Source organism: Manacus vitellinus, unplaced genomic scaffold (genome assembly GCF_001715985.3).
Source record: "Manacus vitellinus isolate BGI_N305 unplaced genomic scaffold, ASM171598v3 scaffold_4_pilon, whole genome shotgun sequence".
Lineage (NCBI taxonomy): Eukaryota > Metazoa > Chordata > Aves > Passeriformes > Pipridae > Manacus > Manacus vitellinus.
In genome coordinates this window covers 28,689,196-28,761,284 of record NW_021940604.1, presented here as the reverse complement: position 1 = coordinate 28,761,284, position 72,089 = coordinate 28,689,196, and the positions used below count along the sequence as shown (strand labels likewise).

The 72,089-nt window shown below is 36.9% G+C and overlaps 1 protein-coding gene across 1 annotated transcript in view; it reads left to right on the top strand.

The window, feature by feature from the left end:
* The first annotated feature begins 71,487 nt into the window (after nt 1-71,487).
* FUT9 (fucosyltransferase 9) overlaps nt 71,488-72,089 on the top strand; it is a 1,995-nt gene continuing 1,393 nt past the window's right edge. Inside the window, exon 1 of the mRNA XM_008931992.4 lies at nt 71,488-72,089. This exon is cut by the window's right edge and continues 1,393 nt beyond it. Coding sequence (XP_008930240.1) covers nt 71,490-72,089 — 600 coding nt within the window. The 5' untranslated portion in view covers nt 71,488-71,489.

Genomic DNA, 72,089 nt, shown 5'->3' with positions numbered 1-72,089 from the left:
GCTCAACAGATCAAATTTTTCTGAGCCTTCTTCTGCATGAAATGGTTTTGAGGATAGACTTGACCACTTATATGGAACAAAACCTTCTTCTTCTTCAAAATTCAAGTTCAAGGTTACTTATTCCCATAATTTTCCTTCACCCTTAACACAAAGCAAGCTTAAGTGGTTTGTATTCTCAGATTTCAAGTTTTTTCAGGATTCTATTTTCATCAGTTAAATATGCTTCATTAGTCCACTGAACTCATCAACTTTTTCCAACAATAGCTCATTTATATTCTGATGGTAACTTTACTTAGTTCAAACTTTCTGGAATCCTATGTCCTTCCATTCTATCCTTCCATTTAAATAATTAATTAATTATTCTCTGTCCTTCTTATCTGTCAATTCTTCTGCTTCCATGCTCTCTTGTATTTCTTCTAATTCCTCAGATTGTCATCATAATGACTGCCTACATCTCTCAGTACTATTTCCACTTTATCCAGGTCATTGAATTCTGTTAAGTCTCAAACCAGAAATTATAGTCAATCCTAGTCTGCTAATAACTAGTAACACCCTCGCAATGGTAACGTGATTTCTGAGGCAGTGACTGCAGGTCTGGCTCCATTTCTGGGCTGCACAGTTAAAGCACTTTCTGTAACATTTTGAAGCACATGCAAGGAAAAGCAATATTTTGTTGAAGCTGAACCCAAAAAAGAGATAGCCTGCTGTTAGCCAACAATCTAAAATTGTGTTCACACCTTTTCTTACTGAAACTGAACACCAGATATACTGTAGGAGATTTGCAGAACCATTACTAAATTAGGATGCAGTCAACACGTAAGGTAACAGTGCTAATGACCACTTTTATTACTATTTTTTCTACAGGTAGAAGTAGTTACATATTTAGTCCCCATATTTATAACTTTTGACTGTAATTGTCTCATTTAGTTTGTGTGCAGGTCTTAAATTGAGACATTATTGGTTGATGAATAAATGTCCCACTAATATCTCAACTAAATGAGTTGTCTCCCCATGCAATCATGAATATAATCGTGTGCACAAATAGTTGCATTGCAATTAATTTGTGTGAAAACTGGATATCTTAGAAAAATAACAGAATGTCTGTTGTTTTATTTTACTACTCTTCACAGCTATTGTCATTCTAGGAGTTTGAACTCTGTAAGGATTCACAGGAGTTTGTTGTTTATAGCATAGTGTGGCTTTACCACTTGATTTAAAAAATATCTCCATAGTACTTGATTGTAGCATACATTTGAATTTTCTGAATGAATAATATATGTGTCTGTAACATCTTTCAGAAGGATGTTGAAAAGTGTGTGGGAGAAAGGAGCAAGACATATACAGGACTGGTAGTAGAACTCTTTATTCATAAACTTAATAACAAAACACAAAATATGTTATCATTAAGAATATTTGACTGAGTTCATGCAGGGGCTTATTTTATGGCAAGAGGTCATGACTCAGGTCCGAAGTTACAGCCCAGTTCTCAGCTGCACAGAGAAGAAACCTGGAATCTCAATCAACAGCAAGGTTTTTCTACCTCAATTAAGGATATGATAGGTTCCTAGAGGAGTTCATTTACTAAATTATCAATGTGTCTATCATCCTTCAGTTTAAGTATTTATTTATCTCCCATTTTTACTATTATATATTTAATCAAATGTCACTACAAGCCCTCTCACTCTCATCTTTATTAAGCCACTTAACTTTTCCTAAAGAACAAACAACTTGCTTCAGATCATCGTAGTGGGGTTTTTCACATGCTTTTTCAGACCGAATAAATTTTACCTAAATGGGAGGAATAAAACTTTCTACCAGATTTCAAAATGTGTGTATGAAATTTTACCCAGGAGAGTTTTATTTCCTGAGACAGAAACAGTTCATGATATAAATAAGGAAAAAAAAATCATTAATTGTTTTCCGAACTGGGACAAATATGATGACAAATTTTCTGATGAAAGAATCAAACCTGAAGATGATGAACAAATAAACTTGTGAGGTCTAGATGGTGTCAGATGTTATGCAGACATTACAATAGATGCTATTACAAAACGATTTTGAAGGTGCACGTTATAAAATGTGCCTCAGTACAGATAGATTTTTCTGGGATTAGCCCTCTGAGACTCATGTTGCTACAACTGGTAAAAATCAGATAAGAAATATGAGAAAATTGAAAAAAACTTATTTACATTCATTCAACTGAGAATGCAGTTAAGTATAAAGGAATACCAGAGAAGAGGATAGTCAAGTAAGGAGAAGAACAGCAGTGGATTTCCAGGTTTCCTGTAGACTTTTTTTTTGAAGGTGGAGTGCAAAGTAATTTTCACTTTTCCTCTTACATTTTTTCCTAAGTAGCCATTTTTGCCATTTGCTTTTTGGCAGCAAATTCTATAGCACTGAAGTTGCAATAAACTCTTTACAACACCTCTGTTCAATCCTATGGCCCACAGCAACATTATTTAATTAAACCATGGGACCCATCCGCTATACTGTGGTAAATGATAGGTCATTCACTGTCACCATTTGATTTACTTGTAACTAGCTGGTGAGATGGTTTTAGAGAAAAACATTTTCCTACTTAAAATTATATTTCACAGTATAAGAAGATGGGCAAAGGAGTCGTGATTTGCCTTAATGTATCCCATTGATGCTATTTTTTTAAATATAGGACACAAAGAGAACATATTTTTTTTCTGTATTATAGTGTAACAGACAAAGGTTTATTTTTATATTCTTTCATAAAAGCAGATATTTCAGATACAGTTCTGAGAAGCTATAATTAATATCTATTAAAATATAAAAGGAGAACAGAGAAGAAAAAAATATTAATCTCTCAGAAGAGATATAAATTTTTCCTGGAAAATACCTGTAAAAATCTAATTGATCCATTACTCTCTTTTGTGTTTTAAAGATAATAAAGCTAGTTGTAAAGAAAAAAAAATAAAATATAAGAGTCTGTTTGCCATCTGAAAATGAAGGCAAATAAGACTGATATGTATTAACAAACACTAATCCAATCATTGCAGCATGTAGGCAGTTTTTTGCTGAATTTTCTAACATCTGCTGAAACTCTTTGTTTTCAGTTTCACTAATATGCAAATCTTGAGCCTCATGGCCATTCCAGATGTTCTAGGCTGGGCACATGGTCCTGATTTCTGTAAAGCTCATCTCCAGAAGTTATGTCACACCCTCAGGAGTCTTTATGATACTGCCTATTACCAGGAAAGAACTTGTTATTGCTCTGAGAAACATTATATTCTCTGAAATATAAAATATGCAGTAATGACAGTAATACAAATAAAGTATAAAAATACCATAAAGCATGAAGTAAGAATTTTATGATGAAATTCTACTATTTATAGGATACATGTAAGATAAAGATAAAACTGAAATCAATATATCTTTTATACTTTCCTTTTACAAAATTGCTTGCATCTCACTGCAGACTTAGCAGAGCAAAGGTTTAAAATCAGAATATATTGACTCATGATTCATGGCATTAATTAACTATTAAAAAAATCTCCATTATATTGAAACTCTACATTATATTGAAAATTTAGGGAAGGTATGTCTTTCAATAGTTCTCTGCAATATATCAAAACAAACGAGACAACAAATCCTTTCTTTTCCTTCCCAACTATTATTTTCTCCAGCAATTGGATTTTTCTGTTGGGGTCTAGATGCTTCCAATTCTTATATTTTTCATATTCAAAAGCTTCCTGCACAAATAAGCATTACTCCCAAAACATATGCCATCAGAAACACACTTTTGACAAAAGTCAATCCTGGTTGCCTTTGCAGGTCACAGCAACACTGTGTGGCAAGAGAAAGTCTTTGTGGTAGTAGACAGGTGAACTGAGGGGAATTTCAAACTCTTCCAGCTGACAAGAAACTACTGTAGTTTATAGAGTGTTATTTCCAGACTCACCAGCTACTGAATTGGATTCAAAGTTGCACTGGGTTTTCAGTGGCCAGGACCCAGGGTATCTAAACTGAAGACCCAGAATGAAAACAGTGATTGACGATTTTGTTCTACTGGCAAAGGGAAACCTTTCCAAGGACAGTAAATCTTATTAAATAGAAAACATTGCTTTTGCTGGGGCCAGTCTGAAACTGAGAAATCGACTCCTCCAGGAGGCAAGGACTGGCACAATTTTGAGTGCGACCTTCCTTTCCAAGTGCAAATTGGATTTTCTTAACCTTTCCTTCTGCAACATAAACATTTAGACAAACAGTCAGACAAGCAATATGTGTTGTAAAACAAAACACTGCACAGTAGACACATCTTCCCCTGGGGAGAGAAATGAAAGAATAAACATGTAACAAGCATTAGTCACATTGCTTAATACACTACTGAAAGACACTCAAGTATTCGTTGTGAATATGCTATAAAGACATGTATGAAGTGTACTATAAGTGTGCTATATAACTTGTCAGATAATCTACTGCACTCGGAATCAGCCCAAGTGAGAATACGTTTTGAGTAGTTTCATATACAGTTAAGAAAAGCAGCAAAATCTTGTTAAAAAGGTAATTTTGCATTTGTCTTACTACATGCAGATATGAAAAGCATTTCTCATCTTTTAAAAATGTAATTTTTTAGCAGCACCTGTAATTCGTAAATTGTCAAAGACAATCTTGGTTGGCAAACTGTGGAGAAATATTCTGAATAAGAGAAGCCAGGATACTGTCCTCTTCATCATCATCGTGTGGCTATTTCCTAGCAGCCTTTCAGAATCATTTCAGTTACATTTCCATTTCCATAGGGATTGAGACAGGAGGAGTTAACAACTACAGCACAGAGATACAATCTATCTAGGAACTGACAGCAGCCAGTGGAAGCTGAACAGAAGGAAATCAGAAATTACCTCCCTGCTCAGCAGAAAGTTCTTGGAAATACCTGAGGGTCCCTTCCAACTTTGGATATTCTATGATTCTATGACTCTATACACAGATAAATCTTCCATGGTTGAAAGTTCATATATACAGTGAGTCACTTGCAGTCTGTAGTTTCTAAGCACGGCTTTTTTAGAATAGAATAGATATTTCACTTGGAAGCACAGATTAGTTCTTCAGGCATATTAACTGGAAATAGTAAAAAAAAACCCCACACTATCCCAAGTCCCTTTGTCACACCAAGGCAAATTGATGGTCTCAGGTATGGTCAAGATGAGCATATTGAAAATTCTTCAGCAGTTACAGATACACACTGTGGTCTACAACTGTGCTGTTAGAATTCAATATTCTGACTTGATGGTAAAGCTGGTTTGTGCTCAAAACAGCAGGTTTGCAGTAACTGGGTTATAAATAGAGACAGTTTTTCTAAATGTTTTTATTTGGGGGGGGATTCTTAGTTTGTTTGCTTTTTTATTTTGCTTATATGGAATATTTCTCTATTTCTCATCATGTCTTACCCCCTGGCATGGGATTTTGAAACTGCATTAGGTGGCAGTCAACTCTGTCAAAATTCCTTCTTTAGACCAGTCAGTGGTGAAAGGTGAAGCATATCACATCTTGCCAAGAGTGAATCAATCTGTCACACTTTTCTGCTTTTCCTGACACTTGCTCATGTCATCATCTTGAATAAAATTTAACTTCTGATGTGGGTTCCGCTACAGTCACTGGAAGTTGTTTAGTATCTTATTATCATAATGTGTAGGGAAGACTGAGATCATGAGCTGTGGTCAGAACTGGACAGCAGTTTTGTGCGGACAGGTCTGAAGCATGCAGCCCGTCACAATTCTCCGAGGATTTATGCACAGTCTGCAGCATGCTTGGGACAGAGACCTAGTCTTCTGACTGCATAGTTTAGGGGCCCACCTGTGTTTCATAGATCAGAATTGCAGAATTTTATGTGGGATTTCCAATGTCCATTTAGGTTCTGCTCATTTGACTTTATTGAGTAGCTGAGGAGGCTTGGCAGAGGTATCATTGATAAGGAACAATCTGGATATATCATGCAGCAGTAGTGCTTCATATCAGTTCTGATTTCTATAGGCTGTGCGTTCAGTATATTACTCAGTATTGTGGTGCTAATGGTGCTATAGTGGTGACACAGGAGTTTGTACAGACTAGGCCAGAACTTCCTGAGGCTATGGAAAAAAAAGAGTAGATCAGCAAGTGTGCTCTCCACCAGGGAAGATGTACACACTAATAAGAGAATTTAAAAATGGAGGGAAATGGGAAGAATCAATCCATTAAAACATTTGCAGATGCACTACAGGACTTTAAACAGATATGTGAAACGACTCTTACAGAGTAAGTTATTTACTATCTTACAGAGACTAAATTATGCAAAACTGTGACAGACAGTGCCAAACCTTAGACAGACTTCAGTGGTTCCAGGATTTAATCAAAACATCTGAAGCACCACAAAATTAATGTTTCTCTTTGAAAAGCAGCAATTCAAGCTTTGAGTAGGTAAAACGTTAAACCTCTCACTGGTAATGCATTAATTGAGGCACAAATTCTAGGCTTAGGTTTACCTTTCCATTAGTGTTAAATCACTATTTATCTATATACATTATTTATATTAAAGGTGAAAATGTTGAGAGTGAGGTTTTGTACAAAACTGAAGGCCAAGGTAAAGAACCTTGGAGTTCTCTCTTGCTCCTTGAACAGTTCTGTTTTTATTCTTCTCTTTGGCTTTGCAGCACACCTTTAAACTACCTCTTGTCCAGAATCACTGAATCCTTTAGATGGGAAAGGACCTCTTGAGAACACCTAGTCCAATTCCCCTGCTCAACTTCACCTTCCTTTACCATAGCTGTGGTCACTTTCTACACTCTGAGCATAGCAAGTACATCCTCTATAACCATCTCTTCTGAGCCTTCTTCCATTGTAAAGGTTTGTGACTTGGTCACAGACAGCCATTGGCTCCACATAGGGGTGATCCAATTTAGGGGCTTTCCTGAGAACCAGAAGGAAATGCTGCTGCAGCAGGCTGATACTTGTTGTCCCCTGGGTAAAGGCAGGGAATATTAACCATATCTGACAGAAAAACTCTTGTACCCTTACTTAGTCAGCATGGAAGGGTTGGGGGTGGTGTGAGTCAAGGGAAGCTTTGAGTGCAGAGCTGAAATCTGGGGGACAGCAGGGGCTGTGGAACCTCCAGTCTTCTTGGTGCCCAGCTCAGGGCTCAAGAAGGGCAGAGTGTAGTGCAGCATCCTCAGAGCCAAGGTGTTGGGGGTCAAGGGCAGCCGTCCTGCAGGGAGTCAGTGCCCACACTAATGGGTCCTGCCCCACAGCATCCAAGGCAGTTAAGACAAGCAGTGATGGCAGCAGGTCCTGATGACAGATCGATGAACACCAGCCAAAAACTGGGTAACAATAGAAGGTCAAGGACAAGCCAGGATATCCAAATAATTGCTTGGGAACAGGGCTGAAGACCCCACAGCATCTCTGGAGGGTGCTAAAGCTGGATGCTGGGTTGTGGGTAGGTTGGGGGCAGCGAGGAGGGGATAGTCAGGTCCACAATGCTCTCACAGTCCTGAGGAGGTCTCTCTTTGGCACCCACACCACTTTAGGATGTGTTATGAATAAAAAAATTATAATTGGCTTCTGCAAAGTAAAAGAACATTCACTCAAGCTGAGGAAAATTGAGCAATACCGTTTCATTTTTGTTAATGAAAATAAAGAGCTGAGAAAACGTGAATTATAAGAGAATGTCTTGTACTGGCAAAATAGGTGATGTCCATGTAACTGCAAAGTGATCTCATTAGCAGCATGATATTGTAAAGCTTTGCATAATAACTTCTTAAAGACTTTTAATATTATTTAGGAAATTCAAACGTCTGTCTCTTTAAGTCCACTGGATTTTGCTTTAATAGTGTATTCCCTCGGGAGCTAAATTATTTATTGATTTGTTAAGGAGAACAATGATCTAAATGCAAGAACTGAAGTGTATGTAATTGAGATCCAATTGGAGCGATTGAAGTGCAGACACTTAAACTGGTCCAAAGATTAAAATAAAGTCTTTTTCTTTCCCTACCAGAAAGTACATTTTAAGAATGAAAATACTTTGTTGAGATTTTTTTTAATATCTCATTCTAAAAGTAGCAGAGCAACAGAATGTATTTTTAAAATGACCCAGTACTTGCCTATTTAAGATTACAATCTGAGACTGTATTTTAAGTACTGCTATAGCTATTATGATTCACTAGTGTAACTTTCCCAGCATGTCACATTAGACCATAAGTTCCAGGAGAGTAAAGTTATGAAGAAATTTCAAGACCTAGGAAAAAAATGTCAGTCACTATGTTTTTTAGTCTGAGCATTGGGAGAGGTCAGCACATTTTGAGTTTCAGGTACAGTCAAGAAAAGAAATTTATTGTAAATTATATGTCATTAACCTTTAAAAGTAACTTTTCCTTTCCAAGAATTATGTTCTACCAGCATCTTATTATACTGTCAGTTCCCCTGAGTAATTGAGATTGTGAAGCTACCTCTTAAAAATTATTTTTTTCTTGCTTATAAGGGGAGCATTACTGGTCTCCGAAAGAATAAACCTGAATTGACTAAGCGTGGAAGTATTGCCTTTTTTTCAGTGAAAAAACTATTTGAGCTTTTAAAAATAAAAGTGTCCTCATCTGTTTGACTTCTTCAAGATATAATTATCTGAATTCCTAGTCTGATCACTTTCCTTTCTTCACTTTCACTGTTTATAGTTTGGTATCCCTCTAAATTGCTTGTGAGCCTTACAATGATGCTTACTTTGATACAGCTTCCAAAGCAACTAGAATGCATCTAAAGCAGTACTGTGCATTATTACATAGAGTTTCCATGTCACCCATGGACATTTATCTGGAACTGTATGACTTTGCACTGGTAAATGATAGGCTCATATGAATGTTTTCAGTGAAAGAAAAGTCACTTCACTGCAGGCTTAAATATACTCTGCTGCATAATTCTCTGTATTTTCATCTGCAATTTCATAGGTCATACTTTTAAATGTCTTATGAGCAAAAGGAAAAAACAAATATGAGCTAATAGTATGGTGCTTTCATATGCATCCCTGTTTCTAACATGTATTCGTTATCCCTCCATCTCCCTCCTTTCTCTGTCCCTCTTTAAATCTACACCTTGCTTTGTGCTCTTATGTGTCCTCTTTTTTGCCTTTCTTTCCATATGTTGTTTTCTCTTTCCTTTGTTACTTTTTATGTCTCTCTCCAAGGTATCTAGTGGGAAAATTTATTAGCAGTATAATTCAGACTTACTCAGCTACTTTTGCTGTCAGCTTGACAGAGATACGTGAAAATGTTCTTGTGCATGATCACAGAAGTGGTCATACTTTGTTCTGGTAGTTCTAGCTCTTGTTTTTAATCTCCTGTTTATTTGAGGAAAACAAAATGAGAATTAAATAGAAACTTGGGATTCTTACAGTCCAGACCCAAATTTAAAGCACACTTGAGTGTGATGTAGTTAACAGATATTTATTTCCAGATGGTATCCCATTTATGGTGGATTGCTGTCAAGTTGCAGGGCCTTCCCTTATCTTTAGTAAAGGATAAAAGACTTGTATATTCCACAGGTTAGAACTTGGTTTGACTGGACAAAAAACCCTGGTCTCAGATCTGGCTATAGGACTCATCTGAGAAGATTTCTAGTGAATGTTGAGACAGGCACTAAACCAAGATATATTATGCAGAATTTTAAGAAGCGTGTTTTTTAAAATTAAATCAGAAAAAATTCAAAACAATATATTAGTTGATGCTTTAATTTGTACATATCTAGATATGGGATTTTTCTTTATTTTGCTTTATTTATGACTCTTTTAAACACTCCTCTCAGGATGAATTTTAAGCACTTGGATTACAAGATTAGTGTTGGATAATGACATTCTTAATTTTAAAAGCCAGTGGTTAAAGGATAATTACAGTAAAAATGTTGTGACTTTGCGTGTTCAGTATACAATATAGTATTTTCAGTTTTGAATGAGCATGGAATTCAGCCTCAGGAACAACCCTTAAGTATCTTGCTATCTGCCACACTTTGACCTTAAAATGTCTAAGCCTATCTTAGAGATGATATCAGAATTGCAGTCATTGCATCCATACCTGAAAGACATTCTTCCTTCAAGCACTAAACTGTTTTAGTTATTTGGTTTGATCACCTTTCAAAAGGTGAGTCCACTTCCCTTTTGTTCTCCTCTATTCTCTGCTTCTGCACAGTACAGTAATGGGGGGAGGGGGGAATAAATGGTAAAAAAAGCCCACATATTACTGACTTTTCTATAGACCAGTCCACTAATATTTACTGCCATTTTCATTTTAATGTGGGTAACAGAAAACATTGGGATTGTTACCCTAAAAAAAAAAAAAAAGTATTTTGACGATAAGGATACAAAACTGCAAATATAAGCAAACTGAGATTTTTTGTCATTTTTTCCTTTACTTTTATCTCACTTACTAAGATTATAGATTCCAACACCCATGGCAGGAATTCAGGATTCAACAAAAAGAATTGTAATTTATTGGGAATATCTAAAGAAACGTGACTTCCTGCAAAGATATGAAGAGCTTCCACCAAACTACAGACCAGCTCTAATGAAAATATATCTTACTTCCTTCCAGATTAGCTTGCAATCTGTGGAGATTCCTTGCCATTCTCCATCCTGGAACAATCCCTCCTAAAAAAAAAAGTTCTTCTGGCCAACCCTATGGACAATTGATTAGTTTCAGAAGGAAAAATTCAGATGTCTGTGATTAATGAGGTCTCCTGGTTCCTGGCGACATATTTTAAGAAATGTCCATCCTTTTTTTACTTGCTCCAGAATTTTTCTGCCTTAGTAGCAGAAGAGAAAGTATATTATCTTCTTGGTTGTGACACCCTGTGGCTCAGCATATCATTCTAAACTGAGTGGCTTTTGTGTTAGTGTCATAGATTGTGAACTGTGGCAACTCAGAGGACAACGCACTTTCACTTTTGTTATCAGAAACAGCTACCAGTAGGCCAATACTTATAGGAAGACAGTAGCATCTTAAAGAGCCACTGTTGACCAGTTAGAGCCTTGACTCCCAACTGATATAATGATGAAATGAAATGAAAATAAGGCTCAAGTATCTGTTGCAATTGTTAATTATTAATACAAAGAAGTCAGCATGAACAGCAAAGCAGTAAAAGACCCTACTCATGAATGATGTTTTCATTAAGCCGAAGATATTGGGCATCTAGGACCAAAATTACTGGGAGAAGAAGTGGTGCGTGTCTCACTTGCATGAAACCAAAAAAAGAGAGAACTTGAGAGGGAGAAGAATTATCTTCCAGGCCATCCAGCAGTACAACAGCTCATGAACTGTGTTAAATGTGGAGAACCTCAAGTAGTAAGACTGATAGAGATGTGGAGAAAGAAGGAGCTTTCAGACAGATATTTTTTGTCACCAGTGGGCTTCCTGAAATCCTTGAATATCTCAGCTGAACTGTTATTTTAGAGGGGACTGTTGCCAACTGCTTCCATGAACTATCATAACACATATATGTATTAATTGCCAAAGGTGTTATATAAATCATTCTGCATCTTGGCTTTCTTACACATGACAGCCTACACAGAATGTGTTTTTGCTTTGTTATAGCCTGCTATACTTCAAGTGAAATAATATACTGGGTCTGTGCCATTGACTTGCACCCTATGCATCCTACTCATGCCAGTAGATTTATGCATTAATGAGAGTAGGCAAAGTCCATAATCATATATTTCCCCCTTTTATTTTAGTGGAGTAAAATTAATGCATCTGATTAAAATATCTGCACAGACTGACAGGGACAGCAGCATCAGTACAAGGGAGGTTCTCTTTGTGTTTGAAAATTACCTGAGGGGTTTCAGATAGTCTTTTAATTAATTTATAATAACTTCTGAGTATAAATGACAATATAAAACCAAATTATTGAGACAAAATACCCACATGACATTAGAATTTTATTCTGTAATTCGACAAGCCTATTGAATTGGGATTGCTTCACCACATGGCAAAGATTCAAGAAATTTCCAACATAGAATAAATGACTGAGATGGCATTTTACACATTACAGTACTTGAGACAATAGTCTTTTGGAACATATGTATTACTACAGGCCTAATTTTAAAGAATGTGCATTTGCACTTGTTTTATCGTTACCTGTATATGTGAAAGATGATGCCCAAATTGCCATCCTGAATGCATTTACTGGCAGGTCTTTACACCCATTTTGGACATACTGAATGTGTCTTCACAGTGATATCAGTATAACTATACTCATAAAGCAAATAGCAAAAATGTTACATGAGCAAATTTATTTTAAAATCAGATTTCTGGCAAGTACATGAGAAAGGACTGAGAGTATGTTAGAATATCTGAAAATAATTGCCACTAAATTTAATCAGTTATGTGAAATGTGAAATCAACCCAAGGTCACCTTAAAAAGGAAATGAACATTTTAAACAGCTATTGCACAGAACCAGATGGCATGACTAGGAGGTTAAAAACAAGAAAAGACAGAGTTCTTCTAAGCTGTGCAACATTTTAAATGTATGCATACTAGAATCCTGTAAATGAAAGGTTCACTTATTATTTACAAATTAAATTTACTAATTTTATAATTGTAGAAAAATTGAATGGAGATAAGAGGCTTAAGACGCACATAATTTTTCTTTATATTCCTATGATTAAGAGGTCCATATCATTTCTTTAAAGTTTTTTATACTGGTCATAGACATCTCCAGCTCTCCAGGCTCTCCCTAATCATTTCAGAGTGTAAAGATCAGTCAGGCTGCATGTCTGCTGCTGCAAGCTCCTTCTAGCCTCTTCAAGGCTGTTTCCATTTTATGTCCCTTTAGCTTACATTTTAATGAGATAGGAAAATAGTCATCTAAAAATTAAGCATGCCTAATTTATCCTTGTCTACCAAGTTTCCCTGTCAGACTATCAGTTCCCCTTGTGTTCGTCTCATCATCTTACATCTGTACTCCAGACTATAACTTTATATTCCTTAAAACTACTCTTGACTTTGCTGTTGCTTAAGGCACTTGTCTTTCGAGACACCAAAGGACATTGCATTTGTAATTTAACTACTCTTCTCTTAATTAATTAATAGCTCATAGTCATAAGGGGTTAAAAGCCAAATGCTAGTCAGAGGTATCTTTTAGAGCATTGGACCTGAAGCCAAGTACTACTTTGGAAGTGAGCATTACAGATATGGGAGAAATAGTCACTGTTTGAATAAAGCGTGACCAGGAGCACCATGGTCTTTGATTATTTCTTCTGTAGGATAATTCAGGATTAAGGACTCTTCAGAACATTTCCAGTCGAACTTACTGTTTCCCAGGGCTTTGCCCAGCTGGGCCTTGAAAACCTCCAAGGAAGAAGGCGGCACAACCTCTCCACACAACCTATTACACCTTTTTGCTGTGCACATCAAAAAATCTCTCCATATATCTAGTCTGAGTCTCTCTTGTTTCAATATATGTCCATTGTCTCTTGTCCTTCCACTGATGACCAGTGTGAAGAACAGCCCCACCTTCTCAATGGCCTCCTGTAGCTTCTAGTGGGCTGCTGTTCAAATTTCCCAAAGCTGCCTCTTCTCCAGCTATCTCCCTCAACCTTTCCTCAGAGGACAAGTGCTTCAGCTCACTAAGCATCTTGGTGGCCTCTGCTGGGCTCTGTCCAGGTTATTGGTTCCTTTCCTGGAATAGGGGAGTTGAGAGATGAGGAGAGGAAAAGTAAGAGCCTCAGAAATGGACACTGTATCTAGATCTGTCTATTAAATATTGAGTAAAGGAGGGTAATTGCTTCCCTTGATCTTCTGTATGAGCTCCTGTTATTGTAACCTCCAATGCTGTTGGCCTTGGCTGGCAGGACACGCTGCTGTCTCACAATCAGCTTGCTATCTTCCTCCAGCCTATATCATCATCATAAGGGATTCTTCCTTTCCAGGTACATAACTTAACATTTTCATTAAATTTCAAAGGTTGCTGCTGGCCTGTTCCTCCACCCTCCGTTTCTCCCTCCCTCTCAATGGAAGCTCTGCTTTCAAGTGAACTGAGTTTGGTGCCATCCACAGACTCAGTGAGAGTGCACCCCATTGCCTCCTCTGGGTTGCAGATAAAGATGTTAAGGAGGAGAGGTCCCCATTTAGACCTCTGTGATGATCACTTGTTACTAGCCTTCATATAGACTATGACCTATTTAATGCCAGCCTCTAACACTCCAGCCATCTGTCTGTCCTTACAATTTTCAACTCAAACAGTCATAATGTCCTTACTTACATGCAATAACACTGTTAGAGGCATTCAAAAGCCTTGCTAAAAATCATGCTAATGACATCCACTGCTCTGTCATTGTCCACAGATCCATTTACGTTACTATAGAAGGCAATAAGGTCAGTCACGCGTGATTTACCACCTGCCTCCAGGGACTACAAGTTTACATGCATTGCTGCCCAGATTAGATGCTTTTATACTGCTAAAATAAGATTAAACAATTCCTCAGACTGATCTTTTATAGTTCTATGAATTTTTATTCACACTGTCCTTTGTAAACAGAGAACTGTTTTCTTCACCAAGTGTTCAAACACTGTCTATCATCTCTCACAGGAAATTAAAGAAAAAGTTTCAAGTGATAAAAGCGTAGCATTGCTGTAAAAAAAGAAGAGCTTCTGATAAACTGGATGGTAGTTGCAGTATCAGGTATCCTGTCATTTTAGGTTGGTTCCTCAATACAATTCAATTTGGCAGAGCTAGCATAGACACAAAAGTCGATTAATGATAGTTAGATTTTTTTTTTCAAGTTTGCCATTTTATCTTCCATTAGAATAATTGATACTGTCTTGTATTGGCCTCATAAGTCACCAACGTGCCTGTAACAAATGTGGATAGAGCCTTCCCAAATCCTCGTTCGCGAAGCCTAGCCATGATGATGAGAATAATTGATAAATCTTCCATTGCCTTTTGTGGAAACTAGGTTATGCTATGAGAACAAAATTCAGCATGTCTCATTTGGTTTTGAGATGCTGGACATTGGAGGCTTATACTGGAAATTGGGTAGTTCTGAAAGGAGAGAGAAAACTTTGCTTAGAAAAAGAATGTTCAACATCTAGAAACTAGTTTCAAAATCTAGAATAATTCATTGGCCCTTGTGACATAGGACCTCTACAATATATTTGAGGATCATATAAGGACAGAAAATTAGCCAGTGCATTGATTTGAGGAGTTCTTAAGAACTTTTCAAACTTACACTTAATTCATAGCACTTAATAGTACAATAAACCCGAACAAACAACCCCCTAAAAAACAAACAATTATGGTGAAGAAAAAATTACATATTTTGACACTCACTTACCTCTTTTGTTTTGGAAGTCTCTGTTTCCACAGCCTGTTGGATAGTTCAGACTGATAAGGAAACCCCTTCAGACTATATAACTTGAATATAGCTTAAATTCTTCATACTTAGCCATCTGTAAGTGTTATCCCATTGGCCAGTCTGCAGGTGCCGTTTCCCTATTAAGATATATATTTGCAAGATCCACAATCATCTTCATAAGATTGTAAGAACAGATATTGGTTTACATCATTTGTACATATGCATCTAAGTAGTAAATAAGACTCAAAAACTTTTATTGTCTGTGTACATTGAAAACATAAGGTTTGCAGAATGAATCATGGATCTCAAAGCCTCCCTCAGAAAGAAATATTAGAGGAAGCAATCTGTTCATCAGAGAGAAGGTAAAGGGACTGACCTATAACATAATAACAAGTTAGGAGTACGCAGTAGGAGAGGGCTAATGGGTGCCACGTTATTTATAGCTACAAATGACAGTTTACAGATAGGCACATTCAAAGCAGAAGTATGAGACACGTTTCTCTCAGTTAGAGAAACTAACCACTGGGTCATTTTATGAAGGAAAGTAGTAGATTTTCTGTCCATCATAAAACATTTTAAAATCAATATGCGTTTCTTTCTAAACATGTACTCTATTAAACCATAAATTATTGGTCTTCATGTAGATGTTAATGGGTGAGGTCTTTCCACCTATGTCACATCACAGGTCAGACTAAATGAATGCAGTGTTCTCTTCTGGTCTTAAAATCTATGAAGTGATCAATGGCTGTCATAGGACCACAGCCATGGAAAAAAAGCAATTATTACTCATGGTCGAAAGGAAAAGAAGACACCATGTGACCAAATAGGCCTAGTCAGTCAATACCAGCCTATGGAGACTCCCAGTGCTCATAAGGCAAAATGTGACTATATCTATCCACCCTGTACTTTCTGCTTTTAGATTAAAATTCAGTATTTTAGCATTTTCACTCTCCTGCATAGAATGTAATACGTTCAGGTAAGATGTCATTTCATTTCATAGAAAGACACAAGTGTTCAAATGAGACTGGCATTCTAATATACAAAAACAATGGATCCCCTTCCTTCCTGTAATTTGTGATCACTGCTCTATTTTACCAGTTTTCTGACCTGCCTGTTTCCATCTAAATACCATTTCTCATTTTTCCTCCCTGCTCCCCCTGCCCCAACCTTGGACTAACACATAATTTACACCTTTGTATTTATTTATGATTTAAGAAAAAGGTGACTGAAAAAATAGAAAAAAAAATTGATGATTGAATGACATAACTCAGCAGCAATAAAAGTACGTTTGAAATTCATTATTCGTTGCTTTCCTAAATCTTTTGCACATATTGTGACACAGAGAAGTACTTTTTTTAAAAAAGAACAAAATTAAGAATTAGTATCTTGTTCAGACAGAAAAACTCTGGAAAGACCACAATCTGACCTTGTATATTATCACAGAGTCACAGAATTGAAGAGTGATTAGGGCTGGAACGGACTTCTGGAGATCATCTAGTCCAAACCCCCTGCTAAAATAGGTTATATAGGATCGTGTCCAGACAGGTTTTGAATATCTCCAGAGAAGGAGACCCTACAATTTCTTTGGGCAGCCTGTTCCAGTGCTCTGTGAGCCTCAAGGTAAAGAAGTTTGTTATCGTATTCAGATGGAACTTCCTCTATTTCAATTCATGCCCATTTTCCCTTGTCCTGCCACTGGGCAGCACTGAAAATGTGCTGTCTTAATTCTTTTGTGCTATTAATAATGTGCTATCTTAATTAATTTAGCTGTAAATTAGCCTTCAGAAATCCTGTGCAGTCTTTCTAAAAGGTCACTAGAATACTAATGAATTCTCTTGTCTTCTTTAGATGTTCTGTGTACAAGAGGCTGTGTGGTGAGAAGTGACTGAACTTCCATTGAGGCATTTATTACAAAACTATTTTTCTCATCATAACTATGTAGGACATGGAATTTAAGGAAAGTGCATATTTGAGAAATATGAATAAATTTTGCATGCTACTTATAAGGAACCCCTATTTTGTTTTCATTATGAAAATCAATTTCTCCTATTGAGGGCAGGGTACTGTCACAAGATGCTAGTGGAAGATGGATTATTTATAGATAGATATAGATATATAGATATGGATATATAAATAGTTCCAGGATCCTGTGGGAAAAGAGGACAGTGAGACAGAATGAATATTTCATAGCAGTCTGTGACATATTGCTGGGTGGGGAATACTCTTCCTGTCCCAATCTCATTCAAAAATTCTATTTCAAAAATTGGAAGCATGGGCTACCTCTCTGACTTGATGCCTTTTCATGGTTTGTAATTCATAAAAAAATTCACAAGCAGCTGTATAAAAGGATCTTGTACATACATGGGAACTACATTATAAGGATTAAATTCTTATTATGATGAACAGTTATAACAATCCCACCAAAATCCTATCCATCTTAAAAGAACTGACAATTCAGCCATGATTTATAGAAGTGTGCGTAAAATGCTACAATCTTACACATCAGTGATGTGTAGATTAAATGATTCTTAATAATATGCTTTGCTATAGTACAAGGTGACAGGTCTTCTTATAAGAATTATGAAGAATTGTATGACTCCATGATATACCTTTAAACTGCCAAAGTAAGATGTAGCTTATCTGCCTGATTTTACACCAAAAGAATTCATAAAACTCCATGAAAATTTCAGCAGAATCATTTTGCCTTCATTTAATCTTAAAGCTTTGTTCTTTCCACAATATGAACTGGGGGTGGGGGGAAGGGGAAAGGGGAATGAAAAAGCTACATAAAATGTTGTCTTTGTTCTGGTAGATTATAAACCCGTATACTTCAAATTCTGAAGGACTAAATTAAAATAATAAGCATGAGTGCATTATCTGATGGATCATGCCATATTTCCTTTAAGTTTTGTTGGGAATTATAATGTTACTTAGCATCTGTAATAATGATTTGGGAAGAAAAATAGAATCCAAAAGGTATCTTCAGAGCTCTTGCTATCAAGGGTACCAAGAGAAATTTAAAACCTAAACCTCGTGCAACTTGCTGAAAAATACCTAAGAAAACATCGTCACAGATAAGAATACTTAGTAGTAAGGAAATATTTAAAAAGCTGTGCAACCAAAATACACATTTTTAAAAAGTAGCTTCACGTGTGGATATATCCCTAGAAGTAGTACCTAAAGGACTAATTAGAAAACATTGTCTCACTATAAGCACAAGCAGTACCATCAGCAGTAGCACCAGTTTAAACCTTATAACTTATTATATCCAAAAAGTTTATTTTATATGCATGATTAATATAATATAGTAATTATTATATAATTTTTATAACTACATATAAAAACTTAAATAATTTAAGCATCAAGTTAACCTTATAATTTAAAAATCAGCTTAAACCTTTAAAACCTTATGAGCTTCATACTACTTTCAGTCCTGAGTGTTTGGTTACAAAGACACTGGTACTCAAAGACGAAAACAGCATATGCACCCTAGTGCTGTAGGGTAACCATCTGTGTTGCAATGTTATTTCAACCAACACCAGGAAGATAATGTCTGCAGCTCACTGATGCGTCATGTAGAGACTCCCTGCTCCAAAAACAAGCTCCAGAATGGGAAACATAAGAGAGGCAGAATTGATTTTGGCCAAGTGTCTGAGTAGCTATCATTGCAAATCAGAAAAGTGAAAACACCTTGGGGTATTCTCTGCTATTTAAAGCATCATAGTAAGATCACTAAATAAAGGAGAGAGGTGAGTCACATGGGTGTTTGATGACTTGCCATAGATATCTCTATAGCAACTACTGAAGACTAAGTTAAGGCCTTTCTCAGTACTGACCTTACTTTGGTCAAAATGAACATCACCATTCTTCTCTCCTGCTTCATATGCTTCGGTGCCAGTGCCTTTTTACTCAGGGATTCAGAGTGATGGTGTAGAAGTGCTATGCTGATCTTCTAATGTCCTTTTCTATTGAGGGGAAATATTTACATTCTGCTGAAATTCTGAAAATAATAACCATAAAAATGAAGGGAAGACTGGAATGCAGGACATTAAAGCTACATCAGCGCCAGTAAAAAAAGCAAGTTATAATCATCACCTTACATGAGTTAGTTTTTAGCGTGTTCCCTGGCTTGTTTTTCTCTGGTGCTAAGAAATGCTGAAACATGGTTTGCAGTCTCGCAAAACAGAGTTAATTCATCTGGCTGTATTGATAATTTTGTCCCACTTCAGGAGAAATAGGTTTGTGCATAGCCATGTAGGCGTAAGCTATCCTCAGGCTCTGGCTTGGGTTTTGGTTTATATGAGTGACCTTAAATTCATTGCCATCAGCCATCTTTCTTGAATCAAATACTTGAACTAGATCTTCGATATCTGACCTTAACTCTGCTGTGCTTGGCTAAAGATCATTTAGAGAGGAGGAATCTGGTCATACTCATGTGTTTGACCAGACATTTCATTAAAACTTTCAGAGCACTTCTGGAAAAAACAACTTATTGAATTTGTTGTTTCACCAGTTTTGCTTCTGAGAACTCATTATTTTCTTATAGAAAAATATTGAATAAAAATATGCTCCAAAGAGCTACCTGTTTTGTTTCAAGAGCAAAATATTATTTATATTTGAATTATAGTTTTTTCCTTCTCTCTGTAAATATTTACTCCAGTTTTATTGTGAACAGGAAGTAAAAATTTATTTTACACCATTTCTATTTTTGACTCATGCATTACAAAATTATTTTTAAGTATTATTGATCAGTAACAGCTCATAATTTTGAAAAATGAGACAAAATGTGTAAAAAAATAATATTATTTTATGATTTAACATTCGTACATATCCAACAGTCAGAAGCTGGCTTTCAAAATTGTTGGAATGCTACCACATCTTAATTTAAGGCCAGGTTTGGTGAAGCCATAGATGTATGCTTACCTGTGCACTGCCAAATATTATTCTAATGTAAGAAATACTAGTCCAATCCATCAACTGCTTTTATTAGTCTCCTATACTAAAGTTAGGGCTCATTCCTCTACACATCCCTAGTGCTGAGTTAGTGTCTAAGGACAACATATTTATCTCTCAGTAATAGCAATAGACAGCATCTAAAACAGAGTAATATATTCAGTCTCTCTGATGTCTCTTTTGTTCACATGACCCAGTATTTCATTTCTCCTCCAGCAGTTCTCATTCCTACGTTTCCTTCCTTTTTTTCTACTACTTCTTTCCTCTTGCTTTACTAGACTTACTAGACTGTACTCATGGCAAATCTTGTTAAAAATAGTTTGGACATCACAAAAAATTCACTAGGTTGTTTCTAAATCAAGTTTTACCCTTCATAATAAAGTCACTTTACAGTTTAGATCTAAATCTAGAACAGATCTGCAGTGGATCTACAAGATCTCCAATCTAGATCTAGTTCCAGTCAAGATGCCTCAGAATTCCTGGGTTGCCAGTCAACACTGATCATAATGCTGATTCTTAAGGAACACCTTTCCTCCTCCACTTCAGGAGATTATATTCATTCCTTCCCAAAATTTCCATGAAACTTAAAAGAAAAACTTGTGGTTCGTTCGACTTGCACATTTTTTTTCTCAATGGATCATCATCAAGTAAATGCTACTACCACTTTTGGAGTAGTTTTTCCTTCAGCCTCTGGTGTCTGCCTCCTTCTGTTCAAACTGAAATCTTGTCCCTTTGAAGTGTCTTTACAGATAAAAGTAGTGTCTTTAGAAGTCTTGGTACATAGATGCAGTTTGACACAAGTAGCATAGCATAGCATAGCTATGACAGAACCTTATGAACTTTTATATCCTCATGAGCTCTGATACTTCCCAGTAAAAATATCATGGAATTTATATTCATAAAGGGCTCAAGGCTTTAGAAAATACCCAGAAATAGAGAACTATGGACACATCCTAGTATCTCATATTTAAATTCCAATCCCATCTTTATATTCAAATGGTACTTACCAGTACACATACCTTGTTTTCATATTCATGTCTTTTACAGTACACACATTTGCAGAGGGTATATCACAAGCATAAAGGAGATCGGTTCTTAAGCTAATTTAATATTTGTGCACTACTGAGACAGATGAAGTTTTCCCTTACTTACAGAATTGCTCCTGAGAGTAATTCTGTAGGCTGTTTCAGTTAGTAATTGAGAGAAAATGAGAATTCAAGTTACACATCAGAACAAGTCAAAGATTTCAATGAGACTGAGATGAAATAATAAATAATGTGTTTTAGCACATCAGTTAAGGCAGTAACTTCATTCACATCATATTCATATAACTACAGCAGTCTCAGAAGTATTGATCTCAAAGTTTTACAGAATAGAGCTTATGTTAAACTTAGTTATAGCTTAAATTTTGTGTATTTCTCAGGCAGCCAGTTTATTTGAAATTTAATGGTAATATTGCGGGAGAAAGTTGTCATTGATAATTACATGTTGGTATGAATCACTTGAATAAAAACCTTATTTGTCAAAATAAATGTTATGAAATAAGGTGTAAATTAATCCAGATCTGTTACACTAGTAGCTGTTGACTCTGAACTGGAAGAGAACCTTAAGAACAGTAAAAAGAACAGCACTGGATATAGAATACACAACACACACAGAGTGAGATTTAATTTTAAAGGATGAGTGGTTTCTCTCTCTGTTGGTTACCCTTCGGCATGTTCAACTAATGCACTTCCCCCTTTGCCTGCCCCTTTCACTGTTCAAGCTTTCTCTCCTGATGCAGAATGAAAACTGTAAGGCTTTTTGAATAGTTAAGTGAGCCTATTTGACAACAAGTCTAAAATAATTCCCAATAATCCACATTATACAGGAGTCTTATTTCTATCAAGTTAAAACCAAATATTTTGTATTCTAAGCAAAATGGAATTAGTTTCTGAAATTTTATCTAAGAAACAGAATTTAGTAGGCATGCAGCTTTGTCGATGTTAGGCACTTAAATTAAAGAAATTTGATTATCATCCAAAATTAAACTCTATCTGAAAGGGAGGTCTAATTTTCTGTCTTCTCCCTCTCTCTCTCTCTCACACACACACACACACCCTGTCCCGTCAACTTTGTTAGCACATGTGTTTGCCAGTGCAAAGTAATTTCAGCACGGTTCTGATGTTTTTACACCATCTTAGCAGATTTGTGAGTGGTTCATTAGATGTAATACAGTGAGAACAATCTTAAGATTACCAGGCTGCATTATATCTTGTGTCATCCAATAAAAAGGCAATAAAAAATAAGACGCCATAATTATTACCATTACTATTCAGAAACATTATGAAAAGTCTTGAGGCTTCATGTTTTGAAGCTCAAACAAGTCTCTATGAGATTTGGAGAAAAAAACTAACTTAGGAAAACACATATATATAGAAAAAAACTCAGCTATGGGTGTTTCTAGAAATCTTTCTCTAAGCACTATAGCACTGGTTAAAAAGAGCCAAGAGATTGCATTAGAGTGCCTAGGAATCTGCTATAGAACATTAATTTCTGCTTCATCTGAAAGTGCTTCTGAAAGAGTTGTAAAGATAATTTTTGCAAATTTACTCTTATGACTAGACATCCCAAATACGTAAAGAATGTGAATCAAATAAAAACTATAGATGTTAATTGAAGATGAAGGATTGACTCCTTATTTAATGAACACTGATTTAATTGAAACCACAAAAAGTAAAATTAAAAAAAAATCTGGAGTCAAATTGCAGCAACAGGTCAATGACACGGAGCAACAAAATAGAAAAGTTCAGAGGTGAAAAAGGAAAAGTATCTTTTCCAGCTGAATTACAAAAGCAATATAGACAGGAATTACCCATATGCAAATTGGTTGAGACACTGATATTAAATTCATAAAACTCAGCCTATATTGAACCTCCTTCTGGTTATTACTTTGCTTGTTTTTGCTAAACTCATTAGCTAGACACTTGAGAATATTTGCACTCAATAATTAAGAGCTCAGTAAATTGCTCAGTCCCTGTGACATGCTATGGTCCAGAACCGGAGTTTAAGAAGAAATAGAATTTTGGGGCTTTGGAGCAAATAAAATTCTTTAACGATGTTATGTCAATTAATAGAACTTACTTGCTGGAACCAAAGTTTCAAGGCAGGTGCACAGAAGGCCTGTGACAGAAACCAGGCATTCACTATGCACCTGGGATTCATTGAATGGGTGAAGAACTTTATCCTCATTAGCAGTAAAGCAAAGATGATTGTGGAGACCAGATGGGTATGAAAATGCTTGTTTGCGTTCACAGGTTCAGGCTTTTGACTTGAAAGAACACAGGACTGCGAGCCTTTTTTTTTTGGGGGGGGGGAAATAACACAGCCCTAGAGAAAGTCTCTTCTAAGTTACTTTTTAGGTTGATGTTGTCCTGTAAATTAACACAGAAAATGAAACTAAAGTATTTGAAATTAAATATTACATCTGTAAAGATTCCATAGGGTGCAACTACTCATAAATGCCAGAATTACTGCATTACAAGATATGTGTATTCTTGTAATGCTTTGCTTTTGAATAAGATTGCTCAAATCAAACATTATTTCAGGCACTATTTCCTCTTTATCCTATAAGCAGTTACTTGTGTATGTTCTTGGAGGACTGCATTTTATTTCATTCCCAGTAAACTATTTCTGTGGAAAACTTCAATAATCAGTCTGAAAGTAAAGCACAGCTCCGAGTCACTACATGGATCTGCAACATAATGTCTGTATGACAAACAATTTTAACTACAATGAGCAATATGTTTAGAAATAAACTGTGTTTTCTCCAGGAGCTCTTTTCCTTGACACAACTTTCTTCTTAAAACATGAAAATTAAGTCATGTTGTGTCTTTGCACCATTTATTTCTGTTTCTGTTTTTGTCATATGGATTAAAAATCGACAAGGGTTTGTCACTGTATTTATTGTTACTCCTTCACTACTAATTCCGCTTTGCCATTCCCAAGGTTTGTGCTCTTTTTCACTGCCATTAGGATTATGCACATGAGTACATTCTGTCCATTTTACTTGCCAATCCTTCAGTTGCAGAATGTAGTGGTAATTCTGCTAACATGCTCTGCAGGTACCTCAACTGTTTCAAGGTGGGTACTTCGACCTCAAGTTCTTATTCTCATTTCTCCCATGACCCTTATTTCCTCTATGATCTACTTATACCTCATTCTAAAAACAGCTACAGGTCTCCTATCCTTCCTTTAAATCCCTTTGAATCAGCCTGTTCTGTGAAATTTGCAAGAATCTCATCAGTCATATATCTGCTTAGATATGTTTATCTATTTATCTAGATAGTGTAAGAAATAATCCTGACTTGGATCTATATTTTAAAACATTAGCAAAGTTGTGAGAAAATCCTCTACTTTTACTGTTCTGTCCTTCTGCCTTCATTCCTTATTCACATATTCATTAAATTATATGCAGAATAATTTGGGATATTTTTTTGGGTAAGGTTCCTTGTGGTTCAGCACAAATATTTGATCACTACTGAGAATCAAATTACAATATTATTTGAGGTTTTGCAACTGGGAACACAAACGTATGCTAACCTGCAAAGACAAAAATACACTTTCCCTATATTCGTATTCCTCTAATTATAAATATACTAAGAATATATTTTAAAATACTTTCCATTCATTAAATACCTTAATAATACCTTGAAGATGTATTCAGTACTTGGAGATAGTATCTGCTATTTTCAGTCTACAGAATAGGCAGCAAAGTAACAAATACCAATTATATTCAGGCTTTGAACTATACAAAAAAGAGTTATCAAACAGTATATTAATAGATTACAAATAATATAGGGACTTATCTGCTAGAGATAAATATATTCTGCTAATGGTGTAATAAATGTGCACAGTGACAATCACTGAAACACATGCATGAGAGCATAAAAGCATGATCAATATAAATCACAAAAAAATTGTGGTTCAATATAAAATGTATTTAGAATAATGAAAGATAACACCAGCCTAAAATCAGGAATAAAAGGAACTAAGAGAAACAAATGACATAATTACAACATCATCTAGCAGGGCTGGAGATACAGTAGTATTTTATCTGGGAAATGGCATGTGATCCGACAAGTGAAGACACCTATCATGGCACTTCTGAGAACACTGTGAGAATGTTAGCATCTAACTCCAAAAAAATGATTCAAAATGTAAAAACGCTTTTGAAGCACTGCTTCATCTCATGGAGATTTTTCCCTTGTGGAATCACAAAACCATAATTAAAATGTCTGTGCCTACACACTCTCCAAAATGTGACAGGAATATAAGTTTAAGGGATAATTTTGTTTAAGTAAAGTGTGTTTTGAGTCACACAACAAATACGTCTGCTCTTACTTTTTGGCTGCTTTTTGGTAGCAGGGACTATCACTGGGATGGCTCTACCAGAATCTCTTATCCAGACTGTCAGGACCTGCCCTTTCCTCCTCCGCATTCTCAAAAGTCTGTGTTATCCCTAGTGACTATGAGGGAAGAAACATATGGAAACAGAGGGAAACTGAGATATTTTGGGCCATCATACAGGCAGTAGCCCTTGTTAGAATATCAAAACCCCATGCACAAACAAGTGAAAGTGAGGAAGCCGTTGAGAGTCTGGGATAATTTATATGTGACAGTGCACACTGATACCTTATTTCCTCTTACAGAAAGATGTTCATAGAATATTAATGAATGAAAAAAAGAAAAAGGTGACTGTTAGAGATCTTAAAAACAAGAGCTAAACAGCATATATGATGAAGGTCTTCTGTGCGGCACAGTTGTTTGCAAACAATTGTCTCTGTGGAGTTACATTGTGTTTCTCCCTTCTGAGCTGTAACTTTCTCATTATATTGAACATTTTATGTTTAAAAAGCTTCCTGTTCATGGTATACTATCCCACACTCACTTATTTAGTTCTTTTTTAAATCCAAATTCCTGTTGTGAAAGTTCAGTATGATGTGGCCTAAACAGTGTACCTGTATTGGGCAGTATTTTTTTCTTTCAGGTACGTGCTTGCCACTTCATATTATTTTTGTTGAGGCATGGTCCCAAATTCTTCTGGGAAGTCTAACTAGTATAACTCATCAGACATAGGGGTTTGTGTTATACCCATGGCAGTACAGTATGACCACATATTCTGTTAAACTGGTAAAAGCGAGGAATCAAATCTTTTTACCTTAATATCAGACTTGGAAGAAGACACTTCATGTTTTAAAATCACAGCAGGTCACTATTTTTAAAACTACCAGTTTGAGACAGAAATCACACTTGATGACTTATGGAGACCAATACAATCTATGTTCCTTTAACTTGATTTGTTTCAATATTTTCATCAGAAAGAATATAGAATTTATGCAATACTTTATGTTTAACATGTAAGTACTTCAAGTTCTCCCAAAAAGTATCTTTTTGTTTTCACTCCCTGGGAAAAAAGTCAGTTCTTCCTATCCTGAATAAATCTTAGTAAATTTTTATATTTTGCAGTCAATATATTCTCATTACTTGTGACATTTATTCACATTATCTTTAACTGTTTCATGGATATTTATTTTAAAAATCCCAAGATATATAATTTGGAAACTACACAAATTTAAAATAAAATGTATGTCACCATCTTTAATGTGATACAAAATTAATTTTAGTTTCAGAAAAGTGATACTTTTTGTCATTTTACAGTACAGATTACTCTCCTTCTGTAATAATATTATATGTGTGTGTGTATATATATATATAAAACTCTTCTGATAAAAGCTATATACACTTGTATTGGAATATAATTCCAGAAGCATGGTTCTAGTATTGCTTCTGAACATAGTTATAATAGCTTGATATCTGGTTTTTGTGTGTAACTTGCAAAGAATTGCAGTCTTGTTCTTAGAATGAAAGTTAATCAGTGCTCTGAACTGTTTACTTTAATATTTTCATATTCCAAGGGGATGCATTCCACAATTAGAAATTTTTAACATTTTCCACAGCCAATTTAATTTGCACATTACTCATTATTCTAGGACAGTCACAATAGTTTCTTAATTATGCAGCCTGGTGGGAAAGTATGCAGTTGATAACTGAGACAGAGTGTTTAAAAAGAGATCAATTCTCATATCAAAATAAACAGAAAGGAATAATAGAGATTTTCTAAGTCTGAAAGCAGAAAAAAAGAAATGAAATATAACAGCAATGATAGTGCATATAAAAAGTATATATATCTATATGTAACTTTTTTGTTATATCATATGACATTACCTTCCTATTATTTGTCTTGAACAAGGCCATCACAACAACTGCTCTTTGCTGATGTTTCATCACACAGCTCTTCCATCTATTGGTCTTAGGCTCCTGATACCTAAGGGACAGTGAGGACTGCAACCATCCCATACTGAATTTTTTCCATTCCTCTTTCAATAGGATGCATGCTTCTGCTGCTCCATGCTATTCTCTCTCATGAGATATTACAGATTCTGTGACATTCACTTCTAAAAGTAACAAATATCGAGTTGTGGATTGGAATAAAAGGGAGAGAATCTGTAACAGGGAAGGGGAAGGAAGGAGAGAGTTAGAGAATAAGTGGAGAAGAAATGTGCCGTTCAAATAGAGATAACCTGGAGAACTCCCAGAAGGTAGAAGGAAGAAAAGAAACAGCAAACATAATAAAGAAAGCATTCAGAAGGTCAAAGGAAAGTGAATAGACAAAATAAGACATTATTGGTGTGGAGACTCTTGACTTAGTGCAACAAAAATAAATGAAAATATTCCAAGTTAATGCAGTTCATAAAAGTTATATATCCTTTGTTATAATAATAATAATGTATGTCAATATAGATAGTGTGTACAAATTTTAAAAGTAGATTTTCCAGGTGTACCATAAGTACCTTTCATTTCAAATATACTGACTTGGCAGCAGAGGGGATAACCAGGAAAAAAATGCAGCAGCTTTTGTTGGCTAGGTATAAAATTGGTAACCTTGACAAATACAAAATTGCTGAATGGCAAATCAAGCAAAAAGAGAGTTAACTTTTATAGTTTCTGTAGTATGTAGTTTCTTTCCCTTCACACCTTTACTTAAACTGGAAAAGACTACCTTGCTTACTGTATTGCTATGCTTTTTGAATTAAATAAATTGGATTCAAAATGAAACTTGAGGAAACTACTGCTGTGTTATCTGTCACTTGAGCATTCTTAACTTGCTTTTTAGAATACTGTGGTAGCACATCAAGAGTTCTGTATTCCTTGATTAAATAATAAGTTGAATTCATGGGATGAATCTTGTTCCGGGGTACAATCCATTAAAAAGTTTTTGCAGGTTGTTGGGTTTTTTCCCCCCTTTCTGCTAAGACTTTTTGTTTGGGGTTTTTTTAGAGATTTTATAAATTATACACGCAGACTAGAAGAGAGCAATACCAATTCCATGTGCAGCTCATTTTCCTGTGGTTGCACACTGAATCATTATATTTTATTTGTTACTGTTAGGGGATATCAGTGAATGTACTCATCTTGGCATATTAAAAAGTGTGGAAAAGCAAGAACTTAAGTCCCTTAAGTCACCACTGTAACTGTGAGGAGAAACTGGTTTAGTCTTTCTTGGTTTTTTTTTGCTAAGTTGGTACTGAAGTCCAGTGGAAGCTGTTTGAGAAGTTTGTGATGCATTTCAATAGATTTCAGTATTAAACCTAGTGCTGTAGTAAAATTGTACAGTCCTCTCTGATTTCAGGTCAACGTAGCAGTCTCATTTGAATCCTTCAGTAGATTCCAATCACCTAGACCATGCAGGATGACCCAATTGAACTGGCAATGTCATTGAGTAAGAATACTAGAGTGATTCTGGTAGGAATGGACCTTACAACATTTCTAGTCCAACGTCCTGCTCAAAGCAGCCTCAAATATGAGGTCAGGCCAAGTGCTCAGGGTTGCATCCAGCTGAGTCTGGAAAACCTGCAAGGACAGAGGTTGCACAACATCTCTGGGCAGCCACTGTTTGGCTGTCTTCAGGATGAAAAATTTTCTCAGTTTTCTCAAGTTCACACCCATCATGTCTTGTTCTCTCCCCATGAGAGAGGATTGTGGCTTAGTTTTCTCAGTGACCACATTGCAGGACTGAGGAGCCAATAAGTGCCCCCAAAGCCACCTCTCCTTCAGACTCAAGAGCACCAGTCACTTTAGCTTCTCCTCACGGGGCAAGCCACCAGAGCATCTTGGAGGTCCTTCACAGAATTGACTCCAGATTTTCAGTCTTGTACTCGGGGACCCAAAACCTAGCCACAGGATCTAGGTGTCATCCGAGTGCTGAATAGTGGGGGATAATAATTTCCCTTTATCTGCTGGTTGTTCTCCCATGCAGCCCCAGATGCTGCTAGCCTTTCCTGCCAGGGCACACTGATGGTTCACTTTCAGCTTGCTGTCTGCCAAGGTCTTCAGTTACTTCTCAGCAGACCTGTTCCCCAACCAGACAGTCTCCAGTCTACATCATTACAAGGGGTCTTCTTCCCAGCTGCAGGACTTGACATTAGTTGTTGAATTTCAAAACCTTCCTGCTGGCCCATTCCTCCAGCCTGTTTAAGTGCCTCTGAATCATACCCCTGGCCATTAGCCCTTACTTACTTGGTGCCCAAAGCAGAAAAACTTCTTACCAAAATCACCCATCACCAAGAAACATCTTTGTCATCTAACAACAGAAGTCTGTGAAAGAAGGCCATTTACAAGTCAACCTAACAGTGAGAACCTAAGAGCTCATGAAGGCTAGGCCATTCTTAGTCCACACTAACATCAGCATTTATTGAAATGGTCATTTTTGGTGCCCTCACGTGACCTTCACTGCTGATTTAGTGCAACTTTGGGGTTAGTTTTGCTTCTGAGTAGGGTGGCTCCAGAAGAACAAATGATCTAAACTACCTTTGTTAAAAGCAGTATCGAGTTTGTTTGAGTCTTCAGATAATACTTTTTTATCTCTTTCCTGATATGCTAAATCCCACTCATTAGTTTTTCAGTGCCAGAAATCCTGGGGCTAAGATTATCTTTGGTAGACCGGTCCATTCATATACATGCTGTGCTTTTTTTACTCACTAGAGTATATAGGTATTTTCTTCTCATCAAAGAGAGAAAAAAGTAAACATCTCCCTCCTGGATCTCTTCCCCTCTAGATATGCCCATCAAATTCTGGTATTCATATGATAAACTCAGGAGTGTCCTTTCAGAGGCTGATATTAAGACCTTTCCATCAATTCACCTACCAGAAAAATTCTTCATTATTTCATTTTAGGTCAACACAAAGGTTTCTTCCAAGTGGATGGCAGTATGTCTGTGGTCACTAGAGGGAGAGGTCATTCATCTGTCCTCATACAATGGCAGATGAGTCAGACACTACTAAGACTGAGCAAGGTTCAATTTTTTCCACACACAGAATTTAGACTGACTTAAAATTTTATATATTTGCTACTTCACAAACTACTTAACACCTTAGGTATAGATGATCATTACATTTTCCTTGCCCAGCATGATAGAGATGATCATGGGAAAAGAGGCAAGAGATGTAGGCTGAGGACAGTCACTATAGCAGTCAGCACCAAGTTTTTTTCCCACCTTCAGTTTAACGTTAATATGCTACTGAATTTGAAATTAAAAATCTAGTTGTGGTCTCTCTGTCACCTCTATCCAATCACTACATTTTTCTCCCATGTTTTTTCTAATGTTAGTCAGCCTACTGAGCTCTTCTACCAGATCATCTTGGAATGATTTTACAGAGCTACCTTTGAACCTGCATGACTATAAAGCATGCCAACATCTGTTGCTGCGTTTCATCCTCAGTCACTGATTAGCAATAGATTTGGTTTGCCTTTTTGATCTTTCTCATAAACCAGTGCCTCCAGGACTCTATCATTTTGCTTCCATTTCATGTTCTCACTCTCTTTTCATCCATATCTTCTGAAACCTTTCTGTTCAGGACTGCGTCCTCCCCTCAGAAGGGCATTGTCTTTTTTTTCTTTCTGATGATGCATCTACAAAAACAGCCCATGTTATTTTATTTTAGTTTATTTATTAAAATCTTAATATAAAAAGAGGCTTTAACAAAAAACCCAAACAAACAAACAAAAAACCCAAACAAACAAACAAAAAAACTCACCACCTGAAGAAATCTTGAACTGGAGTACATTTCCTTAGTTCTCTGGTAACCCTGAAGATTCTGGGAGCTTGTATGCTCTTCAGCATGAACCACAGCCTTGTTCTTTTCTTTTCAAAATAAACACTTTATTTGTTTTTTGGCTGGTAACACATATTAATAGCAATTGAGGAGAACATTGCAAGACTAAGCAAAGTTATTCTGATAGAGAACTGAGATAATAGTGTTGATTTTGCATGATCATTCTAACCTGGACATTGCAATAACTCTGTACTAGATTCTAGACGCCCTAGTCAAGCATCTATTGCCAGCTCACAAAACACAAATAAACTGAAAGAGAAACTTGAAACTTTTTTTGGGTTTCCATATTTTTTATGCTTGTTTCATAGATTTCAAATTAACTTTTTGATGAAATCAAACTGAAAAAAAAAAAAAAAAGCCCAAATGAAAAATTCTGCTTGTACCGGTTCACTTTTTATTTATTTCTAGAAGACACTGTATTGGAAAGTCTGAAATTGTTCCTACTGCATCTTTGAACAGATGACAGTAAGTGTATCCCATTAGCTCATAGTGAGGACTGGACAACCTGAAGCACTCAGGTTAACACAGTAAAACTAACTTTTATAGAGTGACTCACGAAATGAGATAGAAATGTTATGTGTTAACCTGTTGTCAATTCTTTCAAACTTAATGATTTTACAATAATTTCTTCCTAGTCTAAAGAGTCATCCTTATGTTCCTTTTTTAGAGCCATTTGCAGCCATCCATTCTACTCATGTCTTCAGTATCTTTTCATCTTTGTCGCAAGCTCCACAACTCACAGTCAGTCATCTAAGGTCCTCTCAGGCAGGACAGTTTCTCACAAAGTCACCAGAGACCTCTCTGCAGTTTATGAGGAGTTCATCAACAGCATATTTACTAGCTTTTAAGCGTTTGAATTCACAGGTTTAATTTTGCATTTTCTATGCATAGAATTATTAATTTTCAGGGGGGGAAAAAAGAAAAAATCAAATATATTTTTTATCTATTAACCTTTTTTTCATTATGTTGGTGCTCTATTTTTATCTTCTTCTTTGTGTTTCCTTGTTGCTCCATGTTTTATAGCACATCAGACACAATAATGGTCATATGCCTCATACCTGATTATTTCTATGCTCAAATTTGCTGGAACATTTGCTGGAAACTTTCCAAAATCAAAAGGGCAACAAATAATCTTCATAAAACAGAACAGATGGCAGGCACCTTTGTCTTCATTATGGCATTGTTGCTTTAGAAATCCACAGGTCCAGATGCTAAGAGAAGAATGAAGCTTTGTTCACTGAGACCAATACCTTCTGCTTGTTTCACACTGTATTAAAATTATGGTAAATATGTCATCTTTTTATGACCCTGTAACTTGGGTTTATATGTGCAATTGCCTGCATGCCTTTATTTTCCTAACTCATTTTAATAAGACAATTGCAGGCTCAAATGTAATCTCAGAATAGTAGCAGTCAAAATATCCCATCCTATTCATTCTGTTCACTGCTGATGAACTAATATTGAGTTAATATGCAACAAGCTGCTGGGGTAAGTGATGAAAATTAAGCAAGAGTTCCTTATCAGAAAAGGTCTCAGTTCCCTCAAGGTGGCGTAGATCCAATGGTGGAACTGAAAAAGAAATGGAAGATTATGTAATTCCTAGGATCTACAACCCATAGATATTTTTAAGAGATAGATATTCTTTACTTCAGAGTGCAGACAGTTGCACCAAACAGTCTCTCTTCTTGCAAAAACTAGCATAGCTGAGTAACAACATATAACCATCCCTTCAAAGTTACTATTTCTCTGTCTTTAAACTACAAGGTTCAAATACTGATCTACTGTAGGCTAACTTGGAAATTCAAGGAAGTCACTTCTTTAACCTGCATACAGAAGATACAGATAAACTATAGATAAACAGCTATAGATAAACATACCTGGGATGAAGATAAACAGTTATGTGCTATGATGAAGAACAGAGTCACAGTGCCCCAGAGGCACAAAAGGATGTGGAATAATACGATGAGGTCAAGTCAATGCATTTTGAGAACAAAGCAGGAAAATTTGCTTAGTCTACTTGATGTACAATGAAATCATACTCTTTGAAAAGCTGTGCAACAGTTGAATTTAGTTCAGACTATTCCTTTAGCTGTATATAATTGCTAGTCAGTAGAGCAGCTGGAGCAAAAAAAAGTTCTGCTAATTTCAGTGCCAAGAAGATAGTAACAGTAGGATAAGAATATTGTGTATGATCAGGTAGTTTCAGTATGTGGAGCATAGTTGGAAGATTATTAGGGACAGGAAACCACACTGCTCCCATTCAGTCCCTATCCACAATATTTTTCTCTGATTATGATTTATTGTCTTTCCCTATGAAGATTATTCACCATCTAGAAGAGTCTATAGATGACCAAAACCAAGAGATAGGAGGCCAGACCTGAGGAATAATTTCAAATACTTTGGTCACTTACTTCAGAAGTTGGATAAACCAAAAGCAATCATCTCATTACCCAGGATTTTTGACAATGTTCTGAATGCAAAAAACAAAGGGAAGCAGTGGCCTAAAAGTCATCTTCCAAACTCACAAGGCCAGGTTATTTATGATAGCCAGAGCTAATACTTGATATATTCAGGTAAAAGATATTTTTCAGTTCCCTGACACTTTTTATCATTTAAACTGGATTTTTCTGTGTCAGATGTTTCAGTTCACGCATGTTCAATTTCTATGAAAAAAAATTGAGTTAAACTATAAATATCACATACCAGACCTGTGCAGACTGAAAAGGACTTTCCCCACAGTTTTTTCTCTCAGATTATATAGGTCACTCTGACACTGGAGGCAAAGAGCACAAAGACTGCCTCTCTTGTGCGTAATCTTCTCCAGGCAAATAATCAAATTGCTGATCAGAATTTAAAAAAATAAACAAACAAACAAGATTAATCCACCTTCTATTATTATAGTCATTCCATAAAATGGAAATTTCTTGGCCATTTCTAAGCTAGTAGATGCTACATTGTCCAATAAACTTCACTTCTGTCTGGTTTTAACTTCCACCATAGACAGGCTTGGTAAAATTGATTCATGATTGCTGGACCTGAAGTCTGACTACTTTGCCTGCTGTCTACAAAGCAAAGCTCCCTAATCAGAAAGTCAATTTTAAAGGCACTGACTTTTCTGCATAGAAAACCAGTATGGTATGAATGCATGAAGTAGATCTAAATGAAAGGAAGAAAAAATCTTCAGAGATGAGACAGTCATGTGGTAAGATCCATGCAAGTAATTTAAAATATAAACCACACAAATCTCATTGGGTTGCCTGCATTTTCAGACTCTATCAAAGGGAAACATGGAAACTTTTTCACTGTGTGTTACTCCATTACTTATTTTATGTCCAGTGATGGAGCTATTTCAGACTTTGAGGAATAACTGTTACGCTCTAAGTCAAAATAGCTGGGCAATCTTTGCTTTGTGCAATTCATAGGTGCTTAATCTGCAAGAAAACAGTTTTATTTCTGTCTTTCCAGTCTCATTCTAAGATTTTTTATGTGTATGTGTTTAAATAAGTCTCAAGTTTTATGTATCGCTGCCTGACCTGTTCATTTGGCTTTATTTTGCCTATAAAAATTTTTACCTGCTTTACTTATTCTGTGGTTTTGTGTCAAAAGCAGCATAGTTGACCTTAGTTTTATCTTGATAAATTGCTAAATAAGTGTGGGTTTGAACTACAACTTTAATTATGCAAGGTAAGACAAATAGAGTTCTTAACAAAAACAACTATAGAAACAGATTGTTGAAACAAAAAACAAGTTTGACCTACCCACCTTAGGTTTTTATTGTTTGAAGTTTGAAGCAGCTAATCTTTGATCCTGTAAAGGCATGCTCAGAGGCTTGGCTTAACTCCCTAAAATCAATGGGGCTCTTTGCAATGCAAAAGAGCAAGTAGGTGCATACACCTTTCTAGTACTATAGCCTGAATGTGCCTAGAATCTAAAGTTCTGGTGAAAGCCCAGAGTCTCACTGTTTAACAGTTTTTAGAGAAAGCAAAGGAAATTACATTAATCTGAACTCCAAGTTTTTTTCAATTCATTTGGTTTGCTAAAGATTAAAAAAAAGGCCAAGTGTGAAGGAAAAAATGGAATATGGTATTTAAGAAAAAATTGCCTTTCATGATATGCTTCCACACAAGAATCGCTCACCACACCATTTAGTCCTGTGGGCTTTGAACCACCAAGAAAAAATTAACAGCTCTGCTTTCAAGAAAAGGAGCCTTATATAATGTAAAGAACTTTGGTGAAAGTAAGGCAACGATTGTCACAGGGTTGATTCTGACCATGCTTAGTCTCTGTAGTTATCTATTTCCATCTGATTAATTCTGGGTAGCTTAAAGGTAGCAGATAAGAAGGGTTTGGTAGACAAGCCAAATGGTTTTCTCACTCAAGTCTCTGGGAAAATACATACTGGTGCTAGTGAAATTAAACTTTGGGTTTTGTTTTGGTTTTTAACTTCCTCTTAACTTCTGGTCGAAGCGTAGAGGGATAATCCTGGTTTATGAAGATAATGAGACTCGAGTGGTGTGACTACAAAAAGGTCCAAACCAGAATTTCATGCATCTGCCAAACACTTTAGATGATTAATTTGCAGCTTAACAGTGTATCATGAACACCGGTGAGTTTAAATCTATGAAGAGATTACCTATGAAGTAGCAGGATTTTTTTAAAATGTATTTCATGCTTTTATTTAAAACTAAGCATTTCACCTCTGAAAGAGTTGACAGAGATAGAGAAGTTTATAAGTGAAATTTTCACTGTTTATAAGTGAAATTTTCACTGTTTATAAGTGAAATTGCAAACCTGAATCATAGAGACCTTTACTGTTAGTTCTTGTAAATCATGTCTTCATCATTTTGCAACTTTAAAATTGAAGATCTCTAAAACACTATTTTAACTTATATGTTAAGAGGTTTATGTATTTATTTTATTTCCCTCAATACTCCTTTTCTCATCATCTGCTGCCAGATTATAATGAAATACAAGTGTAGTTCTTTCCCCAAAACATTAAGGAACACTTTAGTGCTTTTTTTTTTTTTAATTATGGAAAATGTCCCTTACCTATTCCATTCCTGTATTTGTAGTTGGACTCCTTTGAAAGGCAATCATGCCTTCTTTGGTAGCACAAAAGTGACAAGTAGGGCAGTTGCACAGATTCATTTTCGGTTTACATTTTGTTTGAATATTCTAATTCCTGTGCATAGGTGCAGAAAAAAACTACCATTTTTGCAATGCAGCTATTTTGATTGGACAAGTGTTCGAGTCTCCACTAGCTGTATCCTTCATATCACTCCTATGTGGAGGACACACTAACAAAAGAACAAACATGAGCTGGTAAGAACTGCCCATTTGCAACATTAAGAACATTTCACTTCAGAGAAAAATTCCATACAATTGGATTCAAGCATTTTATAATTCTCTAGAAGAGAAGTCTTCTGCATATAAAATCTATGCTATATCACTTAATCTTCTTAGGTGGATGAGAGGGAAATGCAGCAAAAAGTCACTTATCTTGTGCTAGTTCTAATACTGCCAACTCATGTGTGTCAGTTTTAAGGAATAATAACTGGAAAGAGTGAGCAGGGAATAGCTGTGAGGAATATAGTTTACCCTAATACATACCGATGAAAATTCTGGGGCCAACACAGGTCAGGCTTGTACTGTGTAGCACTGTAGAAATATAGCAGAAATATAAAGTTGCTATGTATTCCCGAGACAACAGTTCTCAAATTCTAAAATAATATTTTCCATAAATCTCAGCCTGTCTTCACTGTTTGTGTAGAGTATTCTTTCCCTCTGAGCTCCTGTAGCCTTGGATAGTTGCCATCCTGCTAGTAAATAACCTGATCATGCAATCCTTATCCAAACAAATTTGTTGTTGATTTTTATTAAGCCTGTTCTGTTATCTATCATATTTACCTACATGTAGCTACAATGTCTTCAAAGGACACAGGATACAGACATATATGCTGAGGACAAAATTCTTGTAAGTCTTGATTTGGGAATTGATCATTAACTTTTCAATCAAACAGAACTTCCAGAAGAAAATCACATTTTTTTAATATATTATAGAGCCAAGCTACTATGATCTTGTCCTACATTACAGCTATCTAAGCTAATGTTCACTTTTTTTGTTTTAGATTGAGGCTCTAAAAATTTTAGTACTCATATGTAGGTGTGAAGAATGATGTGCATGTGTCTGGGTTTTGCCTTTTGCAAACCAAAAATGGGGCACTTGAATCCAAATTGTTTCAGAACAATATTCTCTAAATAACTACACCAAGATGATTATTGACTTATAATTACTCCTGTGAAATGTTTTTTCATGTGCTTAACCTTCACACGTGAGTAACGGTAGAATTACCAACATGGATTCATGTAAATGATTGTTATGGTTTCTTTAGAAAGTTAGTACAATAAGAAATACTAACATCTTTACAGTATTTTGAATTGTGGAGAAACACAGAGTGATTCTAGTTATTAAATTATACCAAGTGTCTGGCTTATATTGCAAATAATATTAAAATCTATTTTGTGTCTTTAAGTAGTTTAATTAAGAAAGTATAGATAAACTGCCTTTTTTGTGAGCTGAATAGATTTATATCATAACTAGTTAGATAAAAGCATATGAAAGAGCATAAGAAAAATTGTATTATCAGTTAAGAGAAATAGCAAAAAGACCACTTCTAGGAAAAAAAAACCCAACACCACTGGGATCAGAATAAATTGGGACAACGGAAAAGAGGCAGAAAACTGACAAAAATACAAAGTCAAGTTAAGATTACCCATGGATAACAACTGCAAAAAAAAATAGATATGGGGAATGCCATTTCATCTAGAAAGATAAAAGAAATTATCTGATCTTTTAAAAGTAACAGAGAAGAACACGTGGTGGAAATGGCTTTCTCAGCTCTTTCAGTGGGCAAAGTGGATTGACTGTCAATCAGCTTAACAATGCAGGAAGAGAAACTACATGAGGTTGAAGCAGCAGATATGTTTTATAAAAGGACTAGAGATTCACTTTGATAATTTTTTAAATTATTTAACTTTATATATGAGCTGAAATTATAGTCAGTAAAAGAAGATAAAATGGTACATAGTTGTGAAACATTCTAGTTCTTAATAAAGACAATTATGTAGTATATTATACCTTTTTTTTAATAGAGCACAAGTAAAGATGCTTACTGGAATTTACAGAGGTGCTTATTGGTATTTTTGTGCATATATGAACCATGAAAGAAATTATTACAACCAGCACTTTAATGTAGGAGGGCTTTCACGTCTCAAGAGACTAGTCCCATTCTAGAGAGTATCACGCAGCCTGATTCCCATCAAGAGGATTTACATAGTGTCAAGGTCAATTACAGTCTGGCATTCTTGGATGAAACTGGAGAAAGTTTAAAAAGGCTTACAAGACTTGCAGAGTTCTTTCCTGAAGAAAAGAGGGCTCTCCCAGCAGATCAGAAGCAGCTAGGGGCCTTGTCATTTGGAGTCAAAGTTGCCATGCTAGTTGTATACTTGAGTTAGCAGGTGAGGGAGAAAAGTCTATACTAACCCAGATAAGTGCTATTGAAAATCCCAGTTCTGTTACTGAGCATCATATGTGGTACTTTGTGTCCATGGCCATCCAAATACTCTGTCTGTTCTCAGTGTTAAGGTCATGAGTAGTTCTGCTTAGTTTCAGTGCGAACATTCAGACGGTTCAAATAGAAAATATAATAATTTCTGAGTCTAAGTTCAAGGTAGAATCCAAGCTTCCCAGGTGGCTGCTTCTGCTTTGAAGATGAGCGTTTTAGGGCAACATAACTACTCTGGCTTTATGCCTCCTCAACACAGGGAGAATTTACTTCTTATCTTTTCAATTATCTTCAGGTCAAACAATATATTTACTGAGTACCTACAACTGAACATATTGGCTGAAGACCTCTAGAACACTCTTTCTTAGGTGAATGTTGTAAAAACAAAGCTCTGTGCTCCCAAGATATGCAGGACATGAGCCTTTTGGGTTTTGGTTTCAAACTGCCTCCATGTCTTTCATACTTTTGCCTGACAAGTTGCAACAGGGAAAAAAATAGAAGTTATCTCATCAATGTCTTCCCACAATGAATTACTGCTTGTTGACTTGGTCGCTCTTCACTGAGACTACTTGCTCCTACTTGAACGTGATGATCTTAAAGGTCTTTTCCAACCTTAACAACTCTAACTGAGTGCTGTACTCTACAGTCATGAAGCCTTTGCATTATAGGAACAAAATGTCAGTTAACACCTTATTTGGTAGCCAAGTTCAGGAGTTGGGCTTCAGGGCCTTTATTCTAGTTTCAGAGACATGACTACCCACCACCTGAACATGCCTAATCATAAGAGAAATGGAGTTGTAGATTCACTCTCCTCTGGACTGGTTTAAGCATGAAAGTGCTTCACCTGCTGACAGGTACAAATCCCTCTTGTGCATATCTAGATGTCCCATTCATTCAAGGAAACAGGGACACCTGACTTTTTATTGCAAATCCCACCCCAGGTGCTCCACTTCGCAGTAGCACAGTGCGTTCCTCACTGCAAACATTACACTTGGCTCTAAGTGTGTGAGTTTTAGGCATTTCAGCATTAAACTGTAGTTGCCTGAACCCTTTTCTAGTTCTTAAGACAAGTGACACTGAGCACTGTATTCTGTCATTCTCCAGTTTCCTTTCATTAGAAAAAAAAAAAAAGTACAAAAATTGCCACTAGAGTTGGATTATAATTGACCTTCTACAGAAAGAGAAAAGCCAGAAAAAAACCAGTCACTCTGCTGCCTGCAAAAATGCATGACTTCAGAGCAGAAGAAATTACTCTTAACTCCTATGCAGCATTTATTTCAGAAAGTGTTTAAGATGATTTCACCTTGGAGATTAATGTTAAAAGTGAAGTGAGTAGTTGCAGGATGGAAAGCTGATTTGTGAAATGTAATCTGGGATGGGAACTTTTAGTTTAGGTAAGAGTTATAGTATGCTAGGGTGACATTAGGGTTATTTTGCATTTAGATAATATATTTGTGATTTGATGGAGAAAAATGATGGGAAAATCGGTAAGGAAATTATTTAACTCAGGAGCAATGCAATTATTGAGACATAATTCATAGAAGCAGCAAGCTGTAATTGGCTATATGCACCTGTTGACTTCTACTTGTAGAGTATAAATGCATTTTATAAAGCTCCCTCATCTGTGCTTTAAGGATATATATCCTGTAGAAAAGGTCTCTTCATTAAAAGGGTCAAGGAGACAGCAGCTTCCTTGTGGTGGCCACACTACAAACGGGGAAAGAGAAGACAATGCTGGCCTCCATGGCAGCCCAGACAGTATCTGCTCAAGTTCTAACACCTCAGAGGTTATGTGCAAAGTTAGTTTTCTACTCAGGAAGATAATAAATAATGCAATTTATTTAAAGACTTCAGATTGTTCAGGGTGTTCATTAAGCACAGGGCAAATAGAAATCAGTCTGGAGACTGAAGACTGTGCTGAGAAATATTTGCTCCATAGAAAAATCGTAAAGTACACTGAAAAGAAAGGGAATAAACTGAGGAGCAGCGGTAAGAACATTGACCTAGTCTGTGAACACAGGAATACTCTGTGTTTTTCTTACCGAGATGATCCATGCCTTTTCACCATCAGACTGGATTGCCATGAGGCAGTACTTGCAGATTGTTCAGGCAATCCAAATAGTGTGAAAACCAGTGACCCCTTAGCTTTGCAAGGGAAAATTTTAAGTTCCTCCCTTTCCATTGCCCTTGTTGCCATGTTAGACCATGTTGTTCCTCCAAAGCAGTTTAAATTGTGTTTTCTTGCTGTTGCTGCTAAAGCCCTCATGTGCTCTCTTGGCTTTTTAACCAGGCTTCTCACTGCACTCCTCTGCTCATATAAAATACAGCTGCCAAAATAGCCATGTCAGTTGTTATGACAGGCTTGCCTTTGCTCTGAAGCTCTATTTTCTTGTCCTGTTTCCTAGTACATCAGAGCCAGCCTTTATGTTTTTGCCATTGCATTCACCTTGGAACATGTCCGTTTTTATTCACTTAGCTGCTGTGGTTGCAAACACCTTTCAGGTTCCCTCTGGGTAAACCCTTTGTGCTACAATAGGTTCCTCAAATTAATCTTCCCAATAACAGCTAAGGAAAGAAAACTAAAAAAGACCAAAAAGGGAAAGTTACCAAAAGAGAGTACTCTGATATGAATTCACCAGCAAATAGGATGGCTAGTACAGATCTATTTTAAGCTTTCTAAAGGAATTGAGACATGCGTACTTAAATGCATGATCTTACTTCCGTTATTTTTGTCTTATCATTCTTATTTTGTCTGCCATCATTTATTGTATTTTGGCTCAGGAAAAATACTTCTTGTGGCAAATTTTCCTTCTGCAAGGGAATGTTCATAATGCAAATACAATTTAATTTTTGTTCTGATGGAGTACTCCAGGAACTTGAGAAAAGATATGTTATTACTATGATATTTTAGAAACTATAACTAAATGGTACATGATCCAGTTAAAGTATGTCTTTATAATGGAGTGGGTTCTGGGGAGATATAGTTTTGAATTATATTAAAGAAGCTTGAGCTACCTGATGACCCAAATCAACTCAGTTATGTAGCAGGTTCTGTCCATCATCTCTTACATAAGCAAGACATCACTCCTAACACAAAAGTGCAGGGCAACTTCCACTTAATAATAAATAAATATAAATAATAGTAAATATATTGTATAAAAAAAAGTGTTTCCGATTTCCAATCCGAGCAAAAGTGACAATTTTACCGGTGATATATAGCCTAGATTAGAACCATCAGGAAATAACAACTTCCATTTGCAGTCTTAACCCTACTATTTTTCACGTGTGTTCTATAGTACAGCCACCATTCACATGTATTTAAGTATTTGTCATATAATGTAATGCACTCTAACATTGCCTTTCTATATGTATTAGCTAACATTTAAAAAAAAGTCTTTAAAACAACAGCAGAAAAGCATCTTAAGAGCTGAATCTGAAATCCCAGTTTTGCATATACAAGAACCTTACCTTTAATTATTCCATTTATGATCTATAAGAGAATCGAGCTTTCTAATTAGTCCCCAAGCTCACGTTTGCAGGAGGAAATTCAGAAACACCTGAAAAAAAGCACACGTTAAGCAACCTGACCTTGACTCTGTACTCCATACATTATACTAGTGATGTCTTTGTAAACTGTTGTTTCATCTGGGCTAATGAGTACAATTCCTAGACAAGATCAGACAGAGCTCAGGAGAATGCAGGTGACTCAGAGCTAATGGGATATCAGATGGAGCAAAAAAAAACAAAGACACACACTCACTTTTGATTTCCCTGAGGGGGTAAACACTGAGAGAAAAGTCTCTTGGAAGAGAGAGAGTGGAAAAAAAAGTTGTTGGTAAGTATAGAGAGTTAAGAGGGTTTGTGCTGCTATACATTTTCAGTATTTTCTGTAAGAAAATGCTCAGAGTATCCAGAAGAGTCTCTCATTGCAGCAAGTAGCTGCTAATTCCATTTTAAGTTAGCATGTATTCCTGCAGTACAGTTTTGGCCTTATAAGCACATATCTAATAAATGCTCTAAGCCAAGTGTTCTTCAGCTGCTTGAAGGTAAAGGTGTGCAGCACGGTTGTTATCCTCTGGAGCTGCACTCAAAAGCCTGCTGTGTATTTGGCACAGGCCTGGATATATCCTTAGCAGACCAGACAGTTTTCATGCAAGCTACAATACTTAGTTGAAATCCTTGGCCTACACACTGGCAAGCTGGGAATATTCAAAAGGCTTTGACCTCAGTTTTGAAGCATACTGGCATACTCCAGACAAAATCAGAGGCGAATCAAGAGGCATTTTACTGAGATAGTCAATAATAGTGAACTAAGAGAATATCTTTTAGTGTGCATGAACCAGATAAAAATCAATTTTTTGCACATTTGTTATCCTTAAAACACAAGAAACCCTTATATTTAAGTCTGAAAATACCTAAACTACAACTGAAATATTTAATGGGTTCAAAATGACTAGAAAAGGGCAAAAAGGCTATGAGTTAACAAAACAAGAGACCTCAAGTTTTGCATGTTTGGTTATTTTTCCTGGAGGTCAGACTGGAGAGGTGTGACAAACACAGGGGAAAGTTAGACAGAAAGGAATGAAAAAAAGCGCTAAACATGTTGTGCCTTTTTGGTACTCTATTTGCATTTCTTCCTTCTGTTGCTTCAAATCACATCTGACACTTACTTAGTTATATTAATCTGATAGATTGCAAATATGTATCCAGGGCTGTAAATGTAATTGATGTGTTAAAAATATAATCATATTGGTCTGAAGTTTCTGCATCCTGCCCTCATAAGCTCATTCCAAATTTTTTAACCTGTAAGTCATAAATAGCGGGGGTTTTTTGCTTTGCATTCTTACTTTGCTCAACACATTATTCAACATTATTATGGTTCAGATCTGTCATTTTCACTTGTCATGGCCAGTGGCTGTGATACCCATAGCTGTCATTCAATAATATGAAATTGTACTTTTTTCCTCCTTGTATTATTTTCTGTGAATTTAAGACTGGTCACACTGATAATTATTTTATTCTTTTTGAGCCAGACAGATTATGATTCTGTCCTGAAAAGACTGTTTGTCACAGTAAAACTTATTCATAGTTTCGCTCAAAGCCCCATCCAATCTGGCCTTGAACACTTGAAGGGATGGGCCATCCACAGCTTCTCTGGACAACTTGTTCCAGAGTCTTGCCACTGTGATAGCGAAGAGTATCTGCCCAACATCCAATCTAAACCTACTCTCAGTTTAAAGCCGTTACTCTTTGTCCTATCACTACATGTGCTTGTAGAAAGTCTCTCCAGCTTTCTTTTAGGCCCCTACTCCCTAGGCACTGGAAGTCTGCTCTTCTCCAGGCTGAATAATCCAAATGCTCTCAGCCTTTCCTTGTAGGAGAGGTGCTCTGTCCTTCTAATCATCTTCGTGGTTCTGCTCTGGACTCACTCCAGCTGTGTCCTTCCTGTTCTGAGGACCCCAGACCTGGACACAGTACTCCAGGTGGGGTCTCACAAGAGCGGAGTACAGGGACAGAACTTCCTCTCTCAACCTGCTGGCCGTGCTCCTTTTGATGCAGCCCAGGATGCAGTTGGCTTTCTGGGCTGCAAGGGCACATGAAAGGCACAAGACTGGAGTAGCTTCAGAACTATTCCTTGTTTGACTCTTTTTCATGTTATAGAATTAGCAGGACTTTATTTGCTCATCAAGGCAAATAAATACAAGCTTCCCCAGGCAGCCAGGCGTGATGATGCTTGCTTACTACTGGGCGGGATCTAGGGTTACTCAGAAACAAAGTTTCCAACTCCAAAGGTGATACAAATACGACAGATTCAAGCCACCAGTGGAAGATCTTTCCTATATGGCATTTATATAGGTTAGGGTATTTAAAACTATCTATTTTTACGCCGCCAGACTCAGAGTTCACAGGGAAACTGAGGAAATAAGAGAGGTCATTTAGACAGTTTATTCAAGCTTCAAGAACTCAGACAGCTTCTTGCACATAACATAATCTGCTTGTAGTGTCATTGCAAAATCATAGGCTAATCCCTGTTTGTTACCCCTGTGTTAAACACCATAGTGGATGTGTCCCAAGGCTTATCCAATTAATCTTCCTTTTACAGGGGACATCTTTGTTCATGAAGACATGAATCAAATGCATTTGTGAAAATTTGCTATTAAGCTTTGAGGTTGATATACTCCCCTTTTAGTAGCATCATCCTCAGACACTGGAGTAGCATAACTAAAATCATTGTATTTCTCACTCTTCTGTTCTAAATCTGCTGGGTGCCTTGCTAGGATATTATGAAATCTTGCTTTCTCTTTTTTTTTCCTCCAAAGTAGTTCCATGAGCTCATTGTTCTCCAAATTTTACCTCAGGTCTACAGCTAAAATCACTTTTCCTTGCATATATGTAGGGAGAGACCACAGCTGAGCTGTGAGCTAACCCAGGCTTTGCTGTGTGCCCTGCCTGTGATCAGAAGCAGATGTTGGTAGAAAGGACTCATCAGATAAGACATGGTCACAGGGATAGCAATCATCTACTCAATGCCTCATGCCTTTTATAACCAGAAAGGATATATGCACCTTCTTCTAGGCTGTGTTGACAAGTAAATCAGGTGGGAAGTTCCGCTTGCTCAGCTGCATTAGATATTTAAAGTTGAAGACCTTTTTCACCACACCTAAATTCAAAGTAATAATTCATGAAGTATAGCCAATAATGTAAGGAAATTATTAGAATTAAAAACACCATTCACCCCTGTATACTGAACTACGTAGGAAATTTTTAAAGATATTTGTTGTCAATTACTTCTTGATTCAAAATGGCAGTACTGGTTCATCCCGAATATTATTCTGTAATTTGTCTGAACAATTAATCAGCATCAATTATAGTGCATTTGGCACACCTTTGGAGCACATATGTAGACTTTTTCTTTTAACTGCTGCTTGCAAGGTTTGCTTAATGTCCTATCTGAGGCAGCCAGATTCAGCAGCTGTGTGGGCCAGACTTGTGCTCATCACCTTCAAAACAAATCTTGTCTGTTGCCCATGAGTATATTCACCAGCTCGACCAGAAGCATAAAATTGTAGGGTTTTTTTCATTCTCCAAGACCTGCATGCTAAGCCTGCAGACAATGTGCTCTGTGCTGTTTTGGGGGGGTTTTATACTGTAAAATTGTGGTAAATATCTGGAAGACACTCTTTACTCATTGTTCTGTGGAACTGGCAAGTACAAGCAATGAAGGTAGACTTGAACAATATTGTTCTCCACTGCTTCTGAGAGTAATTTGGGAATGAATTAGATTGAAGAGACAAGAGAAGGACTTTATACATTTGCTGCTCGATACATTTCAGGCAAGGTAGTTCTTGGATGCAGGACTATAAAAAGTAAAGATTTTTATACAATAAAATACCCAGGGTCAAATATCAAAGCTTGGTAATAGCAAAAGAATATTAATAGGTCCTCATACTCTGCAATTCTATCTGTATTCTTTCAGAAGATATAAATATTAAACAATTAATGCCCACAATGTCTCAGCAAGATGACTGTCATTATTTCCATTTTATAGAAAAACTGCAGAGCAGAATAATTAAATACTTTGGTTAATGTCACAGAGTAGGTCTGCTGAAGATGTGCAAATATAATCAAACTACTGATTCCCAGTTTGGCTCTTTAGCTGAAGAACAGATTTTTTCGGCAACACCTCTCTCACTCATTATACATCTCTTGCATAGTCTAAATTAGGAGCATCATTAAGAAGTCAAGATAATCACCTTCCCTCCTTTTTAAAACTATTTGCTATTTTATATTGAATAGATCCGAGCAGTTTTCTCATACGATTATAATAGCAAAAAATCTAAACACAAATCTGACAATAATCACGCTGCTTCTCCATGTTTTCATGCTATAAACAGACAATAACACCCACAGCAATCTTATTAAGACAAAGATTAGCAAATACAAGGGCTAAATTGTATTCTGTTTTCAAACATATCAAAGCCCTAAAAGACTAGCATTTACATTCTCCTTTTTTACTTTTTTTTCCAAGACATTTTAAAAAAACCTTTAGTGATGAAAATGAAGACACTGTTTGAACCAACAAAACCTCTACATTTTTCTAGTGAAATGAGAGGGTAGTTTTTAATAGCATGATATACAACAATTTCTAAAAATCTCACTTTCAAATGTGATATGAAGCATGTAGAAGGCATGGAGAGGACAGAATTTGCATGTAGAAGGGATGGAGAGGACAGAGTTTGAATGCAGGAATGTAATCGCTTAATATAATACCCAGAAACTTTAGAAAATTACCCCTGGCATAATTTTTGAATTTTTAGGTTCTGGCATAAAAGGAAAACATTTGACCTATGGACACTTCTGGAAATATTTCATATAGAGCCTAAAGAGTCAAAGTCTCATTGGGGATGACTTAGCCAACTACTTCATGTTCTTAAGTTCAAACCTGTGGGTCATTATACCCTCTCAGCTGCTATGCAACATTCCCATCTCTGGAGACCCCTGCACCCAAGCTGTTAGCGAAGTCTTCAGCATAAAAGTCTACATATTGGCTCCTGAAATCTGATGAAACCACACACCTTTCTACTATGACTGAGCTTTCAAAAGTCCAGGGACATCCTATCACCCTGCTAGGATTCTCAAATCAAAATGTATTCTCCCTGTACTACCTCACACCCCTTCACCATTTCTGGAATGTGACTGAGCTTCGCTAAACTCAGCATGGAGAGAGAGGAAAGATATTCCTTTTGACATGTAACTGAAAATGTTAACATATGATGTCAGAAGATGTGGTTAAAATGTGTTTTGTTTCAAGTTTTAAAACATATATTTAACCCTTCTGCAGTCTGTCACATGAAGCTGCTGTATTCTAGGATGCACCACAGATGGAAGACTTTCCACAACCACAGTGTTCAGGTGAGGTTCACTTTCTGCCAGAGTAGTTAAGTATTCAAGTCTCACCTGTGATGCACAAAGACCTCAATTTCTGCATTCCTCCTTACAGCCTAGTTGTTAGGTTTCTTTCCTAGAAGACAGGAAACCAAATCAAACACAGATGTTATTTGGATTTGATTATCCTATTCTTCAGAACAGCATTATAGACAACTGCTTCTTACATCCCTGCCAAACCAAAAAGGATTGACCTTGCTTCATCCACTTGACTCCAAAAGAGAATTAATAACTCTACATCCCCCAAAAAATAAGAAATAAGCATCTACTCTCCCTCCCAAATAGTTATTTTATGAATTACTTACTGAGAGGTGTCTCACTCCTTTAATGTGAATGTAGATTACACAACCAGCTTAGAAAAGACACCTAACTTTTAGAATATTGAAGTCCCAATTAAAATGACTAGGTTAGTTTTGAAAATAGTGATGGATTTCCAATGCATACAAATGGCAGGTGCTTTTACAAAGTGCTTTAGTTCTTCCACAAATAGTACACTAATGAATTTCACTGATCTTACTGTTTTAACTTGCAGAATTCTGCAACATATAGCAATAGCCTAAACTATACCTGTTTTCAAAACCATTAGAATGTATTAAATTAATGTGGCCATCACTATGAGACTCAATTTGTAAGAGTTAATAGTTTTTTTCTGTATAAAGGAGTTTCATTAAGATTCATTATATTTGTTTAATTTTTAGTCTAAAATTAAGTGATTTGTTTATACTTCGTGTAAAACAGTTATCAAATACTATGTAAGAAGCTTTCAAAACATACTTTTATGTATAATTCTTTGCAGAGAGAAATGGAAACCCTTGCTGACCCTTAATATTTAATCTTCTCATTGTCAAAACTTCTTTTTTTCTTAGCTCTTATTTTTTAGCTCCCACAGAGAAAGAATTCTAAAAGGAAATAGAAATAAGGGTCTTCATTTATCCTTATTATCATTATTCCCAAATTTATAAAACAATATTGCAACATTACTAAGAGCATACTCTTACAGATTTTCAGTGGACAACTTCAAAGTTAAGATACAGAAGAAAGAATTATCTGTGATCATTGCTGTAATTCCTATGTCATTAAAAAGATAGCTCTGAATTGGAAATCGTGTTTTGGGGACATGATCTGAAGTAGCTGAGAGAAGAAAACTAAAGAAGGAAGTTGGGGTAACTTTTGTCTTAGAGACAGTGAAGTCCATCACAGCCAAAAACTTTATAATAAACTTCTCAAAATATTTCTTTGTTAATGTATGTCAATAGCAATGTGCCACAATGGCATAAATACACCAATAACATGCACTAAGAAATTAACATGGGACAGATCTCCATAAACACTTTTATTTTTCTTATGATTAGCTGCTGCAGTCTTATTGGTTTCTTTGGATTTAGATCCGTGCCAGCTAAAAAAACATTTGAAACATCTCTGAAAGTAATGAACAGATGAACAGAGACTGCTAATACTTTCTACTCCTATATTTCAGATAATAAAATGAAAGATTGGATCATTTTCCTTTGAAGAATATATCTCTGCTTAACATTTGCTGTTTTATAGCATATTGATTGATTTTTCACCAAGTGTCTAAACATACAATATACAAAGGGAGAGAAAATGTAAAAGTAGTACCTGTACTGCATATCAGCCAAGGGTGCATTTTCCTCTGTACCAATCAGTTCCATTTATCATATCTATTATATGATATCTTCATATCATCTTGAGACTAAGAACTGCTTTTTCCAGGCATTGAAGTCATACTAGAATAGAAAATGTGTTTTGCCGATCTAGAAAACTTGATGTCAATAAAAGAAAGTGAGCAAAGTCTTTGTGCGCAAGTGCTATGCAGTGTATATGCACCTGTATGTGCCTTCTGTGAGCAAAGTGATGGCCTCATTGCCATTTTGTGTGAGGTGATAGAAGGGCTAAGGAACTGTGATTCATAAGGACTGTCATAATGTCTATGCTGTATAAAATCTATGCTGTGTAATGGCTCTGGCCATGCTCAAGAAGTGAGCCAGCTCTGCTCTGCATCAGTGCAGTCAGCGCTCCCATGCTGAAAGGTTGGGTGTATTACCTCAGGTAGATTACAGATTGTGCTCACATGGTAACTGAACTAAACTGGTGTACTTTGGTCTTATTTGGAAGGCAAACATGTTCAGGTTATAATCCAGCAATATGGACCTACCAGAGATGCAAATCAGAGTTTCTTCTGCAGTCAGTACAGCCTACTTTATACACTGGACATGACATTGAGATTAGGAAGAAATTTGATAGATAGCTTTTTGATTTTTAGTTTTCCAGTCTGCTGAATTTCATCTGCACTGTCTTGCAAGCCCAAAGCTGTCACAGATCCCAATTACTCACTTAACAGAGGATTCAGTCAGTACAAGAGAAACAGCCTCAGTTATATGATAATTTCTGTATGTACCTTCAGAAGGCTTTACAAAGAAGGCAAATCTCTTTGGCTTCATTTTTTGTTTGAGGAAAATAAATCAGGCATAAATCTGACTTGCCAATGTCCCCATCACCTGTCCCACCATTCAAGCAAACCATATACAATGTCATCAGCTCTCCAACTGCTAATAGGTTGCCCATTTCTAATCTCTGTCAAAGTGTCATCATAGCTTCTCTTTTATGGTGGTCTAAAGTATGTCGCATATGTAAAGAAATTAAATGATATTTTGAAAGTGTAAATGAGTTTACAGTGAAATAAACTTCTCCCTTTTGGTATAGAGGGAGTTTTTATTTATATAAGATAAATCTTTCCTTAATGGTAAAATTTAACACCAGTTCAGTCATTATGCTTTCCATAGTTTCTGAAAAAAAAAAAAAAAAAAAAAAAGGCTTGTTTATAGGCAGCAGCTCTGTCTGATTATTCCAGCATTCCCAAGCCCATGGTGTAACAGTCAACAATCCCTTGGAAGCAATGTGAAAAACCGATACATTGATTAAGTAGTAAGATTGGTAGTCCGAGGAAAAATCTGTGGAAGGGACTAGAACGTGAATGTAGAGTGCATGTGCATTTGGGATGACTTGCTGCAGATCAGTGTCCTATTCAGCGTAGACAGTTCTGATGGCTGAGGATGAGGTTTTTGCCCAAAACCAGATCCTAGATCTGAGAACTCTGTAAGTGTGCCAATTTTTTTTTTAATAGAATAGAAAAAGAGACACTTTAAATTTATTTTTTTTATGTTTCAATATGTCTTTCCCCAGCAGAATAGAAGTATTCCATGTATTTTTGCAGTTTCACAAAATAAACCCATTCTTTGTATTTCTAACATTTTAGGAGTGATGACAGTGGTTTTAGAGCTGCTAGCAAGCACTAGTCATTGTTTTTATCAAATGTGAAGACAACGTGTACACCATTCCCAGGAAGAGACAAGCCTAAGCAGGAGTCTTTTTTTTACCAGTGTTCTCACTGCTAGAGAAGTCAGGGGATGGAACTCTCCACTACTAAAGTTCACGGATCATTTTAGGTGAAAAAAAATCCAAAAACTGTGCAGAAGATACTTCACCACATATACTAACTAATATAGCCCTAACACACAACAAAACAGGACACAAACCTTCAATCAGTGGCAAATTTCTCTAAATTATTACAGTTATTCTGTGACAGTAAATAGAGCTAGAGCTACTCAGACCATATCCATTTCACATACATGATGAGTTCCAAAACAGAAAGAATATCACCCAAACATTTTCCTCCTCTTGGCCTACTCAATCGCTAAACCAGTTCCTGATGAAGGGTTGCAGCCTAGTGTATCCAACACGATTTTCCTCCAGACACTCCAGTCTACAGTCATGGTTCAGATCCATGTGTCGTAAAAAAAATAAAAAGGAAAAAACAAATTTAAAAAAGGCATTTGTTTGACACTGCTTTAGACCTTCCACTTTAAAAGTCCTCTGCTTTGAGAGAACAAACCTTGAGTTATTTATACGGTATTGGAAGTATCCTGAAGTATTGAAACTTGGGAGCTGTTTTCCTACAGTCTCATAATAGGATTTCTTGTAAACTCTATTTTTTTCATCTTAATTTTTGGGGTACAGCACATTAGTTTTTCAAGCTTTGCACTGCAATTGTGATTCCTAGAAATGTATCTCCTTGGTAAAATGGAAGCTTTGCGCATTCACGGTGCTGCAGAACCCAGGAACCTCAGGCTTCCTGGATTTAGGCTTACCATGAAATTTAATTAAAAACAATGGTGAAAACATTTCTAATACATTTATGATGTGGAATTTCTTTTTCTTTTTTTGTTGAATTCAAATGCATCTATGCAAGTATACAGAGAAGATACTAACGGACATAAATTATATTGTTTTGCTGTTTCTTTACCATCCTTCAATGTTATGGGTCTTTAGGGATGAAGTACACCAAAGTCTGGCAATTCTCATCCCTATTTAACTCACTAGCTATCTGAGCCAGAGCAGTTCACAGCCTATGTGTACTCTCCTGCCACGTTTAGCTATTCAGATCTATGTTCTTCAGTGTGCTTGGGAAGTTGAACAAGCTAGGATTATTTAGAAATGTTGTTCTGCTTCTTGATTGCAATAATGCTACTTCCCTCATCAAAGACATTTTGATTGGAAATCTGCAGTGAGAGTCACAAAGGACAATGTTGGTGTAATTAGGATGCTAAAATAACAGTGGCAGAATGTTGGTTGAGCTGTGGGAATGACACTCAAATACTGGGTTTCATACTCTGTATTTACAATGGCAGTACACCTTCCGACATGTTTTGTGATAGCAAACATCTGCCACCATTATAAGAGAGAAAGTGGGGCTTATTATTCAGGCAGTAACAACAACTTTCAGAGCTGCCAAGCAAAAGGCAAAGTTGTGATGACTGGGGCCCAGGAAAGCCCACATTTGTGGACTTCTACCCGTATCTTTTTACCCTTAGAAAAAAGTCCTTCTGTTACCCTTTCCCAAACCTCTTTTTGGAATTATTCTGCTCAGGAGATTTTGATGGAAAAGTTAAGAGAGAGAGAGCTAAGAATTCCCTTCACAGTATCATTTATTTGTTAACCTTCTCTTGCTTTGATTTATCTAAGTGGTTTTTCTCCTTGGCAGTGACAGAAGGAATTACTTTAGAGTGTTTCACTCATTTTGATAATAGTTATTCTTTATATTATTCTGTGGCTTTGTTTATTATTCTGCTTTTTACGGCATCATAGCTTGACCAGTTTGGAGTATAGATATCTTGATATCTTAGTGGTCATATTTACACTGTGGCCAGCCATTAGGGAAAGTTTGAGAACAGTGTTTCCCAATTATATAAACCTATCGAAAGTTTACAAACATATATATATATATTTTAAATAGATATATAATATGAACATACTGAAAGTGGACTCCAGTGTGGAGCCCCACTAAATGTAAGAACAGGACCTGAGCCAGCTAGATGTCAGGCCAGAGCAGGGCTCTGGATCAGGCATACTGAGGAACATGGAAAAAAGCAGCTTGGTGGTTCAGAACAGCATTGTTTGGTGACACTGCTGTCACCTGCCAGTGTCTTCCAGATGATGTAAGAAGCAGGACAGAGAGGGAACTGGGGTTGGGAGCAGACAGAGTTGGACACAGTCAGAAGAATATATAATGCCTTTTATTTCAAAGTAGGTATTTGCACAGTACTCTACACAAAGCCTGCAATCATAGGACCAGACAGTGTATGCAAAATACCAGTGTTATAACCAAATTCATGGGATTTTAGTTCATGCTCATTAACTGGATAACAATTACACCTGAAAGTGTCAGTGATCTAGATCCTGCAGTCATTTTTAATTTGGAGTGTCTGCTGCTGAAGGAACGAGGACTAACTCTAATCATGAATAATGAGCAAAGCAAGGCTGGTATGAAATGCATGTAAGATTAAGGAAGAAGTCTACAGGAAATGGCAGGGATGTAATGCATCCTGCACCATGTCTACATGAAAATAACTAGCACCGTTAGTGAATACACTCGTAGGCATGGAGATTAATTCTGCATAGTAAAAAATATAGTAAAGCCATGACTTCTCCATTTCTGATTTGATAATACAGAATAAATAGCACAGTAGGACATCTATATAGTATGTCTTTAACAGAAAAGTAACTATCAAGAAACTGCCTCTATTCTGACACATTTATTCCGGGCAAGTCTGGAGATCCTGTCTCTCCTGCACACTCTTGAAGTCTTAAGGCTTCCAGTTATTTAGCATTACTTATCTGACTGCTGATAATCTTTTCCCTCTCTCGGAGGAACAGTACTAGGAGAAAAAAGATGCACTGCTTCCAAGTCCTTTTCTCCCTGTCTTCTCCCAGGTCCTTATTCCATCAGTTTCCATGTATGTAATAATTGTTGCTGGATTAACGTGCTTTGCCCTATCAAGAACACTCAAAATTCTGTTGATATGCCTTAAAATAGATAAATGCACAGAAAATAGCAAACTCTAAATGATGACAAAGGATAGGAAAAGCAAAATCAATAGTGTTATTCGGATAGTTCAGTAAGTTGTTGGAATGTTGCTGGAGCTGACAGATTTTCCTAGTTGTTGCTAATTATGAGAAATGGAAAGGGGGTAACATTGTCCTAAAAAGAAAAGAAGTGAAGATGAAAACAGGGTCAGAAGAATGAAGAAAAAGGAACAGTAGAAGTAGAAGGGAAAAAAAGAAGAGAGGGGCAATCAAGAGAGAGGGTCAAGGCTGTTGGTAGGAACCGTGATGCCTGAGGCTGTGACCATGAGGAGACTCAGAAGCATTGTACATGTGCATGCACATTAGGCAGGTCCTTAGAGGTACCCTTACCTGGGAAGCATGGTACTCCTCTGGGTGCTTGCTGCTAGAGTAACAGTTGCTGGATTGTCTCCTGATAGAACTACTAATTACTCAGGCTATGTCTGTATCAAGGTGAGATGCATTTCTCCCACCCTTGCTCTCCTTTAGAAGGTAGTTCAGTTGTACAGCTTATGAGAAAGTTGTGGTGCCACTGTCCTGACAGCTTGTGGCATGTATACCTCTCCTCCAAGTCTGAAATCTTCCAACCATTTAGGGAACCAAAAATTGATAGCTGGAATGACTTCTTATCCTCTGCAAAATTTTTAATGCTGCAAATGTTCTCTTTCTGTTCAGGGCAAAATTGAAGTCTTTCAAACCATTCACTCCCTAATGAGGTCCTCTGACATTAAAGCAGCTATAGGCTTTCCTGAAAATTTGTTTAAAATCTGACAAAAATACATCCTTGAGAAAATGTTAACAAACCCAAATTTCTTGGGGTAGATTTTTGGTTTGACAAACTGATAACGGACAAAAAAAATTAAACATTTTGTGATCAAGTCTCTTTGAACTTTCATAGATCAAAATATAGTTTTATGTACAATGCATCAGAATGCAAAATTGTTTGAGAACCAGTTTATGAAGAGAGAAAATGAAGGACACTTAATGAAGGACACAAGATGAGTTATCTTGTCCAATGAAAACAAGAAAGTAATTTCCACCAAAGTTTATAGCTACTGTCCAGTTTCTTCTGAGTTTGTTCTCAGCTAGCAGAGAAAAACAGGTTATACCCTGCAGGATTTTGTAAAAGAAATTTTAAAAAATTGCTCTGCATTTCAAACAATTATAGCTGTGGGAAGGTTTTTATTTTTCTTAAATTTTTTAAATCGAGCTATTCCAAAGCTAAATTCTGTGCCATATTTGCCTACACACTATCCCTTTCATGTAATTTCACTTAGATATAGCAGCTAAATAAAACAGTGATGTAAAATCCCAATGGAAAAATAGATCTAGCTAGAGTAATCATATTATCAACACATCAGCTCTGCAAAACTCTGTCTTGCTTCCTTGCACAAAATGACAATTTAAAGTATCTTTCCAGAAGTCTCCTGGGAGATTATCGTATTTTATTCTCTACTTAGGAAAAAAAAAATCTTAGACAACCTATTAGAAGTCTCCTAGTGAAATACTTGCAGTTCAGTTTGGCATTATATGCCAGTTTCAGAGAAGCTGAAATGTAATTTATTTCATTTTACTTTCATCAGCAAGTAAAGGTCATCCATCCAAAACCAGCTTTTCTGGATGCACACATTTCATTTGTTATCATTTTAAGTAACACAGAGTGCAGTCAAATTCCAATATCTGTCAATCTCATGCAAGTTCTGTTAAATAATCTTTTACTTTCTATTTAACTGCTTATACCATGAACATTGAATAAATGCTTGCTTGGCATGCGAACAAACAGCTTAAAGCAGAAAGACTGCTTTTAAAATGTAAGGAATTTTCTAACTATTTAATGATTAACTGAAAACTATATTTTCCAGTTATTATTAAATTATTTGGAATCTGTAAATCTTCTGCACATGTAGCTACACCTCTACACATCCAAAGTAACTCAATATTTAAAACTACCCCTCTGATAGTCAAACATAGTCTTTCTCCTCCTCTGTTGTAACAATTACTAATAACAGGTGTCATTGAGAGCTCACTAGGAACTACAAACAAGCACAGAAATAATTTGCAGACACACTGACTATGCTAATTAGGCTTACAGCTAAGATGTCTTGTCAGGTTATTTCTGTTTCTTTTGCAAAAATACCAGGTCTTGGCATGTTTAGTTATTCTTGTGACTTTGTTGCTATGGTTGTTGTCTGCATTAGTGATCTGCTTTGGAATCATTGCAATTCTGAAATAGACTCCCTGGCTACTTCCCTTGTCGGTCTGGTGGTTCAGTTCTTTACATAATTTAGGTGTGCAAAAACTATTTTCCTTTCCAAGAACAAGTAGTGAGAGGCATGGTTTCAAAACTTCTGCAAAAGTTCATGAGGATATTCAGCTCCAAACCAAGAAGAGGGCTAGGCCACGCTGGAGTCCTGTAGCATGAACCCTGCCTGCATTCAACCACAGAACTTCTAAAACAGCCAGAGCTCCTACAGCAGCCTGAAAAGGTTCTCATACTTCATAAAAGGCCATCCATTTTATAACATGCTATATATATGTTTTCTTCTTCACTACAAACTACCACCAGCAACTGCATCCTCAGGGTGTTTGCCATTTCTTCACCATGCAAGAAATAAAATCCTGAATTCACTTCAAATACATGCTCAAACAGATTGACATAAGGTAGAAATGACACCTAGGTTTTCAATCTCAAGTTTCTAGTTAATATTTTTTGTTTCTAACAGTTTGAAATAAGGAATTTTTTTGTGCTACATGTTTAAAGGAAGCAAAATACATTCCTTTAATATGTATATTACTCGTGGTGTATATATCTATTATGTAAGCACATGTTAGCTGCCATCTGCTGATTAAACCAAAATGAACACCAAACCAAGTTACAAAATCTCCTCCCACCTTCATATATATTGGTACAATGCCTTTGTTGTTCTGTCTTGGCCAAACTTTCTCTAGTGGTAAATCAGTCTGCAGGATGAATATATCTCTGGAAAAAAACCCACCTCTATTGCTGAAGGTCCTGCAACATGATCTGGTTAGTGAGAGTGATCGTACACAGAAGCTGTGTTCTGCTGCAGATACATTTTTCAGCCAGGCGTCCAGTCTCAGCGCTGCTAAGGAAGCAAATTGGATGTGTTCAGGTCCTTGCCTCACTCTCACATGCAGAACAGAGCAAAACAACTACGAGTGCATATTCCCACATATTCTACTTACACTTTAATCTTCCCTTTTGGCATTGCCGAGCATAATTTCTGAACAATAAATAACAACCAGATGCTAAGGTGTCAAGCATGACATAGGAACCTGAATAACTCAGAAAATAATCAGAAAATATGTAGAAAAAAATCTTTGAAAGACTTTATTCTAGCATGTCCTTAGAATTTTTTTTAACACACTCATAAATCTTAGACCTTTTTATTGGTTGCTAAAATTAATCTACTAGAAATAGTTGGTTGAAAACAATTATATCTGACTTCTTCATGACTCAAAACCTAAAAGCAAAGAAAACTTGAAAGAAACCGACTGGTAATAAAAAAGAAGCTGATGATAATTGCTGATGCTGAAAATGCAAAAAGGGACGGAATATGAATGAAAACTAAAATAGAATTTTATAATCTTATATCTTTAAAACTTTCTATTCATATAAGTTACGTCAATAAACATGCTTGTTTGCTTAATGGGTAGTAAATCCACTCCATTCCCCCATGACATATTTCATCAGCATTCTAGTCTGAGTGACTGCCTTCTTTTCCCTGCTAGAGTTTTTCTGAAAGTCTAAAGGCAGATTTCCCATCTCCAGTTATTTATACAGAGGTCTCGTGCATCTCATGAGATGCAATCTTCAGGATTGCAAGTTCGGCTTGCTGCTGTGCTTCTTGTTAAAAGAACTATTTGAGAGCAATGCCTTCTTTCTCACCCTCTCTGATAAGAGTCAAGATATATAAGAAAGAAAAAGATCTTATTTCTAATATAATAATCCCTGTCTCCACTTTCTACCTCCTTTTCCCATCCACTCCTCCTCGGCTCAGTGCCTTAGTGAATTCAATGCTCTGTTTTCCTCTATTCTAATTGCCAGGATGGCAGTAATAGTCACTCCATTGCCCCCTGCACACTGCAGAGCAGTCACTATATTGCTGCTGTCACATTGCAGCACATCTCATCAGGGCAACACAACAGGAACACATCTCATTAGGACCACTGTCTCTCTCCACAGCCAGCAGCTTGGGCAGTGGTGCCCGATACGTTCATAAGGATATGTCTACCTGTGTATATACCACATATGCACAGGTGTATTTAAGGGTGTGGACACAAAGAAATATAAGTATGTATAAGTATGGTCAGTCTTCATGAACGAAGATTTGGGAAAGGTCATTACCCTTGGAGCCTGCGCAGTGGATTTTTAGGTGAGACACCGTGTGCGCTGAACTGAGCCCACCCTTTAATCCTGAGGTTCAACTGCCGGGGCCAAGCGAAGCTTGGACGGTGGCAGCGAGGTCCTCAGGACGTAGGTTTGTTTAGAGTGACCTTCTCTTAGATGGATGGCCTTAGAGGGCTGCCGAGCTCCATCTGCCCGGAGGGGTTCCCTGACTGGGAATCGAACCCGGGCCATGGCGGTGAGAGTGCTGCATCCTAACCACTAGACCACTAGGGGGCCCCCACAAAGAAATATAAAGCATAATTGATAAACACATTTCAGGGAACCTATGTGCTACAAATGCCACATAAATAGGGTATGTGTGTGTATATGTATATACATATATATATAAGTATGTATTAATATTTATAAAATGTTTCAGGTGTGAAAACTGAGAATCACTTCTAACAGGTGATTAAATCTTTCCTGAAGTTACAGACTGTGTGTGCCAGTGTATTTATCTGTATAGGGGAGAGCGTTTGTTATTTGTACCTTGTTCCAGCATTTAGATTCCCTGAGCTCTGACTTACATCTCTTTTGTTGTCTCCTGGGTGGCCTCAGGTTTTTTACTTCTAAGTTAACTTTAATCACAAAGGAATAGCTTTTGAGCCCTTTTTTTTCTCTTCTTCCATGTTGCTGCAATCAACTGAAAGAACAAAACCTTAACCATACTGAAATTAGTAGAACTTTTTCCAGTGTTTCTGTGAGCAAGATTTCATCTCTGATACTCCTTATCTTTCAGCAAATCTAGCTTTGTTGATAGAATTTCAATCTGTAGTTCTGCAAAACAGATGTGGTTTTTCTTATTTTAAAGATCAAGAGGTCATTAACTTTAATCTGATTAAATCTCCCATTTCCCTATAGTAATTTACCCCATCAAGAAAGTTAGGATGTGTTTTCAGAGACTTGAAACTGTGCCTTTTGCAACCGGACATGCCTATCTCATATTGGTCTTTTTAGCCACCAACGCGCTTGCAACAAATGTGGGTAGAGCCCTTCCCAAATCTTCGTTTGCGAAGCCCAGCCATGATGATGATGAAACAAAGATACATAACAAAGATATCTGATATAAATAAATGTAATATGACTATTTTCTAGTGAAGTTTGTTTGAAGGAAAATATTCTGTCCCACAAACTCAACTGTTTTGATGCAAATTTAAGTCGTAGTTGTCAAATACCTGTTCAAATTTTCATGATACTGCAAAAATTACTTTATCTTTCTAGGACTTGATTTCCACCCCTTCTTTACTCCACATAAGGCAGTTTCACTAATAATTGTGCTTGTAAAACTCCAAAAGATTCTTTAGGAAAAGACATTTCAAAAGTCAAAGTATTGTTATCACTAGAGCAGCATTTTATTTTGCTTGTATGGTTCTTTCAATTGGTATAGATTTTAAAGTATTTTATTAAAGAATGGGAAACTTCATTACTCTCATGCCATAGGTATCTATGAAATATAAAGTGATTAATGCCTAACTCAAATTAAATTCCACTCAACTAAACTCAGGTTAAAGTGATAGAAAAGCTGGGAAGTCCTCCTACCACTTTGTTGTCTGTCCTATATATGAGACTCATCAGGGTACCAGAAGGCTCTAATTGCCCTGGTAAAACTCTTCTGTCCTTCAGCAGACCAATGTGCTTGTCAGTAAGATAAAGAATGCCTAACATTGTTATTATTTTTTTCAACTAAACTCCCTTTATGAGAATTTATGATAAATATATATTCTAGCAGGAATTCTTTTTACTTTGTCTGAGAGTAAGTCTTTGTGGTACTTTAACATTTGTTTTGTGTGACATTTGACCTCAACTGATCACACAAACCAAAGGCTGCACTCAAAAACTAGGTTTTTGTGCTGAGCCTTAGCAGGTCTAGTCCTTAGCCCAAAAGCTTCATTAGGGTGACTACCTATCTAATGTAGGAAATCAGATAGGCACCTAAGAATGGAGGCACACGCCACAAAGCAGTGGGAGGCTGTCCAGAACAGGACTGGGATGTGTATTCTTCCATCCTTCAGCAAGACACATACAGTGCTCTGAAGGAGTGAATCCTCCTTGGAATTCATGGCTGGGAATCCTCACTTTAGAGCAGAGAGCTAGTCCCTTCCTTTTATGAAGAAATTGGGGAATAACAGCTTTTGAAACACAATCAGGAAAGCACTCACAAAATACAGACTGTTTTTTGTGATCTTTCCAATAAAGGAGATTTAAGCTGCCTCTTCCACCATCTCTTTACAGGATTATAAACGGCATAGGGAAGAAAGCTGAGTCTACGCTCTACTGTTGCAGATGTGCCCTGGGCATAAATCATTAGGGAGTCAATAGGCAGGAGGCAGAAAGAGGTCAAGGGAAAATAGTAGTGCCTTGATTAGCAACTAGGCCACCAATGAGGAGGAAAGGATTCCTCACCTCTAACCCTAAAGCTCAATACACATTGTAAAATCAACATCCCTTGCTGTCTAGGAGCTAGAAAATCCTTAAGGAAATTGAAATATCAAGCCTGAATTACTCATGCTGAAGAAAGATTCATATCTAATAGGTAATAGCTTCAATTGCTGCAAAAAGGACTTCATCCTATGCCTGTTTCTTTTAAATTCAGACAAACAAAAAGGAGCTGCTACCACTGCATTTAGGATGGAGTCTGCTCTTGCAGGCACATCTATATCCTCAGGCCTGAGAGCTGGGGTAATAGCTAGTTTATCGATTTTGAATGGCCCTTCCCTGTGAAGAATGAGCCCCTTCTGGGGATATGCTGGCACCAGGCAGCTAAGAGCACAGGAGTCTGTAAGGCAGAGGGCCAGAGAGAGTTTAAGCATTACCAGCCCTAAGAAGAGAAGTTTTCAGGGTTGGATTTTCAGAACCAGATACCCGAATTTCCCTTGATCTCTACTAGTAGTGCCTGTTTCTGATTTGGGGCTTCTTAGAAGTAAGGATAACCCAATCAACCAGGAGTTTAGGTCCTTCATATTCTTTTAGTCAAATTAGTCCTACCCACATTTGCTAAACTGTGTTAACTGCATGGAGTCACAGGCTATTTGAAAAGGCCTGCCATCAACTTTCTTTACACCGGTGTCTTTAAAGGAATACAGAATTAAGTAATGCTGACCTGGTTTTTTTACACTTTTTCAATTTATTTCCTTTGCTCCCCTGCTTTTTCCCTCTATTTCCTCTTAGCTATCTCTGCAGACTTTCTTTAGAAAGCTACATTCTGGGTAAGATTGCTATATAAATTCTTCCTCATATATTAAGAAAAAAGGAAAACTTTCTTTCCAGTTTTTAAATACCTAGTTTTAATATGTACAGTAAAGTTGTACCAGAGAAAGACCATGGGCTGCAAACCATAAGATGGAAAAAAGACTGCTTGGCAAAAGATATAGTAAAAAAATTTACATTGAATTGTTACTGTAGTGGCAAAAATTTTGCTAATTCATTATTGATTTTTTCTCCTTTCAGAGTAGAATAATATATGACACTAAAACCTTGTAATTGAACATTAGAATCAACTGCTTTAACCTAACACTGCAAATATTTAACTCCACTTTATAACAAGCATAAAAGGAAGACATCAAACTAAGAAATAGCAAATAGCTTGAGTCTTTTCAAATGAAGTATAATCTCTGCACTAACTGCTGTTCTGCTTTGTACAATGTATTGTCAATAGCCTGTGCAGAATATTCTTCACTCTCATATTTTAACCTTGAGAGTTGCTTTCAGAGACATCGGTGTATATGTTAACCCAGATAGGAAGTAGTAAAAAGAAAACATCACCTTAGAACACGTAGAACATGGTTGTAACTACTGGAGGATTTTTTCAGATATTTGTTCCTTCAACCCATTCCTCTTTCTCAACTGAAGGATTTCTTTTTTTTCTTTCTTTTCTATGGAAAAAGTCTTTTCAGTGACTTTTTTAAGCTTTACATTTCTTAGCTTGTTATACTAGTAGTTCCACCTCTCTGACGTTCCTTTTGTTATGCACACAAAGAGACACTCCAAGAAATTAACAACTGGTTTCTCTCAGCTGCAATTTTGTTTTCTCAGAAGAGTGTGCAATTTGAGAGGCTTAGGGATTATTTTTGTTGGTTTTATAATATATGCTATCTAAAATATGTATTATTTTTAAATATGCTTTCATTCTTGTTATGTCAAGTTTTAGGTTTGGTGAGATTATATTTTTGCTTCTGTTTGTGTGCATGCATACCTTTAAAATTCTTATTAGGAATGTTTCTGAATTTACTTTGTGGGCACTTAGATCAGATTCTTAAAACTCTTCAGTTCTTGTTTTCAGTGTCCAAACTTGACTAATCTTTATGGTGAGTTACTAATTTGTTTGCTTCAGCAAGACACAGCATTTCATTTAAGAGTCTTTGTTTATAATCACCTTCTATTTTACACCTACAGCTTATTTCTTTGAAATGTTTAGCACTACCAACACAAGTCAGCTTGAAATCTTAACTATTGATACACAGTGGGAAAATGATTGGTGCTGTTTTTCCATTGTTTTAATTTAGTGTTGGTGTCCTTACACTCACAAGTGCTTTACAATGCATCACTAACTTAGATTGCACTTTTCCCAGATGGAAAATAAGCAGCCATTGGTTTAGGCACCCAGTACCTTATTATATGGATTTGTATTCTCTATACACAGACTTTAACATGAAGTCTTGAGTCACTGATGGGCTTTCAAGAAAGCCAGAAGTGAGGAGCTCTGCTCAAGACATTTAGACAACAGTGAGCAGAACCTGGATAAGGGCTCTTGGCCATCCTGAGTCCTGTTGATCAACACTTAGTTACCTCTTTGTTCAGAATAGTCAAGAAACACAGTTCTGTTTGTTATGTTTGTAAAGCAAATGCCCATCCTTCCACCCTGTGAGGAAATTTAAAAATAAAAAAAAAAGAAAAAAATCTTATTTGCAAATATGGATATAAATTTTTAAAATGGCCTATAAATCATCACCTCTCTTCTCCACTTTGACTATATTAGTACATGGCATTCTCACTTTCAGCCACAGGGCAAACTGAAACTAATTTGAGCACTTCAGTTGCTTTCTTTTCTCTCTAGGGTAGTTCTCCCTCTAGCATCTAGTATCCATGGCACATAAGACTTTGCAAATTAAAGCAAGAACATTGACCAGCATCCTAAAAAAAACAGTTACGTCAGTACAGATCCCAAACCCAGAGGTATAATGAGTTTCTTAAGGAAAAGATGCTAGGCAGGCAGAGAAGTGAAATGTTAAATAGAGATCAGATTATGGGGATTTTATGGTATTTCACAGAAGCCTCTCAGGCTTTCTTTCTGACCTACAGAGCCATCTCAGGAGTTATGTTGCCACTGGCAAAATCCTCCAAATCGATGCAGTTGCATCTAAAAAAAAAAAAAAAAAAAAAAAAAAGGCAGCATTAAATCCCAATCAAAATTTTGGGCTTGCTTATGCAGCAAGATACAGCAATGTAACTGCACATAGCCTCTAATCATATCTGCACAAACAGCTGGTGCTTAGAACTCCAAAAGACTTGCTTTACCACAGAACTAATATACTCACCAGTAAGTGTTCAATATTATAAGCAGGTATCCTCTGCTCTTTCCCGATTCTGATTTGTCTGTTTCGCATGAGAAGGTGTTTTTCCACTGTACTAGGGAACTATGTATTAGGAAATCAGTCAGAAGCAACTGTGATTCTTGGATGGGGAGTTTAGCGTATGTGCACAGGAATGCCTATGGTTCTTCTGCAGCTTCATGCTCCATCTTGTTTGGCTTAGTTCTCACTATTTTCACAGCTACTGTGAGTTGATTAGGACTTTCTGATGGTCTGGTGGCCATCACAAATACATAGCTTGTGTGCAGGTATGTTATCCATATTTAGCTGGCTAGCTGCAGTTTTGCAAGCCAGTCACAAAGCTACTGAAGAGCTCTTTCTGCAATTCTGGCAGAAATAGAGAGAACAGCAGTTTACTGTTCCTAAACCACATGGAAAGAAGGGAGGAAGAGACCACTTGCTTTTGGAGCAGCTTTTCTTCAATCAGCTTGATTTTGTGCAGAGCCGTTTCAGAGCTTTGAAAAAAGCATGGACTGGCTTGTGCTGCATAACTAGGATGAGCTTTATATTCAAGAAGAAAAGCACTTTCCTGGCAAGGCAGATAAAGTTTGCTACTAAGCTACAGTGGTGAAGAACTCTATTTTCATAGCTAGCACAGAACTGAAGGCCACCACCCCTTTCACAGATTGCCATCGATCATAAACTAGCTGTGATGTGGACCAGCAAACGTGGAAGTTAAGGTAAAAAAGGTTCTGTCTCTGTATGTTACCAAGGCTGGCAATGCTGCTGAGGTTCTGATGGCTTTGCGTGCGTTTATTTTCCAGTTGTGCCAGGGAAGGAATGAAGAATGCTTATGTACTCTCTGAGACAAACTTAAAAGCTCATAATTAGAAAGCAACACAGCTGCCACATGGAGTATCCTGACACTAGCACCAGGTTGTCTGGAAAAGTTTCTTGCTGATAAGACTTTATTTTTTTTTTCCATATGTGGCAGTGGGGGTGGATATTGGGTCACTCCAGTATGTACCACAGTTCTGTAGCCATTTCTGTCTGCTATTCTGAGAGACTCAGACTGAGACATTAGTCTCTGGCTAATGTCACAGAAAGAATCTACTGAGCTGTTGCATAAGCAGCTAGAGAGTGACAGTGTGTGACTGCCATGGGGAGAAGGAGAAGATAGATGACAGCCACGGGGGAAGGCTGGGGGCTGCTGAGCCATTGCAGAATGGTGTGTTGCATAGCAATTTGGAGAAGGAAGCTGAGAATAGGGTTTTCTTCAGCAAGGCCTGAGGGGTCAAGACTCAGTCACAAAAAAGCAGCAGTACCCCACCTAGCAATTGATAGGAAGCTTTAGGCTTAGCCTTTGAAAATAGGGACTTTGTTGTTGCTGTTGTCCACACAATTTTTTGCTTTCCTTCACATTTTCACTGTGTACAGTGTGGCTATTTTGTAATTTGCAAGACAACTTTCAAGATAGGGGATATTTTTACTCATTTATTCAGAGCTTCTTTGCAGTTTTAGACTGCCAGTTGTATTCTTATTAGGTACATGTTATAAAAATCTGTGATTTTATTAATATTATTTATTAAATAATTATTATTTATAAATTATTTATTCATAATAATATTGTTATTGCATTGTTATTTATAAAACTGTTTATTTTATTAATACTATCACTGAACACAAGGCTGGAAGAAATCGAGTGAGGTCATCTAGTCCAGCCCTAGGACCTGGAGGCACAATCTGATCTCTCATTGCTTAGTGGTGCTTGTCTAACCTATTCTTACCAGTCTCCAGTGACAGCTTTGGCACCACCCCTAAGAAATCTATCTTAATGGCTACCTGTCCTCAGAGTGCTCTTAGATTATTTTTCTAAAACTGTTCAAAGTAAAAATTACCACCGCTGAATAAAAAGCTTCTAAACTGTTCTCAAAGTGCAAAACTGGAATCTGAGGAATTGAACAAATAACCCGAAAACAAAGGAGGTGGAAAGGGGAAGAAAAAGAATGTTGTAACCAATAGAATAAAAATATGCAGTCTGAGATCAGTAGCTCATTCAGCTTTTAGCCTTTTAACTGTATGCAGCTCTGTTTAGCCTTTTCATACTGGGCTGTTTTCAGAAATCCATGGACAGGCATGGAAATGTGTGGAAGCAAGCCTGTGTCTGGATAGTGGGGAGGAAAAAATCCACCATTCTGGTTGTGACAGAGGAGGCTTAACTGAGAGTAGTGAGAGTTAATTCCAATAAAGAGAAGCACTCTTCAGTCTTGGAGACCTAAAGCAAAAGCAGTTTGGAGCATGTCCATACAGCAGTGACTTGGAGATAAGAAGTCACAGGATGGCTATCCTGAGATAATCAAATTTCCTTTTAAAATGCAGGTGAAAAAGCTCCAGCTGATTGGGAACGTGGTCGAAGAAAATACAGCTCTTCACATAAATGCAGATATGCTATGTCCAAGGCTGGTAAAACATGCCAGAGGACAGGGAGAACAGTTTCAAATGAGCATTCTTCTAACAGTAACAATTGTTTGCCTGTCATTCCTGTCAGTTCCCTCCGCATTCAACTGTCCTTTTATACTCCTGGAGTATCTACCTAGCTAGCTGTCTGCTTCTAAATGGGCCTCTGACACCTCTGTTAGCCTCAGTGTCCTTCTGCTCTTCAGTCAAATCCACCGTAACAGAAACATCCACTCTGATCCCGGGAGTGATCCTCAGACGCTATCGTGAGGTTGTTAAGTGTTTCTACTTGAGTGATCCTGAGACCAAGTAATGATCAAGACAAAAGTTAGCCCTGAATGCTTAAGAATTCTAAGATGAGTAAAGTAGTGATTTTTTTATTCATTATTCAGTGTCCATGCTTTCAAGAATCTTGGCTTCAGCTTTCTTTTAAAATACTGTCCTTTTCCTTTGGAAAATCTCAGTATTAGACTAGTAATGAATGTTATATATCTGCAAGTCGTGATGTATTTTGGGCTACTGACAAAACCTTGAGAAACCAGGGAAATTTGCTGTAAAAATATACCAGGGGCGTTGATATTATTGACCAGCAATGTTGCATTTTCTCCTGCCTGCAGTGTTACATAACCAGAAAAAAAACCATATCTGGAATGACTGAGAAGTCTCAGTTGCAATGAAGACATGATAAAACACTTTCCATAAAATTCTGTTTTGTTTCTTAATGAACACAATGCATTCACAAAATAGACATATTTTTGCAAGACTTGTCTGGTATACTTGGTGTTAACATTGCTGGTACCCCATAACTATCTCCCATTTTTTGTTGCTGCTAAATGGAGTTGCTTGCTGATGGAATGCCAAGTTTTGCAGTTAAAAGGAGCCTTGCTAAGTTTTGTATGGAGAAAAACACTCTTGTACTGATGAAATACTATACTTTTAACTTGGGAAAAAGCACCTAGAAAATACTTGCTATGCCATAACACTCTGAAACATACTTTATAACAAAACTATCAAAAGCACAGAATTCTTCCAGCTGGCAAAAGTCTCGGTAAACACGTCTCTTTGACAAGGTTTTCTTTTCAGAGTCTAGCATGCATGGGGGAGGGGATCTGCAAAAAGGAAATTTGTGATTCTGTGGTAGAAGGAAAACCATGAAAGAGGAAGGGTGAGCTAAGGTTACTTGGCTGGATGTCTTTTAACAAATGTCTCCTCAGTATCACCTTTATAGTGAGAATTACAGTGGGAGATTGATCATTATCTTGGGCAAAAAAAGAGAAGAAGGAAATAAAGAAATATGGAAAAGTCTTCAGATTTTGGAGAATATTATGAAAAAATATTCTACAGATTTTAGTGGACCATAACCTATATGTCCTAGCAGTACAGACAAGTTGCTTCTCAAGAAAATCCCTTCTAACCCAAACTATTTTTTTATGCTGTGAAAATAGTGTTTCTTAATAAGTGTTTACCACATACCTTCACTGTACTTAATTGCTTCCTGTCTGTGTACAGGACTCAGTCCCAAAAGCCATGAAAGCAGAGTTTGCTGTTCTATTCCACAAGTTCCTTAGTCTGCCCTGTGAAGAAACATAGGCACATGAGTTCAAAGAACAGCAAAGCTATGAGAGGAAATCAATCCATAAGGGACAAAAATAGGTAAACCCACCTGTTTAACATTGTGAGATGTTAATACTGGCACTCGGGGTAGCAGAAACAACAAGCGTTTATCTTCACATTGGCACTACAGTTCAAAAGCTTCCTACACGAATGCAACACTCTGGACACACTAGAATTTCAAGCAGAGAAAAGTATACACAACGTCTGGTCATTTCTATGTAGCAAGAATTGCCATGTGATGATGCAGGGGGGTTTATTGGTTAGAAGAGGAGCTTAGTGTAAAATAATCCCTATCAGAGGGACTTGAGTCAAGAGGCTTTTAACTGGAGGGCGACTGTGTTACAAGGCACAATGTTAAAGTCCTTTTCTGATTTTTCATCACACTTTTCAATTCCTAGAAAATGATCAGTCCCTGTGAATAGACACCTCTCCCAATCTATTGTCAAAACTCAGCTCATGCTATCTGTTTAGTGAAAAGCTGTACCTATTCTGTGTGTTGGTTTCAATAACACAGAAACAAAGAACAGCATTACATGAATATCAGCTCAACCTCATGTTTTTTCTTTGAGTTTTATCTCCTAGAGTTGTTCAACCTAAATCCATTCTTCCTCAGAGATCCCATTCTTGCTTTCGCTGTAGAAAGGCAAGGAAGCAAGGAAGCAGTCTTTGGGTCTCATAGGTTATAACCTCCCTTCTAGACATATTTGCCAGCAACAATCAACATAGGCCAAAAAAAGCCAATGTGATCTTGCCGTAAAGCCATATATTTCATTCATAGGGATTTAAACTGATGATGATAAGTGGAAAAGCCACAGACACAAAAGTTCCTCTTCTTTACTCTCCTCAGGATCATTTTGCTGAATGTAGAGAGGACCAGCTAAACTATGTCCTAAGAAAAAGGGCCTAGACAAAAGCACCAGACTCAACATACCACTTACATTTTATATACCTGTATTAGGTGTTTGTGCCCAGGTGCTGACAGTGGGGACTGCCAGATGACCTCTGTGGAGAGCAACCAGGGCTGCCCCTGTGCCATACATGGCCAATTCCAGCATGCTCCCACACACCCACTGCAGGGCACGGCTATGCCCTGCAGCCAAGGTGGTTGCACCTTTGGGAAAGTGTATTTAAGAAAGGGACAGCCAGTGGGGAATGAGGGGAAAAAATGTGAGAAAGAACCTTGTGAGCACCAAGGTCAGAGAAGAGGGATAGGAGGAGGTGCTCCAGGCACTAGAGCAGAGATTCCCCTAGAGCCCATGGTGGCCTGGGGAGGACCCCATGCTAGAGCAGGAGGATGTATAGTGAAGGAACAGCATCCCATAGGGAGCCCAGGTTTTTTTCCTGAAGGAACTGCATCCCATAAGAAGGGCACAGAGGAAATGTGTGAGGAGGAAGAAACAGCTGAGAGGAATCATTGGAGACTGATCACAAACTCCTATTCCCCATCCCTGTGCCCTGCTCAGGGGCAGGGAGGAAGTGGAGGAGATGGGAATGAAGGAGGAATTTGAGCCTGTGAAGTTGAGGGGCAGATATTATTTTAATTTTTGTCTTTGATCTATTTTAAATGGCAATAAATTACATTATTTTGCCCCAAGATGATTCTGTTTAGCCTATCACAGTAAGTGGTAAGTGATCTCCCCATTCTAACTTCAACCTATAAGAATTTCATCTTATTTTCTCCACTATTTTGTTGAGGAGAGGGAGTGAGAGAATGGTTGGATGGGTGTCTGACAGCCAGAAAAGGTTGACCCACCACAGTAACTAAAACCAGGATTAAGACCATCTGCCTTCCCAAAACAAGGGGAGATATTGTGGAAAAATCCCTTTTCCTCAAGGTACAGTGTTAGAGTAAAGCTAAGCATGACATTCCCTCCTCTTTCCTTTTCCTCAACAATGAATGTGAAAACATTTCCTTTGTAACTGTAGTGCTACACTCACGTATTGGTTTTTACACTCACAAAAGCAGAACAGTTATGTGGTATTAATGGATCTCTGAATCACATTCTACTATGCCTTCATTCTGAATTTAACTACTTATTTCACAGGTAGGAGGACATGAGTTATGAAACTGGTTTAAAAGGCCTGAAATTCACTTTCTGCTTTCTGTGACTACATTCAGGAGCAAAGGTTAGCAATAAACAACCCCTGACTTTGTTAGGTTTCACAAAAAACATATGGAAGACAAGTTCTGAAAAGAGATTGATCACTTCTCTCAGGAAGAGACAACCAGAGAGAGGACAAAGGAGGCTATATAATAAAGTCCTCATCTCTTTTTCCCTGTGGAAAAAAACAATACCTCACAAAGATGCAGCTATCTCTACATTTCCTAATTTTTAACACAGGACTGTGGCATAAAAACTTAAATATTTAAGGACATCTTCTTATTCTTTTTTGTTTATTGTTCTCTATGTGGGAACTATGTGAGGCTGCACAGGGGAAGCCTCTATTGCTGCTTTCCTTCTCTAGTTATTTTAGGAGTCCTTTGGAGAAGGCATCAATGCTCATGCCTATGTAGCCATAAGGCATGAACTAGTTTTCTAATAACAGGCTTACTGATTACAGAATTAAAGTTCTAGTTCCTTTCGTTTTCAGTCCTCTAATCCTATATCCTCCCTATACACAAAAATATGAATGGAATGCCGATGTGCAGCATGTTATTCCTTACATGGAGACAAAGATAGAATCAAAGGGTAATTGTGTCTGTATTGTGTGTCTCAAATGCTTGGCCTAGGTTCTGAGCAAAAAAAAACTTCTCAATATATATACTGATTCACATCAAGTATGAGATGTATTAAAATCCTGGTTTCAATTAATGTCAATGAACTTTTAATGTGAAGAGGAGAAATATTATCACTTTGTCGTGCATGGCAAGAAAGAACTCATGCCCTCTCCATTCAAAGGAGATTTCTGAGGTTACAGATCATTGCTATAGAAGTTCTATTCATTTTGATATCTGATTGCTTTAACAGGACATATATATATGTAATTTAAGACCTGATGTTTTTTTATCTCTTTCTCTTCCTCTCTTTTTTCTCAGAACAAATTATGACATCGACATCTAAAGGAATTTTCCGGCCATTTTTTATTATCTTCATTGTCCTTGGTTGTTTCATGGCATTTATATTAATTTATATCAAACCAACAAATAGCTGGATTTCTGGTCCTATAGAATCAGCCAGTTCAGTTTTGAAAATGAAGAACTTCTTTTCTTCCAAAACTGATAATCTTAATGAAACTACTGTTTTGATCTGGGTTTGGCCATTTGGCCAGACATTCGATTTAACATCCTGCCAGACAATGTTCAATATCCCTGGGTGCCATCTGACTATTGACCGCTCGCTATATAACAGATCCCATGCTGTTCTCATTCATCACAGAGACATTAGCTGGGATCTGACTAATTTACCTCAGCAAGCCAGGCCACCATTCCAGAAGTGGATTTGGATGAACTTGGAGTCTCCAACTCATACTCCACAGAAGAGTGGCATTGAACACCTCTTTAACCTGACCCTGACTTATCGACGTGATTCAGATATTCAGGTGCCTTATGGCTTCATGATGGTTGGTACAAGTTCCTTCACATTTGAAGTACCAAGTAAGGAAAACTTGGTCTGTTGGGTTGTAAGTAACTGGAACCCCGAGCAC